The sequence below is a fragment of the Aedes albopictus genome, chromosome 3 (assembly GCF_035046485.1).
Source record: "Aedes albopictus strain Foshan chromosome 3, AalbF5, whole genome shotgun sequence".
Lineage (NCBI taxonomy): Eukaryota > Metazoa > Arthropoda > Insecta > Diptera > Culicidae > Aedes > Aedes albopictus.
In genome coordinates this window covers 86673900-86736459 of record NC_085138.1, presented here as the reverse complement: position 1 = coordinate 86736459, position 62560 = coordinate 86673900, and the positions used below count along the sequence as shown (strand labels likewise).

At 42.1% G+C, this 62560-nt stretch overlaps 3 protein-coding genes across 3 annotated transcripts; all 3 read right to left on the bottom strand.

Moving 5' to 3' along the window:
* Nucleotides 1-15641: 15641 nt before the first annotated feature.
* Nucleotides 15642-17258, bottom strand: LOC134290274 (uncharacterized). Its single transcript, XM_062857373.1, has one exon. It carries the CDS (start codon nt 17256-17258, stop codon nt 15642-15644), a length of 1617 nt encoding a protein of 538 aa, XP_062713357.1.
* An 85-nt stretch (nt 17259-17343) lies between these two features.
* LOC134290273 (uncharacterized) lies at nt 17344-21588 on the bottom strand. Its single transcript, XM_062857372.1, has one exon. It carries the CDS (start codon nt 21586-21588, stop codon nt 17344-17346), a length of 4245 nt encoding a protein of 1414 aa, XP_062713356.1.
* LOC115259947 (uncharacterized) lies at nt 17344-22604 on the bottom strand. The gene is made up of 4 exons (XM_062842808.1): nt 22390-22604; nt 22265-22332; nt 22143-22209; nt 17344-22088 (listed from the first exon to the last, which is right to left on the bottom strand). Exon 4 carries the CDS (start codon nt 21586-21588, stop codon nt 17344-17346), a length of 4245 nt encoding a protein of 1414 aa, XP_062698792.1. The 5' UTR covers nt 21589-22088; nt 22143-22209; nt 22265-22332; nt 22390-22604.
* Between the last annotated feature and the right edge of the window lie 39956 nt (nt 22605-62560).

The following is a 62560-nucleotide window of genomic DNA, read 5'->3' as shown; positions in this document are numbered from 1 at the left end:
TTAAGATACCTCCTCAAATATTAGAAAAAAAAGGAAAAATGTCTTGAGAAATTTTTAGGGAGATTCCAGAAGAAACCTTCAATTGGATTCCGAACGAAACTCTGGAAAAAGATCTGCAGAAATTTCAGACTTTGTACTGATGGAACCTTGAAGATGTTTCTCAGGGGCTGTCCATAAACGTAGTCATTTTTCAGCTGATTCCGAAACCACTCTCCCCCCTTCCTTCGTGGTTTTTGTTCATACACAATATTCGTCTTTGCACAAATCCCTTCTCTTAACATGACCACGTGGAATATGGATGACCCCAGGATGCACTGAGACTGCCATGGAGTTATTTCTGAAAGATCCTTGAAAAAACTCCTGGAGATATCTCCAAAGGAATTTAAAGACGAAATTTTTACACAATTTTTTCGGAAAAATGCACTTATTTATGCAGGATTTTTTTCATTTTTTTTTGTCCACCAGAAAATGAAACTGTTCAAGGAATTTCTGAAAGAGTACTTGAAAGAACTGAATAACCCTTTGCAGGTATTAATAGAAGAATTTCTTGAAAAAAATCTTTGAAAAATGATAAGGTATAGAGTAACGTTTGCAGGAGTTGCTGAGAATTGTTTTGAGAATTTTTCCAAGGGCTGAAAGTCTTTATAATAAAGACAAATCAATCAATTTTGAGAATTTTGAGAAGTTCTTGGAGCATTACCGGAAAAATTTCTGAAAGAAACTCTTTGGAGAAAAGAATTATTGATGGACCTCCTGAGAGAATGTCTGAATATCTTAAGGAAAACCCCAGAGGATGAATTTCTGAAAGAGTCTGCTAAAGAATTGCTTAAGAAATTTCCAGAAGAATTTCTGGAGTAACTCCAAAGGAAACTCCTGTAGTAATTCCTTCAGAAATATATGAAGAAATATCTGAAGGAATACATGCATGAACTTGTGCAGCAATACCTGAAAGAATCCCAGGAGCATTTTTTATGGGAATGTCTGAAAAAACTCCTCGCCCCGAGAAAAGTTTCAAGATGAATCTTTTGAGAAATTTATTTGAAAAAAATGGAAGAAGACCATACAGAAATTCATGGAGAAAATGCTTAAAGAAGACATGGACAGAAATGCTTTCTAAAGGGATACATTAAAAGGAGTCTTTGAACGAATCCTCGCTGCAATTTTTCTAAGAAACCCTGTCAGGATTCTTCTACGAAAATTTCAGAAAAAAAGAAAATTTATGGAGAATCACTTCCCGGAATTATTCCGCCATATTGAAGGGATTCATATGGGGGAGTACCAGTATCTTGAGTGAACAGCTCTGATTTTACCATGAGAGTACTGGTCCTCTGGAATGTAAGTTGGTTGATGTCCGGCTAGTGCTATCATGTTAAAATCAGAGCTGGTTACTCAAGGTTTCTAAATTTCAGCGCCCATCCAAAAATTCCACCAAAAACGCAAGAGATATTTTTTTCAAGTTCTTCCAGGTACTTCTTTAAAGATTGTTTCATATTTGTTTTTCCAGGATCATTCCTCAGGGATTCTCCAAAAAAAATGTTTGGTGATTCCTCACGAATTTCTTAATAAATTTTTTAGAATGTATTCTTTCTGAATGTATTTTCTATGAATTTTTGAAGTTATCATTATTGGAATACCTGCTGAGAGTTCTTCTTCTTTCAGAATTCAGATTTCATTCCGAAACTCCTTCAAAAAGTGCCATTCAATCAAAAGCTTCAGCAAGGTTTCCTTCAAGCATTGCTGAGGAATTCCACGGAGTCATGTCAGTCGATCCTGAGCGACCATTTCAAAAATATCTGAAACTTTGCACAGCTTTTCAATTTCATCTAAATCGCCATTTTTCGATATTAAACCTTCATATTAACTCACGACTAACTTTTGAAAAGGGTGTATGCGAAAATAGTTCAAAAATATTCTAAAGACTGTACAGCAAAAACGGATTGTTCGATTGTTATAAATTTTTCAGCAAAGTTAGATAACTAAATGATAATTCCTTAGAAAATATACACTGTAAAAAAAAATCTTTTTTACTTTAAAAAAATATGATCTTTGTCACAAAAACTCAAATATCTCAAAACCCTATCTTTTTACCAACGTCAATTATTTAGGGGAAATGGCCCATTATATCAGCTATCTACCATAAAATTTTGGTGATGGTAAACTGATAAACAAAAAAGTTATGACATTTTAAACATTTCACAATTTTTACATTTAGCAACAAAAAAAATTTTTTTTCTGTGTAAATTATTTCGAGAATTATATTTTGATGCTGATTTTATTGTAAAGGCAACCGCATGAATTAAACAAGTTGCTTTCATGATATTTTTGTTTGATTATTTATAATTACTATAGTATCTATTTGAAACTTAGACGCGATCCAGTGCTGTGATCAAAAATATTGAGAGTGTCATACTCTTTATTGTACATGACTGGTGAAAAAATCCCTTGATAGTGTTGAAAAGCTGTTGATTATAAGAAAAATTGAATTTAACTTATTTTTAAGACAAAAGCTGTATACTAAAATTTTCATATTCGCGTATACGTCTAGTTTATCTGCAAAAAAAATACCTCTTAGAGAACATACTTTATGATCGAAAGAATGCGTGTAACTTCAACAACAACTAATGCATGAGAGGTACATACCACAGACAAACAGACGAAACGCCTAGAACAATTTCCGTGAAAATCCGTCGCCCAGTTCACACTACCACCACCTGGTGGAAATGTTTCACGAAACACTGCGTTGTGCAATATCGTCATCAGAAGGCGCTAGTGTGAAACGTCAAACGCAAAGAAAAACGATGGGCGCTCTTCTGGTTATGAAAGCCACAACCATGATTCAAAATGATCGTTAAAGGCGTGGTCAATGAAAATTTCGTCAGTGTTACGTTTGTTTGTGTGTATACATACCATGACAATGCTCACGAAAAAGCAAAAAAATACTACCGCTATGGATATTGAAGATTTTATAGTATTTTTTTTTTCAGCCAATCATAAAACAACAACAAACTAGTCAGTTAAAACTAATAAGTGATTTTGTTTATTATAATCCAACGAACAACATAAACAGTCGCTTTCTCAAAGGCCTTCAACTCAACGCTCCCTTGTAGACCGTTTGACGACAAAAAATGTTCAAAAGAGTTACGAAATCTCACCGAAAGCACCATAGATAAAATGAAAGAGAATGGTTATGCCCAAATGTCCACATTGAATACAAATTTACGCATTTGCACGTCCTTTGACACACGAGCCATCTGTATATCATCGGTAAAGCAGGGCGCAGGAAGTTCGAAAACGACAACAACTGAGAAATTGCCAGAAGTGCTAAGTGCAGAGAGCCATGCCACCGTACCATCAGCGACATCTGTTTAAACAATTTAATCACGCCCTTTTCAAAAATGCTTTGAAATATTCTTCAAGATCTATATCCATTTCAATATTTTTAACGTTGCAAAACACGCTTCAACAATCATCTTGAAGAAGAGGGAAAACACTTGTCCTCAAATGTAACAGCAAATTAATGAATAAACGACTAATGCGCGGAGGGCGTGATAAAATCGGAACATTACTGTACATATAATATACATAATACATAATAAAAACAGCTTGTTTTACTCACGCAAGGCCATTAACAATAAAATCAGCATCAAACTGCGATTTTCGGCCGAAATAAATTACACTGAAAAAAAAAATTATTACTAAATGTGAAAATCGTGAAATGTTTGAATTGTCATAACTTTTCTGTTTATTAGTTTACCATCACCAAATTTTTATGGTAGATTGCTAATACAATGGACCGTCTTCCCTAAAAAAATTACGTTGGTAAAAAGATAGGGTTTTGAGTTATTTGAGTTTTTGTAGCAAAAATTATATTTTTTCGTGTTAAAAAGATTTTTTTTCACAGTGTATATTTTCTTAGGAATCACCATTTAGTTATCTAACTTTGCTGATAAATTCATAGCAATCGAACGAACCATTTTGGCTGTGCAGATTTTTGAATATTTTTGAACCATTTTCACTTACACCCTTTTGAAAAGTTAGTCGTGATTCAAAATAAAAATTTGATATCGAAAAATGGCGATTTAGATGGAACTGAAAAACTGTGCAGAGTTTCAGTTTAATAGAAAATCATGAATTAAAAAATTTCCTTAATTTTGATGCTGTTGCTTGGAATCGCTCGCTTCAAAAATTACTTCAGGGGTTTTTGTCCATAATTGTTCAAGAAATTCTTTTGGCAATTTATCCAGAGGTAGAGCCTCAGGGACTCTTCTCGCGAATCCTTTCGAAAATCCTTCAAAGATTTTTCCAAGAATTGCTCCTTAAAAATTTCCGCCATTATTTTTTCCTTAGAATTGCTTCTAGAGCTTCCTAAGAAGTTTCCCTTGGAATTCTTACGGGAATTCTTCCAGAGGTATCTCATGAAGTTACATCACGTATTCATCCTCTAGGGATGCCTCCACAAATAACTTAAAAACATTCTTCTAGTTCAGGAATCCCTCCAGAAAATAAAAAAAAAAAGTTCCAAAGTTATCTCCTGGAGTTCACCAGGGATTTCATCAAAAAAATATTCCCTTAAAAAAGCTCTTCCGGGGTTTCCTAAGAAATTCCTCATGGAATTGCTTCTGGGATTCTTCCCTCAGAATTTCTTCCAGGGATTTACTTGGGGAATTTTCTGGGATTCTTCCAGGAACAACTCCAGGAATTATAAAAAAAAATCGTCCAAGGATTCTTCCAGGAACTCTTCTTCGGATTCATCCTGGAATACATTCAGAAACACCTGCAAGAAATGTTAAGGAATCCTCTTAAGAATACCTTTTGAGATTGCATCTTGGGTTCCTTCAGGAATTCTTTCAGGAACTGCTACAGGATTCCTCTAGGAGTTCCCCCATGAACTATTCTTAGGACTATCTGGATTTCTCCAAGAATTCCTTCTTTGATTTCTTCAGTTCCTCCTCCTGAAATTTCCTCCGAAAATCCTCCTGGGTTACCTCCTAGGATTCCTCCAGGGATTCCTCCGGGAATTTCTGTAAGGATTCCTTTTAAAATTCTAAAAACAACTTAAGAGATTTTCTCAGGAATTCCTTCAAATATATCTCCAGAAATGGCTCTAAACAATCTGCCCGGTTTTTTTTAACAATCCTCCAGGAAATCCTCTTGAGATTCCTCCAGAAGTCATCTAGATATTCCGCATTTTTATTCCACAGAATCGTAACTTGTTCTGTGGCATACTTGGTTAAAGTGCCGGAATAGCGATACGGAGTCGTGGGTTCGACTCCCACCAAAATAAGAGGTAATTTTTTCAGACATTTATCTCTCAATTTGCCAATTAAACAAACTTTGCCTACAAGAGATTCCCCCGAGAAGTCCTTCAGGGATTCCCCCAGAAATTCCTCCAGTAATTTCCTCTGGATTTTTTCCAGAGATTTCATCAGTCATTCCTCCAGCGATTCATCCAAGAGTTCTTCTAGGAATTCTTCCACGGAATTCTCTAAATTTCTGCCAAGGATTCCTCCAGAAAACCCTCCTGGGATTCCTCCAAGATTTCGCTTAGGAATTCCTTAAGGGAATCTTCCAAGAATTCCTCCTTTGATTCCTCCAAGGATTCTCCCAAGAATTCCTCCAGGGATTCTTTCACGAATTTCTCCAGGAGTGCATCCAGGTATTGCTTCAAGAATTCCTCTGCAAATACCTCCTGTAATTGCTTCAGGGATTTCCCCAGGAATTCCTAGTTCGTTCAGGAATTCCTCCTGGAGTTTTTTCCAGGAATTCCTTTAAGGATTCCTCCACGATTTCCTCTACAAATCACACCAGGAATATCTTCAGGCATTCCTTCAAATATTGCACCAGAGATTCTTCAAGGAATTGTGTCAGGGATTCCTTCAGGGGTTTCTCCAGAGACTTTTTCAGAAATTTCTCCAGGGGTTTCTCCAGTATTTTTCCAGAATTGCTTCAGGGTTACTCATGGAATTTTTACAGTTATTCCTCCAATAATATATCCAGTCATTGCTCCAGGGATTTATCCAAGAATTCCATTACGAAATCCTCCAGGAATTTATCAAGGGATTTGTTCAGAAATTTCTCCAGGAATTCCTCCTTAAATTCCTAAGGAACTGCAATTGGAGCTTCCACCAGGAATTCTTTCAGAGGTTGCTTCAAGAACTCATCCATGTATTTTTCCAGAGCTTCCTCCACGAATTCTTCCATGAAAATTCAGGAAATTCTTCAAGGGATTCCTCCAGAAATTCCTCCAGAAATTCCTCTAGGGGTTCCTCCAGCGATTCCTCTAGGGTTTCTTCCAGGAATCCCTCTAAGGATTCCTCTAAGATTTCCTCCAGGAATTTCTCCAAAAGTTCCTTCCAGAGATTCCTACAGTGGTTCCTCCAGGAATTCTACCAGGAATTGGCCCAGGGATTTGTCAAGTCAGTTAGCCAGGGATTCCTCCAGGCCTTCCTCCAAAAATTTCTCCAGTAATTTCTCTTGGAATTTCTTCAGAAATTTCTCCAAGAATGTTTCTATGAACTCTTCCGGGAACTCCTCCAGGGATTCCTCTAGCGATAGATTTAAGGATTCATCTTGATTTTCTTCTAGGAGTTCTTCTAGAAAAGCCTCCAGGCATTCCTCCAGGAATTCCTTCAATCATTCATCCGGTAATTCCTCCAGAAATTTCTTCAGGAATTTCGCCAGAAATTCTTTCAGGAATTGTGTCATGGACTCCTCCAGGAATTTATCCACGAGTTTCTCCAGTTATGCTTCCCGAGATTTCTCCAGAAATTGCTTCAGGGATTCCTCCAGGAAATTCTACAGCAATTCCCCCAAGAATTTATCGAGGTATTCCTCCAGGGATTCCTTAATGAATTCCAATAGGAATTCTCCCAGGAATTCCTCAAGGAATTTCTTCAGGAATTTCTCTGAGTATTCCTCTGCGGATTTTTTCAGGAAATTCAAGGAATTCAATCTGAGATTTTTCCAGGATTTTTTTTTTGTTTTCAGGGATTGTCCCAGGAAATCATCCAGATACTTTTCTAGAGATTCATCCAGAATTTCCTTCAAGAAAAATCAGAAAATCATCCAGGGATTCCTCCAGGGATCTGTCCATATTTCTCAAGGGATTCGTCCAGGCATTCCTTCAGGCATTCCTCCAGGGTTTCTACCCGGAATTGTTACAGGTTTTTCGCTAATGATTTCTTCATGAATTCCTTCAGAAATTACTCCAGGCAGCAAACCACGATTTCCCTCAAAAATTCTATCTGTAGCTCCTGAAAAAGAATTGCTTTAAGAATTTCTCTAGTTATTCCCTTCAGGAATTCTTAAAGGGATACCTCGAAGGTTTCCTCCGAAGATAGTTTCAAAGCTTTTACGAGATTACCTTCAAGCATTGAATTGCTGACATTAAATTTCACCGTGTTGCGTATAGTTATACAAGCTAGTACACCCGATACTTTTTTAACACGGGTCAAGTTTTTGATAAATCTGAGTTTTGAACCGATTCTCATGAAATTTGTACTTAAAAAAATTGACTGTTTATAGCAGAATTACGACCCGTGGAAAAAAAAAGAATATAAAAATTTTTGAGGGTGCTTGCAAACTCCCCTCCCCCCTGACCGATAAACTTTCTACGCCCTTGACTGCCTTCAGTTTTCCCTTAAAGAATTCGGGAAGTTTTTTTTTGGATTCCATTTTGATGGAAACTTCACTACTGATTTTTTCATAACTTCTTCTCGGCTAAAAACCTGTCAATGCCACTGGTGTATCCAATATTGTGATTCTTCAAATTCCTGGTTTTCAGGATGTTCTAGGTTGTCGGGTCAGTTTTGCCGCTGACGAGGTTCACTTTTGTGGACCATTTGGGCAGGGGTACCTGTTTTGGGTTTTTACAGCAATTGACTAGGTTTTTGAAGACGGTATTGTATCTACTTGTGTACACAAATTTATATCTATCGGTATGAATTTGACTGAGCTACAGCGTAAAGTGCCAACAATAGGTCCCCTTGCCCAGATGGTCCTAAACTCTATGATACCTCCAACACAAAAGGGTTTGACTATTACAAGTACAATTCAAAAGCTTGTCGAAAAGTTATTACTTCCTGCTTCCTACCGAGACAGCAACCGTACGTCATTTAAACCAAAAGTTCACCAGTGACGACATGAATAAACACATTCATTTTCCAATCCCAAACCCATAAAGTAAAAGGAGGGGGACAAGAGGAAAAATTAAGGCGAGTGAAAAAGTAAATGAAATGAAAACAGTTAAGTGTGGTGCAGGCGAAGGGAAAGATCGATGGTGTAAAACCCGGTGGAAAAGCACAGAACACAAGATTTATGAATGTGAGTTCTGGTGCCGATGAGATCGGAGCTTACCACCCCACCGATATTTCGGTTGGCTCTGGTTGACCCGCTCGAGCATTGACTAAAACCGAAAGCAAATAAATCGCCCGGTCAGGAAAAATGGGCCCCAGCCAGTGAAAAACTCCCCACGCTCCCAGTAGTGGCGGGTGCGTGGGGAGTGGATAAATGGGATCGCGCAAGTAAACCGAGAAGCTAATAAATTCAGTAATTAAATTTCGGGAATTGGGCACAACGGGCGGTCCGTCGCCTCCGCTTTGGTGGGCGATAATTTTTCGGTTTGTAGTCGATTTTTTTTTTTCACGGCGTGGGTCGCACTGCTCAGCTCTGCTCTGTATTTACTTAAATCGAGCTGAAATAACGATGCCGATTAATCGTCATCGCCCCGGCCGTTTCCGGCCGGCTGGTGGACATTCGTCGAGAAGCGCAACAGCTGGAACTGCTCTCTTTCGGTACCGATGGGCATTTTCTCTATGTAGGAGGAGGGCGTCGAGATCAGCAATCATCGAACTTTTTTTTAATGGGATGGCAAATTTAACAATTTTTATGGCAGTTTAACGAGGTATCGGGCGGGGGTAGAAATCCCATTTAAATAATTGATTGTCGAGTTATTTTGCGTGCCTCAAATGTTTTCTGATTTCGGAATTGATTGGGATAGTTGGAGAAAAAAGCGGGACTATTGTGTACTGATGACTTTTAATTTCACGAGGGGATAGGAAAAATCAACGGATGTGACGATGTCAATCGTTTATGGGAGTTTATCCATGCAAACGTAGCAACAACAGCTCAAAAGGTGTTAAGTACCGCCCCGAATGCTAGTGGCCAGTATCCAACTTAACAGGGAGCAGTACAAGGTTTCAAGAGCAGAAGAGAAACGAATCAACCGCAGCAAGTAACGGCATCACACGATTGCTGAAGTGCATGAAAGCCTGGATTGCAACGATATGCGGAGGTTTTATGCAACTGTACATAATAAGTCTCAACTCTTGCTAGTGTCACGAAATGTTAGAGCAAAAATACTACATAACCTTTCTGCTGTTCTATCGAAAACCGAAAAACATCATACTCTCCCCGGAAGTCAGAATGAACTGCAAGTGGCACTACAAAATAAAGCTATTTATCCGTTCACAATTGAAACAGCTGCTATTCGTGCATCGCCAAATGCTCTTCCCGAAACCCTTGTTATTCATCGTTTCATGCATTTTAACCGAAAGGAACAAAAAACAAAAATAAAACCACGGCAGCACAACTGCTGCCCTGACGGCTGGCTGTTGCAAAACACGCGGAGCCGCATTTACTGTGCACAACCAGAAAAAAAACAGCTGCAAAAAGCAACAATGTTACCATTCTACCAAAGTATTGTTGTGAAGCCATGATTTTCAAGTGCCAACAATCTGGCAAGCTGGGTTCACTACATAGCTCTAGCAACACCAGGGAGTTGCTTCCGAATATCACATGGCAGCAGCAACCAGCCAGCAGCGCCAACGGCATGACGGATGCAATCGTTTTGAGTAGTTACTACTTATCGCTACCCGACCGCTCGCCGCCCCGGCGGTGCACCGGTAGTAATTTCACGCGAATTGGTGGAAACTTTTTTGTAGGAGTACGAATTGCTGGATGGGAAGTTGTTCAGAATCAATTATTACAATGAAACAAGTGTATTATGTTTCCAAAGTAGTCTGTAATTCGGATTTTTCTATAGATCATTAAGTATAATAACTTTTTTCTTGTTTATGTCGAAAACACCGACATGGAAACTTTACACTTGAAGTTACAGTAAAAACAACAACAAAAACTCACCATTTTAATACATTTCATTCATTTAGTATTACATTAAATTCATGATAAAACTAAATCAACAGTATTTCTCCATAAATGGTTCGTGGCTACCGTTCTCCATCCTCGGTCACGCCCGATGCTCGCCAAGTCACGTTCCACCTGTTCCGCCCATCGTGCTCTCTGCGCTCCACGCCTTCTTGTGCCAACCGGATCAGTTGTAAACACCAGCTTTGCAGGGTTGTTGTTCGGCATTCTTGCAACATGCCCTGCCCGCCGTATCCTTCTGGCTTTGGCCACCTTCTGGATGCTGGGTTCGCCGTAAAGTGCAGCGAGCTCGTGGTTCATCCTTCTCCACCACATACCGTTCTCCTGCCCACCGCCGAAGATCGTCCTTAGCACGCGTCGCTCGAAAACTCCTAGTGCTTGCAGGTTCTCCTCGAGCATGGCCCTTGTCTCGTGTCCGTACAAGACTGGTGTCTTATAAGCGTTTCGTACATGTATGATGCAGGGCCCATATAGCCGAGGCGGTAAACGCACGGGTATTCAGCATGACCATGCTGAGGGTGACGGGTTCGATTCCCGGTCGGTCCAGGATCTTTTCGTAAAGGAAATTTGCTTGACTTCCTTGGGCATAGAGTATCTTCGTGCCTGCCACACGATATACGCATGCAAAATGGTCATTGGCAGAGGAAGCACTCAGTAAATAACTGTGGAAGTGCTCATAGAACACTAAGCTGAGAAGCAGGCTTTGTCCCAATGAGGACGTTACGCCAAGAAGAGACAGAGAGACATGTATGATGCATTTGGTGCGTGGGTGAATCTTTTTCGACCGCAGTTTCTTCTGGAGCCCGTAGTAGGCCCGACTTCCGCTGATGATGCGCCTCCGAATTTCACGGCTCACGTTGTTGTCAGCCGTCAGTAAGGATCCGAGATAGACGAATTCCTCCACCTCCACCACCTCGAAGGTATCCCCGTCTATCGTAACATTACTACCCAGACGGATCCGGTCGTGTTCGGTTCCGCCTACCAGCATGTACTTTGATTTCGAGGCATTCACCAGCTGCCCGACCTTTGCTGCTTCACGTTTCAGGCGGATGTACAGCTCTGCCACCATTCCAAATGTTCTAGCGATAATGTCCATGTCGTCCGCAAAGCACACAAATTGACCGGATTTTGTGAAAATCGTTCCCCGGCTGTTGAGCCCGGCTCGTCGCATCACACCTTCCAGCGCGATGTTGAAGAGTAGACATGAGAGTCCGTCACCTTGTCGCAGTCCCCGGCGAGATACGAATGAACTGGATAGTTCACCCGTAACCCTTACGCAGTTTTGCACACCGTCCATCGTTGCTTTAATCAGTCTAGTCAGCTTCCTAGGAAAGCCGTTTCCGTCCATGATTCTTCATAGCTCTGCGCGGTCGATACTGTCGTATGCCGCCTTAAAGTCGATGAACAGGTGATGTGTTGGGACCTGGTATTCACGGCGTTTCTGGAGGATTTGCCGTACGGTGAAGATCTGGTCCGTTGTCGACCGGCCGTCGATGAAGCCGGCTTGATAACTTCCCACGAACTCAACCGTTTTAGGTGACAGACTACGGAAGATGATCTGGGATAGCACTATGTAGGCGGCATTCAAAATGGTGATCGCCCTGAAGTTCTCACATTCTTGTGAATGGGGCTGATTACCCACTCCTCCGGTAGCTGTTCGGTTTCCTAGATCAGCTGGGTTCAACTGCGTTACCATCCTTACCAGTTGCTTTGTTGGTTTTGAGCTGGTGAATGGCATCCTTAACTTCCCTCAGCGTGGAAGTTGGTTCATTTCCGTCCTCCGCTGCACTGGTGTCGTCGTTTCCTCCGTTGCCGTGGGCTCCCGTGCCAACGTTCTCCACGCCGTTCAGGTGCTGATCGAAGTGCTGCTTCCACCTTTCGATCACCTCACGTCCGTCCGTCAAGAGGCATCCGTCCTTATCCCTGCATATTTCGGCTCGCGGCAGGAAGCCGCTGCGGGTTGCGTTGAGCTTCTGATAAAACTATCGTGTTTCTTGGGAACGGCACAGCAGTTCCATTTCTTCGTACACCGCTTCTTCCAGGTGACGCCTCTCCCGAAAGAGACGGGTCTGCTGTTTCCACGTTCTGTCGGGTTCCTTGCTGCAGCATTACCACACTCGCTGCGTTCTTCTCCTCCAAAACCGTTCTGCACTCTTCGTCGAACCATTCGTTCCGTCGATTCCGTTCCACGTATCCGATGGAGCTCTCGGCTGCGTCGTTGATGGCTGCTTCCACTGTACTCCAGCAGTCCTCTAGAGGGGCCTCATCGAGCTCGCCCTCGTCTGGCAACGTGGCCTCGAGATTCCGCGCGTATGCTGAGACGACATCCAGTTGATTCAGTTGCTCTAGGTTGTACCGTGGCGGTCGCCGGTACCGTACATTGTTGATGACGGAGAGTTTTGGGTGCAGTTTGACCATCACCAGATAGTGGTCGGAGTTGATGTTGGCGCCACGATAGGTCCTGACGTCGATGATGTCGAAGAAGTGCCGTCCGTCAATCAAAACGTGGTAGATTTGAGATTCTGTATGCTGTGGTGATCTCCAGGTGTAACGATAAGGGAGGTTGTGTTGGAAAAAGGTGCTACGTATGGCCATATTTTTAGAGGCGGCGAAATCATGAGTCGTAGGCCGTTTTCGTTCGTCTGGTGGTGGGCGCTGAACTTACCAATTGTCGGTCGGAATTCTTCCTCCTGGTCTACCTGAGCGTTCAAATCTCCTATGATGATCTTGATGTCGTGGCTTGGGCAGCGATCGTTCTCGCGTTCGAGCTGCGCGTAAAATGCGTCCTTATCAACATCAGTACTTCCGGAGTGTGGGTTGTGCACGTTTATTATGCTGAAGTTGAAGAATCGGCCCTTGATCCTAAACCTGCACGTTCTTTCGTCGATCGGCCACCAACTGATCACGCGCCTCTGCATATCACCCATCACTATGAAAGCTGTTCCCAGCTTGCGTGTGTTGCCGCAGCTCTGGTAGATGGTATGATTACCTCTAAACGTTCGCACCATGGATCCTGTCCAACACACATCCTGCAACGCTACGATGGCGAACCCACGGCTCTTCAGTAGATCGGCGAGTATGCGGGTGCTCCCAATGAAGTTGAGAGATCGGCAGTTCCACGTACCGAGTTTCCAATCGCAAGTCCTCTTTTTGTTCGGTGGGGTCGTTGCCATTGGTCTCGGTTCGTGTTATTCTGTTGCTGATTTTCCGTTACAATGTTTTTACGGCTGGCTCGTAGGACCTGATACCAACCGCCTACTTTCCGGAGGACCATAGTGCACAGTTGAGCTTAGAGTCCTTCCCTGGCACTCGGACGTAGATCAGTCGCCTTTAACATGGGGATCAGACGCTGTTGTGAGGCACTCCTCCTGGAGAACAGACGCTCAGGTTTGCCGAATCAAACCCCCCTTCCCTGTCAGCCTACGACCAAAGTTCCCACCGGGGTTGGTTACCCGATCTTCCCTAAGGTTGCTCGTAGTTTCCGGCCGGTACCACGAGGAGGTAGAGATAGGAGTTGCTGGGCAGAGGCTAGTGGATCACAATAGGATCTGAATTGCGCAGTATACCCAGCCTTTACTGTGCCTTACGCAACCACCCATCGTGAGCTTATTAATTTATGAAAACATTCTTCAACTCCTTATATTGCTTAATTGTGTTTTGAAACAATCGAAGTGTTCTTCTATTTTTCATGTCTCACCCTTCGTTTCGCACCAAGTTGCTTTTAAAACAAGCACGGCCTGAAACGGCCAACACACAAAACGCGTGAAACCTACCTCACCACTGACTGGCAAGAACAAGCTCTGGCATTCCGAGTGAATAAATTTGAAAAGTTTATACCTATATCCTTCCATTCGTTAGCTGGCGGGAGCTCCAACTACCACCAAAGTTTCAAGCTGTTCTTCGACCGTCGAAAGTACGTGAATATAAAGTGGGAAGAAATATTACGAAACCAGAAGTAGCCAAATAAATTATGACCGAAGATGTTCCACCGACACGCCACCAAAGTCCAACCGTGGAGTTTCGCAAAACGAAAACGCTGAAAAGAGTAGGTACAGTCCAAAACGTATCGCGTTATTCGCGTCGGTACTGTTATTGTTACTGTTATTACTTCAATCCGAAGCTCATTATTACCTTGAACGCGTACCGCCAACGACGACCGGCGAGGTGTAGTTAGTTTCTGAGTGGAGTGATAAACCCTCGAACAAATCTGGACCCGTGTGAAGTGCTCATTTCCTGGCGGAGAATTGTGGCTTTTAAGCAATCCAACTTGGTAGGTACCAACCACCACTCGACTCGTGCTCCGCGTGCTCAAGCAAGCCAGCAAAGGTGTGCTGCTCACCGAAATTATGCACTATTAATTTCACTCTGTTCAGCTATGGAAGGTCGAGGATATGAATGCGGTGGTGGCAACAAGGGGAAGCTCGCCGGCGGATGTCAGCAGGTGGTGTCGAGAGCGCTCGGATTCCGCTGCGCAGTAGGAAGAATCACAACGGAGTGCCATTTTGGTGTATTTTATTCGTCATAAATTTCAATAATTGTATCCACATTCATTTACTTGTGCTAGGGGTTGGAACGAGGGCCGACATGGCACAAGACAAGAAAGTTTGAGCACGAAACGTTCGTTTTCGTTATTCGACTACGGAATGATGGGGAAGGAAACTAGGACAGTGTGTCAGCCATAGATCTTCCAGTTTACTGGGAAGTAAGAGGGATGGTTTGTTGAACCAATAATGGGGGAAAACGGCTCCTGGAGAATTCAGAGGGCCTCCGTCCCCAAGACGATGAATGCCTGAAATGTTGCGAATCACAGAAAAACGGAGAAATGCTTTGAGATTGGGACGAATGCGAGTTGGGGATGGTTTATGATTGTTGTTAGTGTCAATTTGGAGGTTAATTCGGAAGCGGCGTGTAAGAAAATCTTGAAAATAGGATGTTGGGGGGAAACTTTCGGGTTTCTTATGAGCTGCAACACCACAATTGAGGATGTCAAATCAAGCTGTAAGCTGAATATTTTTATTAGTTTTTTTGCAGGGAATGATATTACAAAAATGTCTTACATCGGTCACCCTAGTTTGATGTCGTCCCCAACAAGTGATGAAATATAATGAAGATGGGTGTTTTACGCTACAAATTCAATTGTTCATTATAACTATCAACATAATTCAGTACAAATAATTACCTTCTACGTTGGCTAACCTCAAATCCAATAGAAGCTGCCCATAGTACTCAATTTATAGTTGTTAATACCTAGTATTACAATTTGGGATCAATTTCAACATTATTCATCTTTACCTAATTACTTACGGTTAATTAACGGTTTAAGACAATTAATTTCACCGAAAAACAACTGTTTAGCGATCTAAAGTTTTAGCTCAAGTTAGCGCACATGTAAACACAATTTCGCATTATCATGAACTTTGACGTTCTCGCTATCTACGTTCATACTGTCCTGTCATGACCTCTGTCACTCATGATGGTCATTCCGCTGTAGAGATCAGGGCAATAGACTGGCGCACTCCGCAATACCTCCCCGACCCGTAAGGCTGGTCAGGTATCTCCGGTCCGGCTTTACCTTCCGCTACATCCAGCTGCGCCAACTTCGTCACTGGCCGGCGCACCAGGCCAAGTGCAGTCTGCACTTCAGCATCCCGTACTCTTCCATCACGCCCCATGGTAACCTGTACTACACGCCCTCTGGTCCATCCGTTACGACTTCTCTCTTCTACAATAAGCACCAAGTCTCCAACCTCGACTGGCTTGACCTCTTCGAACCACTTCGTACGACGTGCGATGGTTGGAAGGTACTCTCGTACCCACCGTTGCCAGAATTGGTCGACCATGGATCGGCATAGGTTCCAGTCGTTCCTACTAGCTAACTGCGGGTTTTCCAGCATCCTCGGGGTCTGCGTTACGCCACTGGAGCTGAGCAGAAGAAAATGATTCGGCGTAAGCGCTTCCTGCTGTGCCGACTCCAAAGGGATGTACGTTAGTGGCCTCGAATTCACTACACTCTCTGCTTCTATCAGTACCGTCGCCAACGTTTCTTCGTTCGGTATCCGTGGAGTGTCCATTGCGGCAAGAGCAGTTTTTACCGAGCGGACAAGGCGCTCCCAGGCCCCACCCATGTGGGGCGTACCTGGCGGGTTGAACAGCCACTTCGTGTTCGCGTTTGTGAATGTTTCGGCTAACTGGCGATCGATCTCGTTCATCTCCTTCTTCAACTCGTTGCTCGCTCCTACGAAGTTCGTGCCTCGGTCGCTTCGTATTTCCGTTGGTGCTCCTCTGCGTCCGATGAAACGTCTTGTCGCCATCTTACAATACTCAGCGGAAAGCGTGTGAACGACCTCGAGATGTACTGCGCGGGTCGTCATGCACGTAAATAGTGCAACCCATCGTTTGGCTGTACTACGGTTTACTCTTACGGCGATTGGTCCGAAGTAATCGACGCCTACGTACGAAAACGGACGCACGAACGCCTGCAATCTAGCTGCAGGGAGCGGTGCCATTCGAGGTACAGCTGGACTCGGCTTCTTTACCTTGCACAGTTTGCATTCTTTTGCTACCTTGCGCACGAAGGACCTGAGCTGTGAAATGTGGAAACGCTGTCTTATCTCGTTTACGACTGTCTCACCGTTTGCATGTAAGTACTTCTGATGGTAGCAGTCGACTAACAGCCGTGTGCCAAAATGATCTTTGGGCAAAATTATAGGACATCTGGTGTCGTAAGCAACGAAAGTTGCAGCAGCGATCCGACTATCTGAACGGATGATGCCCGACTCGTCTAGGAACGGCGATAGCTTGCGAATAATACTGGTCCTCTCCATCCGCTGCTGTTCCTGCAACTGCTTGCCCTTGTTCTGTAACAGCACCGTCACTTCATCTGCATAACGTTCGCGCTGCATCCAACGATAGATGGTTGTTTCCGCCTTAGCCAACTCTTCTTGTGAAAGCGGGCCGGTTTGACTTGATCCCTTGCTCGCCGTCCGCCGTAAGTTCTGCGCGTATCGATGGACGTATCCTACCGCTCGAACCAGACGTGTCCATCTTGAGAACCGCTCCCATGCCACCAGTTGTACCGCCTTGCAATGAACCATACAGGATCTCAGCTCTTCGTTAGTCTGCACTGCTGATGACTGCACGCTCGATATCCACTGATCCTCCGGGAGGTACAGATCATCTTCACCACGAAACCAGGCAGGGGCCTTTCCCCCACTTTGTAGCCTCGTCCGCCACGTTCTTCTTGGTAGAAATCCAGCGCCACTGTTCTGGATTCGATTTCGAAATAATCTCTCCTACCCTGCAGGCGACGAACTGCCTATAGTTGCGATGATCGGAGTTAATCCAGGCCAGCACCGTCTTCGAGTCACTCCAGAAGAACACCTTCTCAATTTTCAAAGAGTGGCCGTTGAGTATTGTTTGAGAGAAGCGAACGCCGATGACTGCTGCCATCAACTCCAGTCGCGGGATAGATTGTGCCTTCAGCGGAGCTACTTTCGATTTCCCTCCTACCAGCGCTACTTCAATTCCATCAGGAAATACTGCTCTTAGATACCCAACGCACGCGTATGCTTCCTCGCTCGCGTCTACGTAGATGTGCAGCTGCAGTGATACAATGTCGTTCACCGAATGGTACGGAAAGTAACAACGTGGAATACGAATGTCCTCCAAGTTGCGAAACAGCTCAATCCACCGCGTCCACTTCTCACACAGCTTTTCCGGAATCAGTTCGTCCCAGTCGGTCTTGGCTCGCCACAGATCTTGGATTAATATCTTTCCGTGGATGAGGAAGAAAGACAACAATCCTGCCGGGTCAAACGGGCTCATGACTACACGTAGCGCCTGACGTTTGGTAGGGTGTTTCGTGTTCAGCGCTGGGATAGTGGAGAACATGAAAATATCTTCGTCGGGCTTCCAATACATCCCTAGTACGCGTTCCGTGGTAGTGCTTTTTTCCAGCTGGAGACACTTCTCCGTGGCTTGATCGGTCTCCCCGACCCGTGCCAGAACTTCTCTGGAGTTCGAAAGCCAATTCCGAAGATGAAATCCGCCGAGAGAATGGACATATTTGACCTCATTCGCCAATTTTACCGCTTCTTCCACGTTGTCAGCGCTGTCCAAATAATCGTCCACGTAATGTTTCCGAATTATGGCATCTGCGGCGGCAGGAAACTCTTTGGCATGCTCTTCCGCGTTCAAGTTTTTAACGAAGTGGGCCGAACACGGAGAACATGTTGCACCAAAGGTTGCCACGTCCATCAAGTATACTTCGGGATCCTGAGATGGATCCTCGCGCCAGATCAGCCGTTGAGCTTGACGGTCTTCCGGCCTGATCCGAATCTGGTGAAACATCTCCTTCAAGTCTGCGCATGGAGCGATTCGCCTTTCTCGGAAACCGAAGAGAACGTCCAATAATGTCCGAAGAAAATCTGGCCCTTTTAATAGCATCGTGTTGAGCGAAATGCCATCAACCTTCGCCGCCGCATCACAAAAGATGCGAATCTTGGACGGCTTCTTGGGGTTTATAACTACCCCCAAGGGTAGATACCACGTACGTCTTGGATCTGAATCGTCTAGCTCCTTCTGCGTCGCCTTATGGATATAACCTTTCGACTGATACTCGGACAGCTGCCTTCTTACGCTCTCTCCAATAACAGGATCGTTCTGCATCCGCCTCTCCAGACACTGTAGCCGCCGAACCGCCATATGATAGCTGTCCGGGAATTCAAAGCAGTCGTACTTCCATAGAAGTCCCGTTTCGAATCGAAGCCCGATACGCTTTGTGGTTTCCCGCAGGATCCTATTAGCTCGCTGGATTTCAACCGATTCAGGACGATCGACTTCCATTATTCCCAGGCTATCTACCGAGAAGAACTGCTCCACCCGCTCGTGGAGCGTTTGATCCGTTTCCTGGCATTCGCAAAGGTGGAAGGTGTGAACTCTGTCTACGGATTTTTCTTGATTGGAACCGTAAACCGTCCAACCTAAACGTGATTTTGCTGCTATCGGTTCTCCTGGCTGTCCGTCCCGTAGTTTCAGAGTTGAGGTGACGTGCGCATTATCATTTCCGATAAGGATGCGAGGCTGCGCGTTCTCATAATCGCCGACCGGTAGGCCTCTCAAATACGGGAATGTCTTCACCAACTCCGCATACCGTAGCGTCTGCCTGGGTAGGTCCAGCTTGTTCACTGTACGCACATCCGACAGAGTGTGTTTGGTCGAGCTTGAAAACCCGGCGATCTCCAAGGTGACGCGTTGTGAACCCGCTTCTGTCCTCTTCACATTCGACGTCCACTGCAAGCACAACGGTTGGCTCTCTCCAATGACACCTAGTTGTTTCACAACCTCCTCGTCAACCAATGTTTTCTCCGACCCGTCATCCAAGAAGGCATACACAGATACGGAGCGGTTGTTCCCATGCAGCGTCACGGGAATGATCCTAAACAGCGTTGTTTTACCGGCGAAATGGTGATTTGTGGAAACCTTAGAATCACTCGGCTTTGGCTCGGCCGATTCTTGTGAAACCTCGTTTCTATTCGCCACGACGTTGTTTCCTGGTAGCTTGCTGTCACGTTTGCCATGCTTCCCATCTTCTGCTCGCCTGGTGTCCCTTTGTTCCTCATCCGAGTGCAGCAACGGATGATGTCGACGCTGACATCCACCAATGTCGCATTGCTTGCGAATCTTGCATGGCCTTCTTCCATGTGCGCCGAGACATAGCCGACACAAGCTGAGTTGCTGTATCGTCTTCCAACGCTCTTCGACGGCCTTCTTACGGAATTCTGAACAATCTCTCACCCGGTGCTCCGGATCCTTGCAAATCAGGCAAGTTGGATTTGATGAGCGTGACGCACCTCTTACTGCTTCCGCTGCTTGCGATATCGGTGTTGAGTTTTCAGATGTGTGGGTTCCGCAGAAGTTTTTATCTTTGCCGAACCTTTCCTTCGATGACCGCTGCAGCTGTGCTGAAAGCTGCTGTGTTGGGTCGTACTGTAACGTTACATCGGTCGCTGCCCGCACCAATGTCTGCATATACTGAGCAAAAGAGCGAATGTTGACTTCTGCGCAACGCTGCTTGTACAGAGACCAGTCGAGCTTCATCTGTGCCGGAAGCTTCTCTACCAACTCAAATAGTAGCATTGGGTTGTTGAGATGTGCTTCATGCCTTCCAGCTTCCAGATGATCACTGAGATTCTGTACTGCCATACCAAATCCGATGAGCGTATCGAGCCTATCCTGCTTCGGTGGAGGAACTCCTCGAATCTTCTGCAATAACGCGTGGATCAGTAATTCCGGCCTTCCGTACAGTGTTTCCAACGTAGCTAGGACATGTGGAACACCCGCTGGCAGAAGCAGCCGACTCCGAACCGAATCTAGTGCATGCCCTTTGAGGCACCGCTGCAACCTCGCCAAATTTTCAGCGTCTGTGAAGCCACACGCCTGAGTGGAATTGGCGTACGCACTAATAAATAGCGGCCAATCCTCCGGATTACCGGAAAACGTTGGTAGCTCCTTCGCCATCACGTGTCTAGCAGCTAATTGCTGCGGGGATGGTCCGCCATATGCCAGGCCATGATGCGGTGGAGGATGTTCCAGTGGTGGCTGGATTGCAGAACTATATGGTTGCTCCAGTTGTCCTCTCTGCAGCACTGTTTGATCACCCAGTTGTTCTGGTCCGGGCTGAGCAGAAAACGATAGCCGTGGTGGACCTCCAAGTAGGTCAGCCACTGACATTCCACTATTACGATTTGCACTAGTTTGACCGACTTCGTGTAACACAGACGACTGCGCGGCAAAGCGAGAACACGAATTCGCGATTTGTGAAACAACTGCCGGATTGTTCACGGGCACGTTCGCGGAGGTTTGACTGAATGGCACACGTATGTCAACAGAAGGGACGGGGGGAGTCGGTAAACTATGAGACGAGAATTGCTCTAGGTGAGTTTTAAAGCTAGTCCCTGATGGAGCCGGGGGAGGCGGGGGAAGGCCTGTCTTGTTCCTACCAGCTGTCGCTACTATGGTGCTTTCTGTGCGACCGATAATTCCTCCTAACGTTGGCTCGCTTCCTGATTGCCCTAACGAAATACCTGTCATTGCGTCTTCCAAAACTCCCTGATTGCTAGGAGGCCGTTGATTACTGCCGTGCCTAACTGGTGTAGTTCCGATCGCTGACGTTGCTTCGTTGCCGGTCGGGTCAATCGGCGGAGCCTGCTCCGTCGAGGCTACCATTGTCGAGTTGAATGCTCTCCATTGCCGAACCTTGCTGTTCGAACTCTGCTCGGATGTAACGCTCCTGATGTCGTCGTCCTCGCCCTCCTCTTGTGCGATTATCTCCCGCAGACGGAATGATTCGTTCATCACCGTCTCTTCCATTTGCAGCTCCAATTGTTGAAGTTCCGTCTCCTCTTGCGCCTTCTTCTGCTGCATCAACAATTCTGCCTCCCTATGTTTCCGCTCTTGCTCTCGCCGCTTAAGTTCTAGCCGCTTCACTGCCAGAGCTTTCTGGGCCTCGAGCTTCTCGAGCTCTAAACGCGCCTAGGCCGCTCTGCTGGAGCAGGAAGAACTCACGCTTTTCGTCTTCTTCTCAGCGTTTTTGACGATTGGTATTTGCGCCGACGGCCGTTGGCACTCTGGGCAAGTGAACACCCGGTCGGGCTCGGCGATACTGTCGTTGACGCCCACGCATTTAAAGTGCCACCAGGATCCGCAGTGGCAGCAGCTAACCATCCGGTCATCGTCAGGTTCTTTGCATGCCTTACAGTGGCCTTTGGCACTTCGTGTACTTTTAGTACTTCTCGGCATCGCTGTAGTACGCAGATGTCGATTCGCTCCGATCTTGAGCGATCTTACAGAATTGTTGGGGGGAAACTTTCGGGTTTCTTATGAGCTGCAACACCACAATTGAGGATGTCAAATCAAGCTGTAAGCTGAATATTTTAATTAGTTTTTTTGCAGGGAATGATATTACAAAAATGTCTTACATCGGTCACCCTAGTTTGATGTCGTCCCCAACAAGTGATGAAATATAATGAAGATGGGTGTTTTACGCTACAAATTCAATTGTTCATTATAACTATCAACATAATTCAGTACAAATAATTACCTTCTACGTTGGCTAACCTCAAATCCAATAGAAGCTGCCCATAGTACTCAATTTATAGTTGTTAATACCTAGTATTACAATTTGGGATCAATTTCAACATAATTCATCTTTACCTAATTACTTACGGTTAATTAACGGTTTAAGACAATTAATTTCACCGAAAAACAACTGTTTAGCGATCTAAAGTTTTAGCTCAAGTTAGCGCACATGTAAACACAATTTCGCATTATCATGAACTTTGACGTTCTCGCTATCTACGTTCATACTGTCCTGTCATGACCTCTGTCACTCATGATGGTCATTCCGCTGTAGAGATCAGGGCAATAGACTGGCGCACTCCGCAATATAGGATGTATTATAAATCACAGAGATTGCATTTGGTGATCATTTGGAAGCAACTGTCGCCATTTAAAGAGGTTAACGAATACATTTTTAAAGATACTTTTTCATCGTACTGGTTTGTTTATTTGGAAGGTTCGGGCACCACATGGGCATAACTGTACCGAAATCATTCGTTCATTTTTTTACTGACTTTAGTATAATGTTAGTTTGGGAAGCCGACGTGCTCGCGGCTGTTTCACAGTTAGGGATAACAAAAATTTTAAATTAGGAAGAAGAGCTTTAGGGGCCATAAACTTATGTATTTGCCAATTTCCATAAAAAGAATATTGGTCAAATTGATCTTATCTGTAACGGATCCAAAACGAGAAGACTTTGTCGATAGAAATCGACAGAAAGAGCACAAACGGAAGCGATAGACAGCGGCGAACAACAAAACCAAATGACGGAAAACGAAAACAAGAGACGTACTATATCAAACTCTGACATCAACACGTTTCAAAAACTGATAAATCAGATTTATGTATTCCAAACCAAGGTCTGCAACACTTCTCTAACGAGTTTCTGTTGTTTTCCTCGGACCCGGAGAATTTCGTTTAGCTCAGATATGACCTCACGATACTCATCGCATCCCCACACGATATGTTCGATATCCTGGTAAGCCACGCCGCAGACTCAGCGATTGCTTTCTGAGAGCCCAATACGGAAGGTAGGCTCATTTAACAAATAGTGGTTGGACATCATCCGACACATTACACGAATGAAACCGCGGCCTAAATCCAACCCTTTGAATCATTGCTTCTTCGACACCTGTGGAATGATAATTCGTCAAAGGCGATTTGACGCTCTTAAATATCGCCTTCGCTAGCGCCCACCTTAGCCCGGAATCGAGCAATGTGAAAAGACCCAAGCTATGGTGATGGTGTATAAGCATTTGGACAAAGCACTCAAGATTTGGCGTATTCTATTCACGAAGTACGCTGAGTGCTTCGTCAGTTTTATTAAGCCAAACAGCCTCCAGAGAGCTTAGACTGAAAGAGCAACCTAACGCGATCCGAAGGCAACGATACTGAAACCGTTGAAGCTTCAGCAAGTGTGTTTTCGCCGCGGGTTGAAAGCTACCCAAGTAACAATTTCATTGCTGATTGGTTTTGTTTAATTTTTATTAGGGTTTTATTACAGCTATAATTAAAACTGGCAGTTTTATGACTGCTTTTATGAAAACCATTGATAAAATGTTTTATAGTATACTTGAAGATATCCATAAAGACAGATTTTAAGAGTAAACAAAACTTTCCGATTTGTAAACCTTCTGGCAATCATTATTACCACAATAAAACTTTTAAAACTCTCAACAGATGGCGATCCGTTCGATTAGTAACGACATCTGTTGGTGGAAAAGCAGAACTACTACATTTCTAGGTTTATTGCGGTCATCATAAAAGTAAACTTGCTTTCGTTTTATTTTCGCTGATTACACTAGTTTACAGCATTTTTGAACTCGGTAAGCTGATGATCATTTTTGGTGTAGAATCATGCCCTGAGTTCGAAAACGTGAAGGAAAAAAAATACAGTAGAGCGAAAATTTTTTCGACTTTCCATACAAGGTTGATGATTTGAAATCGATTTTTGTTCTATTTTTAAGCAACGTTGCTCACTTCACATATCTCATTCTCCGTAATCAATGCTCCGATTGAGCTGATTTTTTTACTGTAACTCGCCTACATATGATATGTCAAATAAACGTTGAGAAAGAATTTGTAGATAGTATTTTTCTTATTGGAAAAAATACATTTCTTCATATATTTTTGGAAATTTGGCTAAAATTTAAAGAGATCGTCCCTAAAACTCGCCAATATCTTGAATTTCATCAATCTGACGCAAAACCTGCTTTCAGGTGATCGAATGGTATTGTATTCAGCTTTTAATTTATGGAAAAAGATGTGAAATTGGTTGAACAAAACACAAAATATTTGAATTTTAGTAAAATCCATATTTTTAAAAGTTGTAAAACTCAATATTGAGCTAAAACTCAAAAACTGCTCTACTTAAAATTTTTTGAAGCACGGTTTCGAAATCAGTGCTAAATTGTACTTCAAAAATTTTTGTCGTTGACAGAAGTTCACGACTTTCGTTTTATTTTGTAAACTAGTGTTATGGTTGTCGCCATATTGAAGAATTAGCTAACGTGAATGAAAATAGTTAATTTTCCTCAAATTACCAATGAATTGATAGTTTGCCACCATTTCCATAACATGCTCACACAAATACACTATCTCTCTCCTGAGTTTCCTTGTGATTCGAGATAGTTTTAATAAATAAACAAATTGATTTATTTCATTCCAAGATGATAATATTCACTGTTTTTGAAGCGCATCAATTTTATAATTCTGCAGCCCCCATATTCACGATAAAATTGAATGCGCATAAGCCTACCAACACAATAACAACTAAAATATTACTTTGAAATGACCGCTTCTATTTACGAATGATGTATCGTCCTGAACTTTACGTGCCATCGAAGAAGCTTCTCTGCATCTTCAGCTGTCATAGTTTTAGTTGAAAAAAAAAACAACAACAATCTAGAGCGGGAAGTTTTTCTACTAGGTTTTAAAACGGTTTTATTGCTACTCTTAATGCGGTTTGCGAAACCTCTCCGAGAGCGGTCCACTTAGCCAGAAGATGCTCTTAAAGAGGTTATCAAGAGGTTTTGATGTATCAATCAGTTTTATTGCAAGTTTTATAAAATTGGTCATGAAGATCTCTTGTAGAGCCGAACAAAACTTAAAATGTTACTTGGATACCGTATTCTAAAACCGACAAAATGGTTGTATGGTACAACCTGATCAGATCTTCCTGGTGGACCTCCCACCATTTTCCGGTAATAGTTCGCTTCGCATAAAGTTGATTCGTTAATGGCACTACTGTATCAGATACATAATGTGCTACCCCCAGGTGCATTTGGAGTCGAAACAGACGGATCAGACCCATCATATGGAGCGAAAACTCAGCTTGTTTCTATTTTTTTTTAGAAAAGACAATCATCTCCATTTTCCATACATAATACATGGCACGTCACATAGTTCCAGAATCCCCCTAAAATACTACGTTATGTATGGACGATCCTTTCCTTGAGCGGACTTGTTACATGAAAGAAGATTACATCCATCGAAAATGGCCCACCCATATCTTCTCTATCATCGGAAATATTACGAATTATTCGCTTCTAGGGTACTGAATCTCGACAAACTTCTTTTGCGAACCTAGGAGAGCTTTCTCGATCGTCGTTAATCGACGACGAGTTACGCATGCTTCTTCCGACGTTCCAAAGAGCTCTCATCGATGCCTCGCGCGGCGAACCCTCGATGAACCGACGCCAGTATCCGCTTTTCTTCACCTTGACCAAGTTCTTAAACTTGCTTTCCAGGGATGCGACCGAACCGCGTTTCCGAAACTCTTTGAACGCCGTCGATTTCTCGCGATAGATTGTACACTCGCTATCCCACTACGGATTGGGGGGTTTCCCTCGAACCGACGCTGCACAGCGTGGTTTATTGCAGTAGTACTGGTCGGTGTGAGCCAGCGGCTTGCAGTTGATGCAAATTATTACCTTCGGTACACAAAGCTACACCCAAGCAACCAAAAGTTCGAATTCCACTTGAAGAACGAACTCAGAAGTTCAAGTTTGGTTCAATTCCGGTTTCGTTGAACTTAATTCTCCAAAAAGTTACTCTTGTATTGTTTATGAACTTGGAAGTACATGTACAAGCTTTCGACTTCTCTTAAAAACGACATTAAAGTCGAAAAAAGGTTCAAAAAGAACTTATGTTGAACTTTAAAACAGAGTTCAATCAAATATTAACCGAACTCATGTTGAACTTTTGCGTGCCTTTAAAACTCAAATATAGTTCATTTGGACATATTCCAACAACTTGAAATCATCCGTTACGAACTTGTTTCGAACTTGTTTTGAACTTACTACTCAAAGTTCGGATAAATATTAACCGTACCAAAAGTGAACTTCACTTGAACTTCGGCGATAGCGGGGCCGGGGAGAAGTTCTCATTCAATTAAATCACTCGGAAATCGAGCCCAGCAGCCACAGCTTGTGTTGATTTCACAAGTACACTTTGTTCCACTATAATATTTCAACGTACTTACTTGTAATCAATGCAAAGGATCCGTATTGTGTGGCTCAAAGGCTGCCCCCGCAGCGAACAACTGTTCCCCCCAGGATTCCGCCGGGGGTTTTTCGGCTGCGCACCAGCTTTGCGCGTTTTCCAGCTTTGCTAGATGTTTTTACACCCGTCCCACTTATCGCTTCAGCGCGCCGGTAATCGCCGCAATCGTAGTCACTGGATACCAAGCTGAAAACTTATAATCTTTTCTTTAAGTCGATGCACTGGCCCTAATTTATTGCTTTGCACTGCGAACCACAACAAATTGAAAATGTCAAACTGTGTAAGTTCCCAAGAAGTTCCACGTGAACTTCTTTTGAACTTTCGACTTCAAAAAGTATTCCAAGTTCAGGGAAAGTTCACACGCGAACCTGAATGAGCTCTACTATATGATATCCAGGATGATATCAGCACATTGAGTAAAATCCCACAGTGCCTAACAACACATACATGGAGTAGTGGTTAGGCACCGTCTTTCAACGAGGAGAACCCGAGTTCAAATCTCAGTAAGAAAAAAACATCAAAAATTATTTCAAGGTATTGATCAATTTGGATTCCACATGAACTAATGTTTCTTAATAATAAATTACTTTTGAGGACTAAACACATTTTTTTCATTTTTTCGAAGTTTTTTTTTAAGCTGAATAGCGTTCCGTTCAGCGACACAAGTGTACTTTTTGTGAACTCAAGTTCGGTTAACTACTTAAAAAGTGAGCTGAATAGAATGCTATTCATCTTCCTTCGAATAGCTGATTAAGCCCAAACATGCTTTTTTATCCGAACTTTTGGTTGCTTGGGCACAGATAGCCGAAGTTTGCCAATCGCCAGCATCTGGTGATGCTGATCCGGAGAACGTCACACATCAGATGGTGTGTAAACCTTCTTCTCGCCCTCCAGACCGAACCCGTTTGCCGATAGTCCAGTATCTGGACAGGAGGTAGAGAACTGCCCATAACTGCATAACAGTCACATTCGACAAAAGTAGACATTGGAGAAAATTGAGCTCAAATTTTGCAACTTGCACTAGTATGGAAAAGCATCTAAATTTCAAAAATTTGGCAAAAATTCAAAGATAATTACTTCGCAATGAAATCTGCTACAGCTCTTCTTGTATGCTGGGCAAATGTTTCAAAAAAAATATTAGAGCAAAATATAATTGGTTGTACGTTATGAGGCCAGTATGTATTCCCAGTGTGACTGTTATGCGGTTACATTCGTTAATATTTGTTAATGAGACAAAACGCTTGGTATTTCGTTCACATTTTGTGGAACAAACTTGTAAAGTTCATTTGGATAGATTAAAGTACTGATGATTTGGAGATGAGCACCGGTATTAACTCAATTTTGACAAAAACTGCAAATGTTACAAATATGCAGTTATGGGTAGAGAACCACATGCCCAAAACCTTGCATGATCCTTTCCCCAGAGACCTTCCCCGAGATCTCAATCTGGTTGTTTGGAAAGTAAACGTGGTACTCAAGTAGAAAAAGTTCACTGGTCACAATCTAATAAGCCTGTTTGCGGTCTCCTACCGTGACCCAAAGCTTAGCTGTACAGACCATGTCAATGGAAACAACGGAAGAATACCGCTAAGTCAGATCCTTACTGATTTGAACGGTGTTCAAACGTTTGCCTTTGGGTCGGAAGAAAACAACATATGTCCAAAGTCGGAATGGTCTTGAGGGGGGTGAGAGGTAGTTGGAGATGTATTATTGGCGTCCATTGCAGAAACGCCAGATTGAGGTTCACATTGTTAAATAACATTTTGTAGGCTCGGGCACCCGAAGCCAATGATATGACGTACCCCGCCTTCATCATCATCACCCATTGCGGCAACCACCGCCACGAGGCACACGCTCAAAAACTTCAACGATCACGAAGATCAAAGTGGAATTGAACACCAACACAAAATATCAACACAAATGGGAAAGGGAGAAAAAATAGCTGCTATTATGCTAGACATAAACTACAGTCACGGTTCTTTATGCGGAAAATACATACCGCGTAGAAAAACTCAAAAAAGTCTTACCATTTCTTGACGAATCACTCCATAATAGTATGGAGTAATTTTTGATGATTTTCTTAGGCAAGAGAAGTATCTGGAGCAATCGCAAGAAACATTTCTTACTGAAATTCAGGTGGAATTTTTGAAACAGTTTACAAAAGAAGTTTCAAAGGAATTTTCCGATTTTTTTTAGAAGAAATCCTTTGAGAAATTTTTGAAAAAATCTTTTGCGAAAATTTTCAAACAAATCTCTGAAAGAATTTCCCAATTCTCTCAATAATAAAGTCTGAAGTGATCCACGAGCTATTTTCCAATGGAAAGGATTTCGTCAAGGAATTTCTGAAGAAATTTATAGTAGGATTTTTTGAAGGAATTCGTAGAGATTTTTTAGAGTAAATTGCGGAAAATGTTCTAATGGAATCCTTGAAAAATGTCTCAAGAAATACCTGGAGGATTTTCTTAAGAAAACTTTAAAAGATTTTCTGAAGGAATGCCGTAGAGGTAAAGTAAGTAAGAATTCCTTGGAGAAGTTTTTGAAGAAGTTCTAAGGGAAATGTCTGAGGGACTCGTAGCAAGATTTTTCTAATCCTAGGGAGAATTTCTGATGGAATCTATTCTCAATAGCTTCCATGAAGAAATTTCTGCAGTTATTTCCAAACGAATCCGTGAAAAGTATTTCTGGGAGGATCTCTAAAGAAATTACTGGAACAATTTCTAAGGGATTGTGTAAAGGAATTTTAAAATCTGCGGAAAATTCTTTGGGGGATTTTCTAAAGGAATCCATAGAGAAAACCTGTGAAAGGTTTTATGTAGACATTTCTGAAGGAATTCATGAAAAACAATCTGGAAGGAATTGAGGAGATTCCCTAATTGAGGATTATTTAAGAAATCCTTCAAGAAAATGCAGGATAAATCTCTCGAAGAGTTTCAGTAAGGAATTTACAAAAATGAATGGAGATATTTTCAAAGCATTACTTGTCAGAGATGTTGATCCTTGAGAAATGTCTAAATTCTGTTAGAATCTCTAGTGGAATTTCCAAATGAATTTCTGGAGAACATGGATCAATTCTTTGAGAGACTTTTTGAATCCGATAAACCCTCGGGTGAAACAATACTGACAGCAGCAGACAGCAAGACGAACCTTCGTACAAGAACTTCTGAAAAATTGCTCAAAGAACTTGTTTGTAACATTCCATAGAGCTACCAAGATAATTATTTTAAAAGTATAAAATAGAAAAGAAATTGCCGGGGTAATTCTTTAAGAAATTCTTGAAGCAGTTCCCACTAACAATCGCAATCCTTAAACAAGCATGCATATTTAATTGTTGCTTTATAATAGTAATGATAGCTGAACTAATATTATGCTGTACATATTACTGTACAAATGCTTTTTCAATTGAGAAAGAAGCCAATGCTCAACCTTAAGTATCGGTATTAACAATGGTAATTTAGAACATTTTTCAAGAGTTTAATAAGTTATCAGTTTGACTTCCTTTACAAAATAGTTTAACAAGTCCTTTTTCTGCTTCTTGTTCAGTTTGTGTACAAAATAGCACATGTATCTGCATAATGTGTTTTTCACAAGTCATATAAGCGCTTTCGTTTCATCACACTTCGACTCAGAATACAGAATGCAAAGCATGTGTTTTTACTGACCTGTAGCTGATTTAATGTGTTGTTTAGTTGCTAACCATAATGTCAATATGTTGTGTTAATTCACCACTGCTGAATAGGAGTCGAAGTGTGGTTATTTATTGAATCACGGGAAGTTAATCTGATTTTAGTGCTTTAATTCGTCTCCTCTAGATTGGCACAGATAGGAAGGCATGTGGCTGCCAATCGACGAGTCTTGAGTTCGAATCTTGATTTAGGTAAATTTATGTGTAGTTATTATTTCATAATAGTTGTTCATAGCCTAAGTGCCAATCATAAACTCTCGTGAAAACTGAAATTTTTGCATTTCATTTATGTTTCATTATTTTTGATGAAGCTGAATAACAGCTTAACTATATGATTGTTAAGCACTTTTAGCTACAAACAGTTCAATTGGTTCATAACACTTCGCTTTAAAATTTGTGTGAACAAAACCCGGCGGTTGTACCCGAAAATTATCAAAAATAATATTCAGCATCATGCTGAATAAATTCGTCATAAAGGTGCTTGTTGAGTGAATGATTGTTTGTTGGGTTGCCATATTTCAAAATACAAAAAAAAATGACAGAAAGCTTCGGTAAACAAACTACGTAGTTTCGGGAAAAACTCGAAGAATTTGTTTTTGAAAAAGTTTAAGACCAAAGGAAAAATGCTGCAGAAATTGCAGATGGTAAGGGGGTAATCCACAAAATTACCAGTGGAGATTTGAAACAAATTGCATAATGCCTTCCTACAAATGTTGTCGGGCAAATTGTTAAAAGGATTTGCCTGAAGAATTCTAATTCATTATTTTCCTCAGTATTTTTAAGGAATTCAAACGAAATTACTTCAAAAACTATTCAGACATAACCTTCAGAAATGTTTTTTTTTTTCAATTTTTATTTATTTATGCATTTGTGATCCTCAAAGACTGCAGGGTGAAGCTTTTTGAAAAGCATCCTTCATGAATCAGCACTTTGTAATTACTGAATACTGCATAGATGTTATGGTTTTCAGAGATTGCTTTCTTCTTGCAGTTGACAGCAGCAACTTCTCCGGAGATATTCAATCAAAATTACGACCCATTTCCTTCAGTTTAATTCAGTAGCTGTACCAGTAACCCATTACAAAACTAGCCGTCATGTTCAACATTCAACCAACTGCCAGCCAGCCAGCAAGAACCCCACCCAAAGCTCAGTTTGAAAATTCATGATGAAAACTGTCATTTATCATCTCCTACCCCATTTTTATACTTGTACTCGTACTTATCGTCGGGCAGGACCTCAAGAGCAAAAACCAGCACGCGCTCAGTTTGTCCAACTCGTGCTGTGCCATCTTACCGCGTTCTTCCATGCTGAGCAACGGTTCCTTGGCTTGCATCAAGCAGCGGACAATTATCACCCACCCGCACCCTGCTCGGGCTCGCTTCCTTATCACCACCGGAGGTGGTCCCTTTACTCGCAATTGTTTGCCGAGGCACTTGCACGCGAAAAGCCTTCCAAGATTGATACCAGTGGCAGGGAAATTAATTTAGATGGCGTTTTGCTTCCCCGTTCCGTTTCCTGGGATCCTTTCTTGTAGTCAGCAGTATGGCATCAGTAGTGTTATGCATAGCACCACCACCACCAAGCCCAATATACGAAAACACTCACTACTGGTGGGAGCACTGCACCGAACGAGAAGCGATGCTACTACTCCTTTCACCGGGTTACGACGACGACGCAACAGCGCACCGGGAAGAAGGAAGATAGCAGTGGCGTACACAGGGAAAAGGGGGAAAGGCGCAACTTTGTTTGATTTGGAAGCAGCATACGTTTCAATGAAAACAACTGACAGAACGTGGCATTCTGGTGAAACTAATAAGGCTGATAAGTGCAACGCTGAATGGATCAAAACCAATGGTGGCAGTGCACATGTTGCAAGAATGTATTTCGATTACGGGTTCTAGGGAGTTTCAGAGGGCTTCAGGTGCTTCGATGAGAGTTTCAGGGGCCTTTAAGGCATACAAGTAGAGGTAGGTCTACGGTGTTTTTAGAGATTTCAGGGGGGAGGGTGGAATAAGAGCTTTGGTCGAGCTTCTATGAGAAGTCTACGAGGGTCTCAGCGGGTTTTCTGGAGGGTTTAGGCGTTTGAAGGTGTTTCAGATCTCAGAGGTGAGTGTGCAGACTGCGACGAGACCGCGGAGCATGTGCTCTTTGAATGTCCACGTTTCGTGGAGCAAAGGTCGAGTATGCAGGAGGTATGCGGTAGAGATATCACGCCTGACAACATTGTTGAAAGGATGTGTATGGGGGCGGACAAGTGGGACTCCGTTACTTCCACGGTTTCTCAAATCGTACTTGAACTACAGAGTAAATGGCGAGCCGAACAACAGCTAGTTGAGTTGGCCCCCTTCCCCATCCAGGAGCTTGAGTTCAACGGGTAGTCTAAGTACTAGCCAGGACCCGAGCCTCCAGGGGAGAGTGAACAACTTAAGGCGGTAGCTGGTGGAACGCTTACTATTAGAGTGTACTCATGTGCGGTCCCCCCTTCTCGAAGTCATCCCTAACGGGCGTACCGCGAAGGTAAGGAAGAGAGAGAATGAGTTTTTAGTGGGTGGATCCCCACATCACGTTATGGTGGATTTCAGGGACTTTCAATTGACACCAAAGGAAGTTTTGGGCGGGTTTCACAGGGGGTTTTAAGACACGGAAGCCCTTCTAAGGTTGCGTGATGTTTGAATATGGAATAGTAGGGTCATCTCCCCCTTTCTTTGAAGAGTCCACACCCCTGACCCCTTCGTGGGAGTGCACCGAGTCAGAGCTTTATTACCCCCTAGCACAGCGCAACCAGCAGCCGGCGAGTGTCAAATGACGGGAAACGGGACTCGACTCGACTGCTCCGCGGAAAACTTAAAGCAACTCCGACAGAGTACCGGATTTCTTGCTTTTAGCGCTTCTCTGCACTGTAGTAAGACTACCAGTAGGTACGCCGTCCGCGATTTCATCTTAAACGTAGTCTTCTTCATCGCTTGGCTTGGTCTTTGTAGTTGTCGTCGTCGTCGTCGTCTTCGTCGCCGGGTCGGAACAAATCGTTATTAGCATGACGGGGCACATTAAAGCGATGGCGGGATTTGCCCTGGCTTATTAGCAATGCAAAAATTAAGCAAAGCGATGTTTCAGCTTGGTTTTTCGACGGGGCCAAAATGGGCGCGAGGGTACGCCTCGTCCGGATGGTTGAACACGAGCGACCGAATTATCTGTTTACTAATTATGGCAGCCAGAAGTGTTTCGGCTATGAATTTTCAAGTCGGTGAAATGTAAAATCTGCCACTAGCGAGATTTAGGAAGCAAAAATATTAAGATTTGGAATTCGATATTGAGCATTCAACAATAAAGGTGAACTATGAAGTGTTCGAAATTCCACGAATTCATCATTATGAATGCTGCCTACAAAGTGCTATCCCACACGCTATGTCCAAAGGGAAGTATTATGAAAATCGAATGTACCTCAAATGTTATTCCATAGGATCATAGGTTTGGACCTCTAGTTTCAGAATCTGTGCGGTTTAAAATATTTCATCTTGGGTTTTTCGATTTTTTTTTTGAATTTTTTTTCTATTTTCCCATACAAATGGCGAAAAAAAGTCATTTTAAGGGTAATTTCATCCCATATAAAAATGTATGGGAAAAAACCCAAGATGGATTATTTTAAATCGCACATATTATGAATCTAGTGGTCCATAAATACGGTTCCAGCGAATAAACTTTCAGGTATATTCATTTTTCATAATACTTCCCTTTGGACATAGCGTGCCCCAGATGATATTCCGTTGCCTGTTACCTAAACCGAGTGAATTCGTGTGAAGTAATCAATTTGACTTCATCGATGGCCGCTCGACAACGAACCAGATCTTCACCATACGGCAAATCCTCCAGAAATGTCCTGAATTCCAGGACCTAAAGCAAACGCTGCGTGAAATCATGGACGAGAACTGATATCTTAGGAAGCTGACCGGACCGGTAAAAGTTTCCCTCGTTTGGAGACTACTACTTATAAGGACAAGGTGATGGATTCTCTTGCCTGTGTTTCAACTTCATCCTGGAATGTGTGATGCGTCATGAAACCCGGTCAACTTGACTGCTTTGCGGATGAAACGGACATTATTGTCAAGAATTCATCGGAAAATTCCTTCAGAAATTTCACCCAGCGATACTCCAGCGGTTCGTACAGGACTTCTTTAAAGATTATTCCAGGAATTTCTCGAGAACTTCCTACAGAGACACCGCGAGGGATTCTTCCTGAGATACTCTCAGAAATGTCTAGCGAGTGTTCACCAGGAATTCTTCCAGGGATTCCTACCAGGAATTTATCCAGTGATTCTTCCAGGAATGCTTCCAAGTATTCCTCCAGAGATTTATCCATAAATTTATCCAGGGATTATTCCAGTAATTCTTTCAGAGATTTTTCCAGAAATTTCCCGAGCGAATATTCCAGAATGACTTCAGAAAATCTTCCAAAGATTACTCCAGAAACTCTTCCTGAGATTCCCCCAGGAATTCCTCTTGGGATTTCTTAAGGAAATCCTCCAGAGATTCTATAATGGATTCCACCAGGGATCCCTGTAGAAATTCTTCAAGGGATTCCTCCAGAGATTTCTTCATGAATTCTTCCAAGGATTCCTTCTGGAATTGCTCCAGCGACTCATTCACGAATTTCTCCACGAATTTCTTCAGGAATTCATCCAGAGATTCCTTCAGAAATTGCTCGTCAATTTCCTTAAGAATTCCTTAAGAATTCCTTAAGAATTCCAGGAGGAGTTTCTGGAAGAATTCCTAGAGGAATTTCTGGAAGAATTCCTGGAAGAAGTCCTGCAGGAATTTCTTTAAGAATTCCTAAAGGAATTCCTGGAAGAATTCCTAGAAGAATATCTGGAAGAATGCCTCGATGAATTTCTGGAAGAACTTCTGGAAGAATTCCTGATAGAATCCCTGGAAGATTTCCTGATGGAACCCCTGGAAGATTTATTGATGAAATCCCTGGAGGATTTCCTGATGAAATCCGTAGAAGATTTCATGATGGAAGCCTTGGTAGAATTTCTGGAAGAATTTATGCAATAATTCCTAAAATAACAGAAGGCATTCCTGAGGAAACCCTGGAAACATTCCTGAGGGAATCTCTGGAAGAAATCCTGAAGTAGTCCTTAGATGAATTTCGAAAAGAATCCCTGGAGAAATTCCTGAAAACAAACTCCGGAAAAATTTCCGAAGAAATTCCTGAAGGAATCCCTGAAGTAATTCCTGGAGAAATTCCTGGAAGAATTCCTGGAAGAGTTCCTGGAAGAGTTCCTGAACAAATTCTGGAAGAATTCTTGAAGAAATTCCTGGAAGAATTGCTGGAAGAATTCCTGGAATAATTCCTGGAAGAATTCCTGAAGGAATTCATGGAAGAATTCCTACAGGAATTCATGGAAGAATTCCTGCAGGAATTCCTGGAAAAATTCCTGCAGGAATTCCTGGAAAAATTCCTGCAGAAATTCCTGGAGGAATTCCTGGAAGAATACCTGGAAGAATTCCTGGAAGAATTCCTGGAAGAATTCCTGGAAGAATTCCTAGAAGAATTCCTGGAAGAATTCCTGGAAGAATTCCTGGAAGAATTCCTGGAAGAATTCCTGGAAGAATTCCTGGAAGAATTCCTGGAAGAATTCCTGGAAGAATTCCTGGAAGAATTCCTGGAAGAATTCCTGGAAGAATTCCTGGAAGAATTCCTGGAAGAATTCCTGGAAGAATTCCTGGAAGAATTCCTGGAAGAATTCCTGGAAGAATTCCTGGAAGAATTCCTGGAAGAATTCCTGGAAGAATTCCTGGAAGAATTCCTGGAAGAATTCCTGGAAGAATTCCTGGAAGAATTCCTGGAAGAATTCCTGGAAGAATTCCTGGAAGAATTCCTGGAAGAATTCCTGGAAGAATTCCTGGAAAAATTCCTGGAAGAATTCCTGGAAGAATTCCTGGAAGAATTCCTGGAAGAATTTCTGGAAAAAATCCTGGAAGAATTCCTGAGAAAATTCCTGGAAAAATTCCTGGAAGAATTCCTGGAAGAATTCTTGGAAGAATTCTTGGAGGAATTCCTGAAAGAGCCACTAGAGAAATTCTTGAAGAAATTCCTGAAGGAATTCATTAAGGAGGAATCCCTGGAAGAATTACAGAAAGAATTCCTGAAGAAATCCCCAGAAGATATCCTGATGGAATCCCTGGAAAAAATCCTAAAGGAATCCCTGGAAGAATTCCTTAACGAATTCCTGGAAGAATTCCGGAGAGAATCTCTAGAGAAATTCTTGAAGAAATTCCTGATGGAATTCCTGGAGTATTTCCTGAAGAAATCCCTGAAGGAGGAATCCCTGTAGGAATTCCTTAAGAAATCGCTTGTGGAATTTCTGAAGATATTCCTGAAGGATTTCCTGGAAGAAGTCATGGAAAAATTCCTAGAGGAATTCCTGGAGAAATTCCTGGAGGAATTCCTGGAGAAATTTGAGGAAGAATTCTTAAAGGAATTTCTGGAAGAATTCCTGGAGGAATTTCTGGAGGATTTTCTGGAAGAATCCCTGGAGGAATTTCTGGAAGAATTCCTGGAGAAATTTCTGGAAAAATTCCTGGAGAAATTTCTGGAAGAATTCCTGGAGGAAATCCTGGAAGATTTCTTGGAAAAATTTATGCAAGAATTCCTGGATGAATTTCTGGAAGAATTCCTGGAGAAATTTCTGGAAGAATTCCTGGATTAATTTCTTGAAGAATTCCTGGAAGAATTCCTGGAAGAATTCCTGGAGGCATTTCTGGAAGAATTCCTGGAGGAATTTCTGGAAGAATTTCTGGAGGCATTTCTGGTAGAATTTCTGGCGGAATTTCTGGAAGAATTCCTAGAGGAATTGCTGGAAGAATTCCTGGAGGAATCCTTGGAAGAATTTTTGGAGAAATTTATGCAAAAATTCCTGGGCGAATTTCTGGAAGAATTCCTAGAGCAATTTCTGGAAGCATTCCTGGATGAATTTCTAGAAGAATTCCTGGAGCAATTTCTGGAAGAATTCCTGGATTAATTTCTGGAAGAATTCCTGGAGGAATTCCTGGAGGAATTTCTGGAAGAATTTCAATTTCTTGAGGATTTTCTGGAAGAATCCCTGGAGGAATTTCTGGAAGAATTCCTGGAGAAATTTCTGGAAAAATTCCTGGAGAAATTTCTGGAAGAATTCCTGGAGGAATTCCTGGAAGAATGCTTGGAAAAATTTATGCAAGAATTCCTGCATGAATTTCTGGAAGAATTCCTGGAGAAATTTCTGGAAGAATTCCTGGATTAGTTTCTGGAAGAATTCCTGGAAGAATTCCTGGAGGCATTTCTGGAAGAATTCCTGGAGGAATTTCTGGAAGAATTTCTGGAGGCATTTCTGGTAGAATTTCTGGCGGAATTTCTGGAAGAATTCCTAGAGGAATTGCTGGAAGAATTCCTGGAGGAATTCTTGGAAGAATTCTTGGAGAAATTTATGCAAAAATTCCTGGGAGAATTTCTGGAAGAATTCCTGGAGCAATTTCTGGAAGCATTCCTGGATGAATTTCTGGAAGAATTTCTGGAGCAATATCTGGAAGAAGTCCTGGATTAATTTCTGGAAGAATTCCTGGAGAAATTTCTGGAAAAATTCCCGGCGAAATTTCTGGAAGAATTCCAGGAGGAATTCCTGGAAGAATTCTTGGAGAAATTTATGCAAAAATTCCTGGGGGAATTTCTGGAAGAATTCCTGGAGGAATTTCTGGAAGCATTCCTGGATGAATTTCTGGAAGAATTCCTGGAGCAATTTCTGGAAGAATTCCTGGATTAATTTCTGGAAGAATTCCTGGAGGCATTTCTGGAAGAATTCCTGGAGGAATTCCTGGAAGAATTTCTGGAGGCATTTCTGGAAGAATTCTTGGAGGAATTTCTGAAAGAATTCCTGGAGGAACTTCTGGAAGAATTCCTGGAGGAATTTCTGGATGAATTCCTGGAGGAATTCTTGGAAGAATTCTTGAAGAAGTTTATGCAAAAATTCCTGGGGGAATTTCTGAAAGAATTCCTGGAGGAATTTCTGGAAGCATTCCTGGATGAATTTCTGGAAGAATTCCTGGAGCAATTTCTGGAAGAATTCCTGGATTAATTTCTGGAAGAATTCCTGGAAGAATTCCTAGAGGCATTTCTGGAAGAATTCCTGTAGGAATTTCTGGAAGAATTTCTGGAGGCATTTCTGGAAGAATTCCTGGAGGAATTTCTGGAAGAATTCCTGGAGGAATTTCTGGAAGAATTCCTGGAGGAATTCTTGGAAGAATTCTTGGAGAAATTTATTCAAAAATTCCTGGGGGAATTTCTGGAAGAAATCCTGGAGGAATTTCTGGAAGCATTCCTGGATGAATTTCTGGAAGAATTCCTAGAGGAATTCCTGGAAGAATTCTTGGAGGAATTTCTGGAAGAATTTCTGGAGGAATTTCTGGAAGAATTCCTGGATGAATTCCTGAAGGAATTTCTGGAAGAATTCCCGAAGGAGTTTCCGGAAGAATTCCTGAAGGAATTTCTGGAAGAATTCCTGAAGGAATTTCTGGAACAATTCCTGAAGGAATTTTGGAATAATTCCTGGAGGAATCCCTGGAACATTTCCTGATGGAATGCCTGGAAGATTTCCTGAAGGAATCCTGATGGAATTCTGATGGAATTCTGATGGAATCCTTGATAGAATTCCATCCTTGGGAAAATTCCTGAAGGAATCCCTGGAAGAAATCCTGAAGTAATCCCTGGAGGAATTTTGGAAAGAATCCATGGAGAAATTTCTGAAGAAACTCCTTAAGAAATCCCTGAGGTAATTCTTGGAGATATTCCTGGAAGAATTCCTGAAAGAATACCTGGAATAATTCCTGGTGGAATTCCTGGAGGAATTTCTGGAGAAATCCCTGGAGGAATTTCTGGAGACATTCCTGGAGGATTACCTTGAAGAATTACTGGGGGAATTCCTGGAAGAATTCCTGGAGAAATTCTTCAGAAATTCTATAAGCGATTCCTTAAGGAATTCCTTCAGGGATTCGTATAGGAATTCCTCCTTTTGGGATTTCTTCAGGAATAACTCCAGGGATTCCCTCAGGAATTTCTTCAAGAATTTCTCTAGAGATTCTCTCCGGAATTCTTCCAGGGATTCGTTAAGGAATTCTTCCAGCGATCCCTTTAGGATTTTTTCCAGGGATTCCTTCAGGATTTCTTCCAGGGATTCCTCCAGGAATTCTTCCAGGAATTCTTCCAGCAATTCTTCTAGGAATTTCCCCAGGAATTCTTCCAGGAATTCCCCCAGTAATTCTTCCTGGAACTCCTCCAGGAATGTCTCCAGAAATTCCTTCAGGGATTTCTCCAGAAATTCCTCCAGAAATTCCTCCAGAAATTCCACCAGGAATTCTTCCAGGTATTCTTTCAGGAATTCTCCCATTAATTTCTCCAGGGATTTATCCAGAAATTCCTCCAGGAATTCCACCAGGAATACCTTAGGGATTCCTTCAGGAGTTTCTTCAGAAATTTCTCCAGGGATTCTTTCCGAAATTCCTCCAGGGATTACTTCAGGATTTCTTCCAGGGATTCCTTCAGGATTTTTTCCAAGGATAAACTTCTATCAAGGATTCCATCAGAATTCCATCAGGATTCCATCTGGATTCCTTCAGGAAATCTTCCAGGCATTCCATATGAAAACTTACAGGGATTCCTTCAGGAATTCTTCAAGAAATTCCTTCATGAATTCTTCAAGAAATTCCTTCAGGAATTCTCCAAGAAATTCCTTCAGGAATTCTTCTAGAAATTCCTTCAGGAATTCTTCCAGAAATTCCTTCAGAAATTCCTCCAAGAATTCTTCCAAGATTTCCTCCAGGAATTCTTCCAGAAATTCATCCAGGAATGCTTCCAGAAATTCCTCCAGGAATTCTTCCAGAAATCCCACCAGGAATACTTGCATAAATTCCTCCAAGAATTCGTCCAGGAATTCTTCCAGAAATTTCTTCAGAAATTCTTCCAGAAATTCCTCCAGGGATTCTTCCAGAAATTCCTCCGAAAATTCTTCCTGAAATTCCTCTAGGAATTCTTCCAGAAATGCCTCCAGGAATTCTTCCAGAAATTCATCCAGGAATTCTTCCAGAAATTCCTCCAGGAATTCTTCCAGAAATTCCTCCAGGAATTCTTCCAGAAATTCCTCCAGGAATTCTTCCAGAAATTCCTTTAAGAATTCTTCCACAAATTTCTCCAGGAATTTTTCCAGGAATTTCCCCAGGAATTCCTCCATGAATTTTTCCAGGACTTCTTCCAGGAAATCTTTCAGGAATATCTTCAGAAATTCCACAAGCGATTCCTTAAGGAATTCCTACAGGGATTCCTCCTTCAGGGATTTCTTGAGGAAATACTCCAGGAATTCCTTCAGGAATTTCTTCAAGAATTTCTCTAGAGATTCTCTCCGGAATTCTTCCAGGGATTCCTTAAGGAATTCTTTCAGGGATTCCTTCAGGATTTTTTCCAGGGATTCCTTCAGGATTTCTTCAGAATCTGTAATTCTTCCAGGAATTCCTCCTTAAGGAATTTCTTCAGGAATTTCTTCAAGAATTTCTCTTGAGGTTCTTTCAGGAATTCCTCCAAGAATTCTTCCAGAAATTTCTCCAGGAATTCTTCCAGGAATTTTTCCAGGAATTTTTCCAGGAATTCTTCCAGGAATTCTTCCAGGAATTCCTCCAGGAATTCTTCCAGGAATTCCTCCAGGAATTCTTCCAGGAATTCCTCCAGGAATTCTTCCAGGAATTCTTCCAGGAATTCTTCCAGGAATTCTTCCAGGAATTCTTCCAGGAATTCTTCCTGGAATTCTTCCAGAAATTCTTCCAGGAATTCTTCCAGGAATTCTTCCAGGAATTCTTCCTGGAATTCTTCCAGGAATTCTTCCCGGAATTCTTCCAGGAATTCTTCCCGGAATTCTTCCAGGAATTCTTCCAGGAATTCTTCCAGGAATTCTTCCAGGAATTCTTCCAGGAATTCTTCCAGGAATTCTTCCAGGAATTCTTCCAGGAATTCTTCCAGGAATTCTTCCAGGAATTCTTCCAGGAATTCTTCCAGGAATTCTTCCAGGAATTCTTCCAGGAATTCTTCCAGGAATTCTTCCAGGAATTCTTCCAGGAATTCTTCCAGGAATTCTTCCAGGAATTCTTCCAGGAATTCTTCCAGGAATTCCTCCAGGAATTCTTCCAGGAATTCTTCAGGAATTCTTCAGGAATTCTTCCAGGAATTCTTCCGGGAATTCTTCCAGGAATTCTTCCAGGAATTCTTCCAGGAATTCTTCCAGGAATTCTTCCAGGAATTCTTCCAGGAATTCTTCCAGGAATTCTTCCAGAAATTCTTCCAGGAATTCTTCTCGGAATTCTTCCAGGAATTCTTCCAGGAATTCTTCCAGGAATTCTTCCAGGAATTCTTCCAGGAATTCTTCCAGGAATTCTTCCAGGAATTCTTCCAGGAATTCTTCCAGGAATTCTTCCAGGAATTCTTCCAGGAATTCTTCCAGGAATTCTTCCAGGAATTCTTCCAGGAATTCATCCAGGAATTCTTCCAGGAATTCTTCCAGGAATTCTTCCAGGAATTCTTCCAGGAATTCTTCCAGGAATTCTTCCAGGAATTCGTCCAAGAATTCCTCCAGGAATTCTTCCAAGAATCCTTCCAGGAATTCTTCCAAGAATTCCTCCAGGAATTTTTCCAAGAATTCCTCCAGGATTTTTTCCAAGAATTTCTCCAGGAATTTTTTCAAGAATTCCTCCAGGAATTCTTCATAGAATTCCTCCAGGAATTCTTCCAAGAATTCCTCCAGGAATTCTTCCAAGAATTCCTCCAGGAATTTTTCCAAAAATTCCTCCAGGAATTTTTCCAAAAATTCCTCTAGGAATTTTTCCAAAAATTCCTCCAGGAATTCTTGCAGGAATCCCTCCAGGAATTCTTCCAGGAATTCCTCCAGGAATTCCTCCAGGATTTATTCCAGGAATTATTCCAGGAATTCATCCAGGAATTCCTCCAGGAATTCCTCCAGGAATTCCTCCAGGAATTCTTCTAGGAATTCCTACAGGAATTCTTCTAGAAATTCCTCCAGGAATTCTTCTAGGAATTCTTCCAGGAGTTCTTCCAGGAATTCTTCCAGGAATTCTTCCAGGAATTCTTCCAGGAATTCTTCCAGGAATTTCTCCAGGAATTCTTCCAGGAATTTCTCCAGGAATTCTTCCAGGAATTTCTCCAGGAATTCTTCCAGGAATTTCTCCAGGAATTCTTCCAGGAATTTCTCCAGGAATTATTCCAGGAATTCTTCCAGGAATTCCTCCAGGAACTCTTTCAGGAATTCCTCCAGGATTTCTTCCAGGAATTCCTCCAGGAATTCTTCCAGGAAATCCTTAAGGAATTCTTCCAGGAATTCCTCCAGGAATTCTTCCAGGAATTCCTCCAGGAATTCTTCCAGGAATTCCTCCAGGAATTCTTCCAGGAATTCCTCCAGGAATTCTTCCAGGAATTCCTCCAGGAATTCTTCCAGGAATTCCTCCAGGAATTCTTCCAGAAATTCTTTCAGGAATTCTTCCAGGAATTTCTCCAGGAATTCTTCCAGGAATTCCTCCAGGAATTCTTCCAGGAATTCCTGCAGGAATTCTTCCAGGAATTACTCCAGGAATTCTTCCAGGAATTACTCCAGGAATTCTTCCAGCAATCTTCCAGGAATTTCTTCAAGAATTCTTCCAAGAATTTGTTCAGGAATTCTTCCAGGAACTCTTCCAGGAATTCCTCCAGGAATTTCTCCAGGAATTACTTCAGGGATTCCTTCAGGAATTTCTTCGGAAAATTTTCCGGAGTTTTGTTCAGGAATTTCTCCAGGGATTCTTTCCGAAATTAATCTAAGGACTACTTCAGGATTTCTTCCAGAGATTCCTTCAAGAAATTTTCCAGGGTTTCCTCAGGAATGCCTCCAGTTGTTTTAGGAATTATTGCATGAATTCTTCCAGGAATTCTACCAAGGATTCCATCATGAAATCTTTCAGGGATTTCATCAGGAAATCCTCCAGGGATTTCATCAAGAAATCTTCCAGGGGTTCCATCTGGAATTCTTCCAGGGATTGCATCAGGAATTCTTCCAGAAATTCTTCCAGAAAATCATCCAGGACTTCTTCCAGATATTCCTCTAGGAATTCTTCCAGAAACTCCTCCTGGAATTCTTAAAGAAATTTCTCCAGGAATTCCTCCAAGAATTCTTCCAGGACTTCTTCCAGGAATTCTTTCAGGAATTTCACAAGCGATTCCTCAAGGAATTCCTCCAGGGATTTCTACAGGGATTCTTACAGGGATTTCTTCAGGAATTACTCCACGGATCCCTTCAGGAATTTCTTCAAGAATTCCTCTAGAGATTCTTTCAGGAATTCTTCCAGGAATTCCTTAAGGAATTCTTCCAGGGATTCCTTTAGGATTTCTTTCGGGGGTTCCTTAAGGAAATCTTTCAGGTATTCTTCCAGGGATTTCTACAGGGATTCCTCCTTAAGGAATTCCTTCAGAAATTTCTTTTAGAATTTCTCCAGAAATTCTTTCAGGAATTCCTCTAGGAATTCCTTTAAAAATTTCTCCAGGGATTCCTTCAGGAATTCCTCCAGGGATTTCCCCAGGAATTCCTCCAGTGATTCTTTCAGGAATTCCTTTTTCAGTGATTCCTTCAGAAATTCCTCCAGGAATTCTTTCAGAAATTCCTCCAGAGATTTTTTCGGAAATTCCTCCATGGATTTCTTTAGGACATAGTTCAGGGACCCTTTCAGGAATTCATACTGGGGTTCCTTCAGACACCCTCTAGAGATACCGTTAGGAGTTTCTCCATAGTTTCCTCCAGAAATTCCTCTAGGAATTTATCCAGGAGTTCCTCCACGAATTCAAAAGATTCTTCTAGGAGTAAAAATTCATTCATGGATTCCTCCAGGAATTCCTTCTAGGATTCTTCCAGGGATTTCTCAAGGAATTTCTCCTATAATTCCTACAGGAATTCCTCCCAAGATTCCTTCAGAAAGTTCTCCTGAGATTCCTTTAGAAATTCTTTCAGGGATACCCTCAGAAACTCCTCCGAGGATTTCTTCACGAACACTTTGTGAGATTTTCTCAAGAACATTTCATTGGATTTATCAAGGAATATCTACTGGGATTTTTTCATAAATTCCTCCTGAAATTTGTCCTAAATCTCTTTTAGAATTTTGAGAAATCCTACCACCACCTTTTCTAGAGATGTACCCAGTATCTGCAGATTTTCTATGAACATTCGTTTTAGGATTTCTGCAAGAATTCCTTCAGCGATTTGTTTTGAAGTTCCTTTAAGTTATTCTTTTAAGATGGATTTCAAAGTTTCGTCAGGAAATTTTCCAAGAAGTTATCCAGGAGTTCTTTCTAAATGTTTTTCAAGAAATTAGTCAGAGTTTATCCATAGATTTTTTTTTTCAAGGATGCCCTTAGACATTCCTTCAGGATGTTTGTCCTGTGATTTCTTCAAGATTACAGTTATGCTTTTTAATCTTAAAAGCTCCACCAGAGATTTTTTTCCAGGGCTGTCCCTTTTTTAATTTGACTGTCAACGTTAGTTTGAATGTTATTAATTCGTAGAATGGAAGAATTTCAATATGCTCATATCTCCTCAGCAGACGATCGTGGACGGATAACCTAACCCTTTTGGAAAGCTCTTTACTCATCCCCATTTAGCACCTTTTGGCCTCCAAGAAAGATAAACATGGAGAAAATTATTTAAAAAAATATAAAATTACCGATAACTCGTCTCGTTGAATTCTTGCAGCTTTGATGTATTAGGTAAATTTGCGTAGTACAGGGGATACTCAAAATAACTGGGACAGGTAACATTTTCACTTTTCAAGAAATGTTCAAATCGTTGTAACTTTTCGAAAAGGGCATCAAATATTCTCAAATTTTGACTGTAAGTTCATCAACTAGTTGTGTATCAGTGGTCGAAATTTGGGAAGGATCGGGCCATTCTACACAAAGTTATAAAGGTTCTAGAAAAAGGTATAATTTTCCGATAGCCAATTTTGAGCTGTTATATCTCCGGATTCAATAAACCGAATGCAATGAAATTTTGATCATTTATGACTCATATAATGAGCTATTAAAAACATTTTACTAAACTCAAAATTCTTCACACGAAAGAAAATTATTTCGATTAGATTATTGTTCTAACATAACACCAATTTTTCCAAAACTTCATCATCGTTTCAAAATTTGAGATAGTAATTATAGTTCATTTAAATTCCCTCTAATTGAATTGAATATATTTATGTTTCAAAGAAAAGCAACCAAATAGCCTTTATAAATTGAAAAAGTAATGGGATGCATATGAAAAATAGATAAATTTACTGAAAAACCATGGAATAAATGAAATCGCCATAACATTTTTTCCTATTAATAATCTCAAATTATGCCGGGGCCCGTGGCGTAGTTGGTCACACGTTCGCTTCATATGCGGATGGTCATGGGTTTGATTCCCAGCCCCGGCACTTGCCATTTTTCGTCAGTTACTTTTCCCCCGAGAGCAACTGACACTGACCCTCTTCTGAGCCCCCCATGGCTCAAACGGACCCGGATACCTGGACATCGGCAAACTGCTACTCATAATGGACCCCCCAATCGGACTGAAAAGGAACAACGGCCATCCATCATCATCCTTGTGCTCATCATTCTACTAGGTAAAAAGTAGAAAAAGTGAAAGCAGCAGAAAGGCAACCAGTTCGATAAAGTAGAATAGAATCTGAGCGCTGTACAAAATGTAAGTGCAGCTGTCAATTGAAATTGCTCACGTAGTGCCCCAGTGGACAATAGAGCTGTAAATTAGGTAAAGTGATTAAGAATAAAAAAAAAAATCTCAAATTAAGTCAACTGTTTTTCAAAGTTCATTATTTAAGTCATAAGTGATCAAAATTTCATTGCATTCGGTTCATTGAATCCGGAGATATAGCAGCTCAAAATTGGCTATCGGATAATTATACCTTTTTCTGGAACCTTTATAACTTTGAGTAGAATGGCCCGATCCTTCCCAAATTTCGACCACTGATACACAACTAGATGAGCTTACAGTAAAAATTTGAGAATATGTGATGCCCTTTCCGAAAAGTTACAGCAAGTTGAACATTTTTTGAAAAGTGAAAATTTTGCCTGTCCCAGTTATTTTGAGTATCCCCTGTATGTTGATAAATACAAATTTGCATAGCAAGCATGAGTCTAAACATTCAGCAAATGCAAGTTTTGTTTGCAAACGTGTTTTTGGAATTTATTTTCAAGCACAAGTCTCCTTATCCATTAGCATAAAAGTTTCACCATTGACGTTTTCTGCAAAGGTAATCAAAAATGGTACAACGTTAGCCCTCGACAATGTAAAAATAGTTATTTATGCAACAAGTTGCAAAATGACGATTTTTTTTAGTACGAGTCGTACATTTATTAAACGAGGCTTGCCGAGTTTGATAAATACGATGAGTGCTGAAAAATCGAGTTTTGCAACGAATTGCATACAACATTTTTTTTTGTCATTGAGGTTTGAATAGAATTTTTTTTTTTCAAGGTTACATACTTCTGCAGAATGAGGTATGACTAAGTGTCATGGTTAATCAACCATATTTAACATGTAGTTTATCCTACTATTGATTACACACACGAAAATGAATGAAAAATTTATGTTGGCAAGTGTCGAAAAGAAGTACTTTTCGGCCCTTAAGTTTTAATGAAAAAAGGAGGCAGTATTTGCGCTCTTTTCCACAGTGAAAAGTTAACGTTTTCACAACGTAATGGCAGAATATATGTTAAGCATCTCACTTTTATGGTGATTGATCCGAAAACTTTAACTGTTAAAAGATGCCGCAAGCTATGCCCAACAGCTTTGTCCGAGATACCGTTTCTCCATCTCCTTGATCCTATGAGCTTTCAATCAAGAGTGTGAAAATGATCAAATAAACCTTTGTTGCTTTTTTATCCAGATTCACGAATATGCACTTGGACTACATCGAAGGAAATATCATAAGCACTTATTCGACGAAAATGGCGCTGTCACCTAATCTAGGGATTTTGGTTTACTTATCTTATGTAGGTATCCTCTCGTAGTCTTACCTGGAAAGAAAAACAAATGACGAAGATTAGTTTAAAATTATAGAAGATGATAAACTTAAATTGCGATAGATAATATTCATTGCAAACGAACAATCAAAAATGAATAAATGAAAGAATAGTGCAAAGTTCAATCGAACAAATTAATTCACGTTCAGACACTGAATCAGCTTAAGCCGAAACAGAACCCAAAACGCTCAGAGGCGAATGCATTTCCGGTTTCCACGTCGCAGTTTCAGAAGAATGATTGCACTTTCTTAAGCCCTGAACGGTAACCATGCCGATATCGTAATCCCCTCCCGGAGAAGCGAAAGCCGCTCACTGACTGTTCGTTATACACTCGATAAAAGAAAATCCCCGATTTTCACCTTCCTTTGCTGCAGCTTCGGTTTCGTCACCTCCGTGAAAGACATTCCGTGCTTCTTGGGCTGCCTTCTCCTCTGGAATGGTAAGCCGTAAGAAAAACACTGTCTTTTGGAGCACTTTTCCGCACCCTCGCGCTCGGAACCGCTTTAGTACACTTCAGAAAAAAAGACCAAATCCATAAAAAAGATCATAGTGTCGTTTCCTCGGCGCTCCACCAGATGCTTCTCAAGTGAAAGGGGATTTCCAAATTGACCTACTTCACGTCCAATGGAAAAGCTTACTCGCCTCCAGCTGCCCACCGCACCGGGCTTCATCTAACTTCGTTTGCCTGATGCTGCGGCTGCTGGCTGCTAGCTGCCTGCATTACTCAATCAATGCGATATGGGGCGCAAAAAAGTTTCAAGTTGGACATGACTTTCCTTCTCGCACACTGTTGCTGATGCTGCTGCAGTGTACGAGGATGGCGTCAAACTTTCCTAAGCTGCATCGGGGAAGGATGGGGCAGAATCATTTTACAGTAGCTCAGTCAGTCGGATCCGGATGTTTTTTCGCTTGATGGTGGAGGAGAAATCTGGGGGTAAGGCGTCCCAACTTGACTTAATGCCAACGGCTCAGTGCCCAATCGAATAACACATTATTCGCGAGACTGACGAATGAGCTTCCGCCGTCGTCGCCTGTCGCTGTCCGTCTTTCCTCTTTGATTACCACCCATCAGAGCCGTCGTCCGTCGCTGCCGCTCGTTCGCTCGCCTACAGCAGAAGAAGCATCAAGTCAAGTCGAATGGAAAACTTTTTCACCGCAAGGCGAAAGTTTCGGAGAAATCCGAATATTTACATTTGAATTTATACTTTGCGCCATCTGATGCAATCAGCAGCCTGCAATGACGACAACGTATCGTTAGCGAATGGTTTTTAGGGGGACCTTCCTCTGACCCCTCGATTCCCCCCACATCTGTTCTGGTTGAGGTTCAAATGATGATTGCAAAAGATTTGGATGGGATTCGGCGCCGGTAGGAGTAAAACTCTTCTCACATTTTATCGCATGAAATCTCTACGAAGTAATCCGATTACTCTGTGGTGGTGATCGATCGCATTAAAAAGGCAAGAAATGGCAAAGTTACTTGATTTGAGTTTTGCAGAGTTTTTCGAGTGGTTATAGGAGATTTAGTTGAATGCAGCCATCAGGACAAATTATTATCGGTAAATGGCTTTTTTTTGGGAAGATTTTGAAACTTCATCGGGACAGTTTTTAAAAGACACAGACACGTTCAATGCTTCCAGTGAGCTGTTTGCTCTTTGAAGGAAGCACGACACCAGACAACGGACTAGCATGCAACGCCCAGTGGCACAGCCGAAAACTTTTCCTGACAGCTGCGGCGGGAATCGAACCCGCGCTCCTTAGCACGATGCGACTAAAGGCTTGGTGACCTTAGCCGCACGACCACGAAGCCACACAGTCAGTTTAGTGTATTTATGCCACATGTCAGTTTTAGTGTATTTATTGAAAGACAGAGGAGAAATATTCCAGGCATATCTTCCGAAGTTTTTCGATTCGAGAAAGTTTTCAATAAATTTTCAAACACCTTTCGAAAACTCCTTTAGAAATTTCTCCAGGGATTCCTTCAGAAAGTTACAGAAATTCTACCAAAAATAAATTGCTCTTCGGATTCTTTAAAAAATCTTCTTCTTCTTCTTCTTCTTGGCGTAACGTCCTCACTGGGACAAAGCCTGCTTCTCAGCTGTTCTATGAGCACTTCCACAGTTATTAACTGAGAGCTTCCTCTGCCAATGACCATTTTGCATGTGTATATCGTGTGGCAGGCACGAAGATACTCTATGCCCAAGAAAGTCAAGGAAATTTCCTTTACGAAAAGATCCTGGACCGACCGGGAATCGAACCCGTCACCCTCAGCATGGTCATGCTGAATACCCGTGCGTTTACCGCCTCGGCTATATGGGCCCCAAAATCTTCTAACCATTCAATCGGAGCTTATCTTTAGGAACAGGCAGAACTCAGTCTTCTGGATGAAGAAGCGCCAGTAGGAAGAACGAGATGCGAAGCGCTGTACCGCGCTAAGGACACACGAAAGTTTTACTAGAAGCTAAATCGCTCGGTTTGTGCCACATGCCGACATGTGCCGAGACAATCACGGTAACATTCTCACGAGCTAGCGTGAGGTGGTCGAGAGGTGGCGGTAGCATTACGATGAACACCTCAATGGCGACGTTGCAAGAACCGAAGGTGGCGTGGTAACAGATCTAGGAGTACGTTCGCAGGACGAAAGATTTCCAGCTCCTATCCTTCAAGAGATTAAAGAGGAGGTTGGCCGGTTGAAAAACAACAAAGCCGCTGAAGCAGATCAACTACCAAGCGAGCTTCTAAACAACGGGGGGGAAGCACTGGTGAGAGCACTGCACTGGGTCATTACCAAGATTTGGGAGGAGGAAGTATTACCGGAGGACTGGATGGAAGATACCGTGTTTCCCATCTACAAAAAAGGGCAACATGTTGGATTGTGGGAATTATCGCGCTGTCTACAAGATACTCTCTCAAATTGTATGCCGCCGTCTATCACCGATTGCAAAAGAGTTCGTGGGGCAATATCAGGCTGGACTTATGGGTAAACGCGCTACAACGGACCAGATGTTCGCCATCCGCCAGGTGTTGCAGAAATACCGCGAATACAACGTGCCCACCCATCACGTGGGTGATGATATTGACATTATAGCTCGTTTATTTGAGACGATGGTGGAAACGTTCATCCGACTGAAGAGTGAAGCCAGGCGAGCCGGATTAGTCATTAATGTGTCAAAGACGGTTTCGGTCTCATTTAGGACCTTCCTCAGGGACTTAATTATTGCCGATTTTTCGTCCAGTGTTGTTTTATCGAGCAATGATTGTCGGACGGATGGAAAATTTCACCAGAGATTCCTACAGAAAATTCTTCTGAGATACCACCGGAAAGCCATCCGGAGAATTTTCAGAAAATCTTCAGATAAATCCTTCTTGGGATTCCTTTGGAGTTGGCTTCAAGGATTCCTAAAGTGGCTTATCCTTAAGTTCCTTAATGTATTCTTCCAAAAAGTCTTCCAAGGATTGATTCCGAAATTTTCTTCAGGGATTGCTTTGGAAATTTTCTCGAGAATTCCTACAGGAATTCCACGGGAAATTTCTTTGTAAGCATCACAGGCTTCTAGAAAATCTTGCTTGGATTGCATCACAAACTACTTCATAAGTTCCTTCAGAAAATCTTTCGGGAATTCCTCTAAACATTTATTCAGATTTTTCCAGAATTTTTAATAAAATATTCCAGAAATGTCCTCAGTCTTCCGGGAATTTCAAAGAATATCCTCTAGGGATTCCTTCAGAAAATTTCTATAGAAATTTCTCCATAAATTTCAACAAAAACTTCTTTAGAAATTGCTGCATGAACTCCTTTGGGAAATCCTCCAGGGATTCTGTCAAAAAAACTTCCATGAATTTTAAGATATAACTTAATTTCTCTCCTGGACATTTCTTCAACGATGCTGTTGGAATTCATGCTGGGACTGTTGTGAAATCCTTCCTCTGATTTGTTTAGAAAATTTATCAGCGAATCGGAAATTCAGAATTCCTCGTTAACTTTGTTCATAGTTTCCTCCAGAAATTCTTCCAGAGATTTATTAATGAACTCGCACAGTGATTCGTTAAGATGTTTTTCTGATGTTCCCATATTTTTTTTCCAGGCATCACATGGGCAATTCCTTCAAGGATTGTTTAAAAAAGTCTGTACAGATTAATTCAGAAATATTTTCAAATGATTTTTTTAAACAAAACACATCCATGAATTCCTTTCAAATTTTCTTCAAGAATTTTATAATTATATCCAGGGAATCTTTCTGAAAACTTCTAATAATTTCTTCAGAAATTATTCTAGGAATACCATCCAGCTGTTCCTTCTAAATTCAATCCAGGAAGGCTTTAGAACATTTTTCCATTGATATCTTCAGATATGTTTCACTGAAGTTGGCTATGGATTCCTTTGGGGATTCCATCAGAAAATCTTCTAGAGACTACTCAAAAAAAATCCTCCAGTGAATCATTCAGAGCTTTTTTTTGGGTTTCTTAAGAAATATCGCCAGCAATTCTTTCAGAATCAGAAATACGTCCACGTATTGCTGCATCATTTCTGTAGAAAACTGTCCACGAATTTTATTATGGAATTTTTCCAGGGTCACTTTTATAATATCTCAAGGAAGTTCGCCCATACGTTTCTTCAAAAACTTCTTCGGAAAATTCTACTTGTATTTCCTTATGCAGTTTCCTTTGGATTCCTTCCAATATTCCTCCAGGTATTGATCCAAAAGTTTCTACAGTGAATTCTGCATGAATTTAGCTAAAATTTCCTTTTTTTCCGAATTTCCTTTTAAAATTCCTTCAGAAACCCATTTCGAAATTTCTCCAGCGAATCTTTTGTATTCCAAGAATTTCATCAAAAATTTCAGCAAGGATTTTTTTTTCAGAAATCCTTAGAGGAATTCCTGTAAAATAAACTTCCAATTCAGTCCAATCAGAAAGTACTTCAAGGATTCTTTCAGAAATTTTTGCGAGTAGTCTTTCGGAAATAGTTTTGACAATTCCTTCAAAAATATTGCCGGAGATTCCTTCAGGAATCCACAATATATTCTTCTAATGTTTTTCGGCTCAATTTCTACGGTGAATGCAATTTCTTTATTTGAGACTCTTCTGCAACTGCGCCTATGGGATGCAAGTGGGGTACATATGTCTGTGTTGTCTAGACCTATTCACTTTGAAACTTTCTTTCCCCGATTCTCCGTGACACATCCAATTATCAATCTACATGCAAAAGCATGTCTTCAATCCAAAAATGAGCCAAATTGATAAAGATTTAAAGGTATATCAAATCGATTTTGTGTTTTTTAACCGTTTTCACATAAATTTACTCATAAATCCAGAAAATTGCTCCGAAAAAGTGCCAAAAATACCACAAAGATATAACTAGAACAATACTCTACAACTTTGCCGAAGACACTACGGTGTTTAAATTACGTATTTCGAAATTTTTCGATAATTTTAGTTAAAAATCACGAAAAAACACGATATTTTTACGATTTTACATACAAAAGACATTTAATTTTACATTATTTTACGTGACTAAATTAATTAGCTATTTCTCCTTTGTGTAACAAACATTTCGTCCATACATCGTTTTTGTGTAGGAATTCGTTTTAATTGACTAATTATCAAAAGTATCAAAAATCGCATAGAGTTGCCAGCACGAATTAAAACAAAGTTACCCATGATTAAGACGTCATGCCATCATATTCTAATGTCTTTTGATTTAAGTATCAGAAATGGTCCAGATGATTAGACACGAGCCTGCGGATCAGAAGGTCCCAGGTTCAAGCTCAAATACATGATAAACTTTTTATTCTTTCTTTGTAGCAGTTACGATGATGAATCTGCCATGACTTACACGCAATATCCCGCATAATGATGATCGGGTCCTGCCAATAAAGCCCATTCCAGGACTAGCTAGATATTTAGTTCACTTGTTGACACTAAATCGTGTCGACGAGATCAGCTGGACGAAATATTGGACATCTGTTTGATACCGATTAATTTAGCTAAAACAATTCAATACGATGATGGAACTGCTTCTGGATGCAAAATTTTTCATACAACTGTAGAGATTACTTGCATCTATCCAGTCACAAGCAACACAACTACACGATGAAGGGAAACTTCATTCTTACTATGCACTCTACGGTTTCGAAACAAGGCTATGATGCCAAATTGCAATGAGATACAGAGCGTAGTTTCATTAACTTATAGCTGGATCAAGACGCAAAAAAAATCCTATTCCAGGGCTCGAACCTTGAATCTTCGAATCGACAGTCTCATGCTCAACCATCTACACCAAACTGAAACTGATGCAGATGAGACAAAGAAATGTAATGACGTTTTCATCATGGGTAACTTTGTTTTATTTTGTGCTGGCAACTCTGTGCAATTTTTAGTATCAACGTGGTAAACTTTTGATATATAGTCAACGAAAACGTCAATGAAAAAGTCCCAAAGACATTAAACTGATTTGAACCATATTTTGAATTCAAAAAATCCATATTCAAAAGTGTCCAAAGGAGCCCCGCATTTCAAAAGTAGCACCGCACGACGGTACCAAGTCTTGTGTATTGGAAATGAAATATAAAAGAATATCTGTATGGAAACTATTTAAAGATTCCTTTATCTAACACAAAAAAAAACATCTGTACAATTTCGACCCGAAGATCAATTCGACCCCGGTTTACGTTATTTGCCAGTAAATGGAAACATAGGCACGTGCTCCTCTTTGTTTGTGAGAAAATTATCACATAAAGTTTAAATTATGATGAGCGCAACATTCTAATCTTAGGTGGCAACTAATTCGATTTGGTGAAAATAAAATTATGATGAACGGGGGGTGGAGGCTCAGGTAAAATATTATCTCCTGGGCGCCCATTAAAAACACCACCCCTGGCGAAGACTGGCGCTTAAGCCTAGCTATTTAGCACTGTAGTTGGAGGAAATGCCAATGCAGAACCCGTAGCTTCCGGGAAGGTAAGCCCAGCTCCCTGGGTTAGTGGGTTGGTGTCAGGCCCTGCGAGCCAGCCGTAAAAAAACACAAGCACCGGAAAATCAACAAGAGATGAATGCGAACCGATACCAATGGCGACGACCACAGCGACGAAAAGGGACTTGCGATTGGAAGCTCGGTACGTAGAACTGCAGATCTCTCAATTTCATTGGGAGCACCCGCATACTCGCCGATCTACTGAAGGACCGCGGGTTCGGAATCGTAGCGCTGCAGGAGGTGTCGGACAGGATCTATGGTGCGAACGTTTAGAGGTAATCATACTATCTACCAGAGTTGCGGCAACACACGTGAGCTGGGAACAGCTTTTATAGTGATGGGTGACATGCAGAGGCGCGTGATCGGTTGGTGGCCGATCGATGAAAGAATGTGCAGGTTGTGGATCAAGGGCCGATTCTTCAACATCAGCATAATAAACGTGCACCGCCCTCACTCCGGAAGCACTGATGATGACAAAGACACATTTTACGCGCAGCTCGAACGCGAGTACGACCGCTGCCCAAACCACGACGTCAATATCATCATAGGGGATCTAAACGCTCAGGTAGGCCAGGAGGAGGAATTCAGACCGACGATTGGAAAGTTCAGCGCCCACCAGCTGACGAACGAAAATGGCCTACGCCTCATCGATTTCGCCGCCTCCAAGAACATGGCCATTCGTAGCACCTTCTTCCAGCACAGCCTTCTGTATCGTTACACCTGGAGATCACCACAACAAACGGAATCGCAAATCGACCACGTTCTGATTGATGGACGGCACTTCTCCGACATTATTGACGTCAGGACATATCGTGGCGCTAATATCGACTCTGATCACTATCTGGTGATGGTTAAACTGCGCCCAAAACTTTCCGTTATTAACAATGTACATTACCGGCGGCCGCCTCGGTACGATCTAGAGCGACTGAAGCAACCGAATGTTGCCACCGCATACACGCAGAATCTCGAGGCGACGTAACCGGACGAGGGTGTGCTCGATGTGGCCCCTCTAGAGGACTGCTGGAGTACAGTCAAAACAGCCATCAACAACGCAGCCGAGAGCACTATCGGGTACGTAGAACGGAGTCGACGAAACGATTGGTTCGACGAGGAGTGCAGAGCGGTTCTGGAGGAGAAGGATGCAGCGCGGGCGGTAATGCTGCAGCATGGAACCCGACAGTATGTGGAGCGATACAGACAGAAGCGGAAGCAGCAGATCCGTCTCTTCCGGGAGAAAAAGCGCCGCCTGGAAGAAGCGGAGTGCGAGGAAGTGAACTGCTGTGCCGTTCACAGGAAACACGTAAGTTTCCCAGAAGCTCAACGCATACCGCAAAGGCTACGTGCTGCAAGCCGAAACCTGCAGGGATAAGGACGGAAGCCTCCTGGCGGACCCACGTGAGGTGATCAAATGGTGGAAGCAGCACTTCGACGAGCACCTGAATGGCGAAGAGGATGTAGGCACGGAGGACCAAGGCAGCGGAGGAAATGACTATGTTGGTGCAGCAGAGGACGGGAACGAACCAACTCCCACGCTGAGGGAAGCTCAAAAACAACAAAGCGGCTGGTAAGGACGGTAGCGCAGCAGAACTCATCAAGATGAGCCGCAAAAGTTGACCACCTGTCTGCACCAGTTAGTAGTCAAGATCTGGGAAACCGAACAGCTACCGGAGGAGTGGAAGGAATGGATAATCTGTCCCATCCACAAGAAAGGCGACAAGTTAATGTGTGAGAACTTTCGAGCGATCACTATTTTGAATGCCGCCTACAAAGTGCTATCCCAGATCATCTTCCGTCGTCTTTCACCTAAAGTAAATGAGATCGTAGGAAGTTACCAAGCCGGTTTCATCGACGGCCGATCGACAACGGACCAGATCTTCACCGTACGGCAAATCCTCCAGAAATGCCGTGAATACCAGGTCCCAACGCATGACCTGTTCATCGACTTTAAAGCGGCATACGACAGTATGGAGGGCACAGTGCTATGGAAAATTATGGACGAGAATAGCTTTCCCGGGAAGCTGACTAGACTGATAAGAGCAACGATGGCCGGTGTGAACTATCCAGTTCATTCGAATCTCGCCGGGGCGGGGACTACGACAAGGTGATGGACTTTCTTGTCTACTATTCAACATCGCCCTGGAAGGTGTTATGCGACGAGCCGGGCTCAACAGCCGGGGTACGATCTTCACGAAATCCAGCCAATTTGTCTGTTTTGCGGATGACATGGATATTATTGCTAGAACATTTGGAACGGTGGCAGAACTGTACACCCGCCTGAAACGCGAAGCAGCAAAGGTCGGACTGGTGGTGAATGCAGCCAAGACAAAGTACATGCTGGTAGGTGGGACTGAGCGAGACAGAACAAGCCTTGGCAGTAATGCAATGTTACGATAGACGGGGATATTTCGAGGTGGTAGAAGAGTTCGTCTACCTCGGTTCCTTGCTAACGGCTGACAATAACGTGAGCCGTGAAATACGAAGGCGCATCATCAGTGGAAGTCGTGCCTACTATGGGCTCCAGAAGAAATTACGGTCAAAAAAGATTCACCCCGCACCAAATGCACCATGCCCAAGACGTTAATAAGACCGGTGGTTCTCTACGGACACGAGACATGGACGATGCTTGAGGAGGACCTGCAAGCACTCGGAGTTTTCGAGCGACGGGTGCTAAGGACGCTCTTCGGCGGCGTGCAGGAGAACGGTGTGTGGCGGAGAAGGATGAACCACGAGCTTACTGCACTTAACGGCGAACCCAGCATCCAGAAAGTGGACAAAGCCGGAAGGATACGATGGGCAGGGCATGTTGTAAGAATGCCGGACAACAACCCTGCAAAGTTGGTGTTTGCTAACCATCCAGTTGGTACAAGAAGGCGTGGAGCGCAGAGAGCACGATGGGCGGACCAGGTGGAGCGTGATCTGGCGAGTGTTGGGCGTGACCGACGTTGGAGAGCTGCAGCTGCAAATAGAGTAAGTATTATGGCAACAAATTGTTGGTTAGCATTGCACCAGCTATCGCCTGTCCTCTCTCCCCTGGAAGATTGGATCCTGGCTAGTACTTTAGACTACTCGTTGGACTCAAGTTCTAGTTCCTGGATAAGGAGGAGGGCCAATTCAACTTGTTGTTTGTCCGTCTTTTTCTCTGTAGTTCAAGTACGATTGGAGAAACCGTGGAAGTAACGGAATATCATTCGTTCTCCCCGGTACTCATCCTTTCAACAATATTATCTAGAGTGATCTCTCTACCGCATATTTCCTGCATACTCTACCTTTGCTCTACGAAGTGTGGTCATTCGAAGAGCACATGCTCCGCGGTCTCGTCGCAGTCTGCGCATTCTGGGCATGTGGGGGAGCCTGCATGTCCGAATCTGTGCAGATACCACCTCAAGCCACCCTGACAGAAATTGTGTCACTGATAAGTAGAACTCTGTCTTGACGAATCAACATAATCTCATTAAAATTTCTTTTTCAGCTTCTACCAGCACAACATTTTTTTTTTTTTTCAAAACTATGCTATCGCTTTCGAAATGTTCAATAGATACGCATAGTGAGCAGACATAGGGCAGGAATTTTGCAATTGCAATACCCCGTCAATGCATTGTTATCACGGCTTTGTAATAGTTTTTGTCAGAATTTTCACAGTCGTCTCGAAAGGCCGGACTCATAGTGTAAAACGACTTCAATATTCGAATGGAACGGCGGAATGAAGTTGTGCTTTTTTATCACACGTCCAAAGCAAAACCCCCCGAAACGTGTCCCCAAAATTTGCAAATCTTCTGCAGATGACGGTGCAATTAGCTAGTAAGGCACACTCGGATTTGAAATAACCCACAATCAACGTGCTCAGTCATCCGAAACGACTGTAATTAACCTCCTGGTGAGCAGATAAGCCGGTTCTGTATGGCATCCATTGCTGGTCCATCCGTTCTTTGTTTGTTCCATGGCAGGATACGTCGTCGTTCAGTTAGGTCGTCGTGTATGTCAGAAGTGAGCGGTAGGCACGGTGCAGTAACTACCACGTCCGTGTGATGGGATGAAGGGTACGAGGACAAATGGTCGAATTACATTTGGCAGAATGACAATGGCTGACAAATCGTTGGGCCCGAGTAGCCGAGATGGTGAACGCGTGGTATTCTGTAAGGCCATGCTAAGAGTACCTGAGTTTGAAATATATATGTGCCCAAGACATTGTTTTTTTTTCTTTAAAATACTAAGTTTTTAGTGGATTTTTTCTCAGTTGGAAACTTACGCCAAAAGAAAGAATATGGCCTAGGATTTAAAAAAAAATCAAGGAGTGTTCTTAAATGTGTATTAATTTTTTAAATTTAGAGACGGACATTTTCAACATTCAACATTTGTATGTCATATAGTTTTTAAGAAATCCTCGAAGGCTAATACATTTTCTTCTTGAATTAAGTAGCTGGCATAGTGCAACCTCAGAGTGACTGCCTGGCTCATTAGAACCCCAATGCACGACAAAGGTTTGTTTTTGTTGGGTTTTTTGACACTTCTGAAAACCTCCTTAATACAAATTTAAATTCAAGTTGTTGCTATAGCAATTCTTCCTAGAAGTTCGAATACTTGGCCTCAGATCTATCTGTCTATCTATCTATCTATCTATCTATCTATCTATCTATCTATCTATCTATCTATCTATCTATCTATCTATCTATCTATCTATCTATCTATCTATCTATCTATCTATCAGATTTGTTTGCATCTAGCAATTTCGGTCAAGTGCCATTCGGCAATCCAGCATGAGACCTGGCAAACGACGCGGCGTTCCATTGTGTTGTTGTCGTCAACGCCATCGTCGTTATACGCGGTTGACATTGCAGCTGACATCGCGAGGAACATTCGTAAATAAATTAGCGACATCTCCATGTGGAGAATACTAATTTTGCTCACTTCTGGAAAACACAATGTTATTCAATTTGTCAGTGCCGGAAAGTTGAGCCACCGCGCTGCTGCTACTCTGCCTTGGCTCTTGGCTGGCATCGTTGATATCAAGCATCAGGATCGCGAAAAGTGCTGTCGAAAAGTTTGAGTGCTGGATGGCTGATGGTTTCTGGTTCGTGGTGTGGGGAAATGGCATTGAATGCACTTTTGGGTTCACAAGGAGCGCGACAAAATATATTCGATAGGGTTTATGTTTTTACCTATGTCCCGTCTTGCTAAGTATTCTGCATCCCGCCTCACGCCTCATGACTAGTTTGGTATCAATTACTAATTTAGCTTTACTAATTTGGCTGAGAGAACTAGAATTTTCTTTAAATAATAAACATAGCTCAGCTTAGCTTACACTACTGATTGCACATCAATGGTTGCTACTCCGTCATTGGCTCGAACTAATGACAGCTGCATAATTAATCAACTGAATATTTGACTAGGAGTGGTCAACATTCTTATTCTGCACGCTTCACAAGCTCTCTTATGGTACAATAACGGAGCAGGCCACGTCCCTGTAGTAGGATTGGGCAAGTTTGGCTGAGACATCGATTTTTGTGAATCGATTCGAATCGGACCAGCAGAATCGATTCACCGATTTAATCGAATGCTTTGAATCGATGATTTCACATTGATTTGATATCATAAAATTTTACAAAATCATAAATTGGTTCTTTTGCAGCATGGAGTACAAATTCATGGGATGATTTATTTGTCTAAATAAATTTAATATCAAAAATTAAGTTTGTGCATCTAAACGTCTTTGGAAGAATCGCTGGATGAACCCAAGGAGGAATTCCTAAAGAAATTCCTGGATGAATTCCTGCAGGAATATCTGAAGGAAACCCTGAAGGAATCCCTGGAGAAATTCCAGGAGAATTCTTGGATGAGTGCCTAAAGCACATTCTGGAAGAAATCTTGAAGGAATCTCTGGATGAACTCCTGGGGGATTCCCCAGAGGAAATCTGGAAGGAATCCCTGGAGAAGAAACATCTTGAGGAATTCCTGTAGGAATCCTTAGAGAAATATCTTGAGAAATTCTTAAAAGAACTCCTGGGGGATTTTTTGGAAAAATCGCTGGAGCAATTTCTTTAGGAACCTCAGGAGGAATGCCTGGAAGATCTTCTCGGAAAATTCCTGGCGGAATCCCAGGTGTAAATCCCTGGAAGAATCTCTAGAGGAATTCTGGGAGGAATCCCTGGAGAAATTTGTGAAGAAAATCCTAGAGGATTCCCCCAGGGACTATTTCTGGAGGAATTCTTGGAGGAATTTCTGGAGGAAACTCTGGAAGAATCCTAAGAAAAATCCCTGGAGAAATTTCTGAAGAAATTCCTAGAGAGATTGCTAGAGGAGTTCCCAGACGAAATCCCGGAGGAATCCCTGGAAAAAATCGAGGAATTCCTTAAAGAAATTCTGAATCCAAGGAGAATTTTCTCGAGGATTCTTTAAGAAATCCTTGAAGGAATGCCTAGACGAATCTCAGGAGGAATTCATGCAGGAATCGCTGGAGAAGTTATTGGAATAATGTAAGAATTTTTAGAGGAATTTATGTAGGAATTCCCAGAAAAATCCCGAAGGATTTTCTGGAGGAATCCTTTGAAGAATTTTTGGAGGAATCCCAGTAAGCATGCCTGTAGAACTCCAAGGATCAATTTCTGAGGGGATTCTAGGAGGAGTTTCTTAAGAAATCCCAGGAGGAAATGCTGAAGAAATCGCTGAAATCCCATAGGAATTCCTTAAAAGAATCCTATAAAGAGTACGCAGAGGAACTTTTGGAGCCATCCCTGTAGCAGTTCCTAAAGGAATCCCTGGAGAAGTAGCTGAAGAAACCCCAGGAGGAAGCTTGAAAGCAATCTTAAGAGGAATTCCTTAAGAATTTATAAACAGTTCCTTGGAATAATTCCTGGATGAGTTAATGGAAGAATTCCTGGAGGATTTCCTGAAGGAATCTCAAGAAGAGAACTTTCAGGCATAACGCATTTTCAAAATAATCCTAGAAGTTGTTCCCGAAAGAATCAAAGACGGAATTCCCAGGTGAATCCCTGGAAGAATCTTCGAGATATTTGTGAAGAAACCCCATGATGAAACCAGGAAGCAATCCCATAAGGAATTCCTTAGGGAATCTCACGAGAGCGAATTCCTGGAAGAATTTTTGTAGGAATCTCTGGATATAAATTTGAAGAAATCCATATCTGCAGTAATTTCTAGACGAATTATTGAAGGAATACCTGGATAGACTCCTAACGGTATTTTAAAGGAATTCCTGGATTAATTTTTGAATAATCTCTAGTGAAACTTTCTGAAACAATTTCTGGTAGACGTTCCTGCAGAAATACTTTGAACAATTCCAAATGGAATTATTGGAGCAATCTCCAGTGGAGCTCTGGAAGGAATATATGTCTTTGAAGAAATCTCTGAAGGAACATCTGCAGAAATACTTTAAAGGATCTCTGGAGAAACTCCTGAAGGAAACCTCGAAAACAGCACTTGAACAATCACTGGAGGAACCTTTAAAAATATCCCTGGACAAATTCCCGAAGAAATGTCTGGTGGAATCCCTAGATAAATTCTTAAAGGAATCTCAGGAGAGATTCGAGATGGAATCACTGCAGCAAGCTATGGAAAAAATTCCGGATGGATTGTTCATATTCATATGGCTTACGAAACTAGGAACAAATCTAAAACAGTTATTTTGATTCCTCAAAACTGAAATGTCTATTTGCATATTCACATATCAGGTGCCCATGCCACTTAAAAGTCATTTCAAGTAAGCCCCCAGCACCCCTACTGGGCCCCTCCAGGAAAAAATCCTAGCTACGCCAATAATTTTACGACTCTGTGTTGGAAATTGATATAACGTTGAGACAATGCATTCTGAAGAAAAATGAAAATTTTATAATTTTTGAATCGAAAGAAAAACCGAATGTAAAAAATCGATTCGGTCGATTTTGTGGGGTTTCAACATCGATTCAAAAAATCGGTTAATCGAAACAAAACATCGATGTTGCGAACATCGATTTAAAATTGCCCAACGCTACCCTGTAGTCAGGTTGGAAGA

Bases quoted from the DNA above. Each gene is read 5' to 3' on its own strand.
- LOC134290274 (XM_062857373.1), bottom strand. From the start codon at position 17,258: ATGGTTCATTGCAAGGCGGTACAACTGGTGGCATGGGAGCGGTTCTCA.
- LOC115259947 (XM_062842808.1), bottom strand. From the start codon at position 21,588: ATGCAGCAGAAGAAGGCGCAAGAGGAGACGGAACTTCAACAATTGGAG.
- LOC134290273 (XM_062857372.1), bottom strand. From the start codon at position 21,588: ATGCAGCAGAAGAAGGCGCAAGAGGAGACGGAACTTCAACAATTGGAG.